At 32.4% G+C, this 72,089-nt stretch overlaps 2 protein-coding genes and 1 pseudogene across 4 annotated transcripts; 1 reads left to right on the forward strand and 2 right to left on the reverse strand.

Moving 5' to 3' along the window:
* Positions 1 to 11,495: 11,495 nt before the first annotated feature.
* LOC139889664 (PRA1 family protein B1-like) lies at positions 11,496 to 12,174 on the reverse strand (annotated as a pseudogene).
* A 16,584-nt stretch (positions 12,175 to 28,758) lies between these two features.
* LOC139893024 (uncharacterized) lies at positions 28,759 to 33,493 on the forward strand. 2 transcript variants are annotated; one of them, XM_071876162.1, is made up of 9 exons: positions 28,759 to 28,996; positions 30,211 to 30,378; positions 30,582 to 30,625; positions 30,738 to 30,791; positions 31,154 to 31,402; positions 31,497 to 31,559; positions 32,025 to 32,093; positions 33,256 to 33,301; positions 33,390 to 33,493. In XM_071876162.1, exons 1-9 carry the CDS (start codon positions 28,963 to 28,965, stop codon positions 33,455 to 33,457), a joined length of 795 nt encoding a protein of 264 aa, XP_071732263.1. In that variant the 5' UTR covers positions 28,759 to 28,962; the 3' UTR covers positions 33,458 to 33,493. The 2 variants fall into 2 exon arrangements, with proteins under 2 accessions (XP_071732263.1, XP_071732262.1); XM_071876161.1 differs by having other exon boundaries at positions 32,025 to 32,092; positions 33,240 to 33,301.
* Positions 33,494 to 60,108: 26,615 nt separating this feature from the next.
* Positions 60,109 to 71,489, reverse strand: LOC139893025 (copper transport protein CCH). Of its 2 annotated transcripts, none has more exons than XM_071876164.1 (4): positions 71,437 to 71,489; positions 71,280 to 71,355; positions 70,726 to 70,867; positions 60,109 to 60,262 (listed from the first exon to the last, which is right to left on the reverse strand). In XM_071876164.1, coding segments are annotated over exons 1-4 (228 nt in total). In that variant the 5' UTR covers positions 71,446 to 71,489; the 3' UTR covers positions 60,109 to 60,261. The 2 variants fall into 2 exon arrangements, with proteins under 2 accessions (XP_071732265.1, XP_071732264.1); XM_071876163.1 differs by lacking the exon at positions 60,109 to 60,262 and adding an exon at positions 70,489 to 70,625.
* Between the last annotated feature and the right edge of the window lie 600 nt (positions 71,490 to 72,089).

Consider the following 72,089-nt stretch of genomic DNA (forward strand, 5'->3'; position numbering starts at 1 on the left):
TATAGTCATATAGATGAAGCCAAAACGAAGACGCACATAAAAATCTCATACCTTCTTATATGCATCATTCTTTATATCCAGCAGAAGCAGATTAAACAGTAGTAGCAAGTTGACTAACGTTGACTGCTTGATGTTTTTTTTCCCTGGAAATTTTCTTATGAAAACTACAAATTAAAATCAGGTTTTAAGGGTGCATACAACTTATATAAATTCAAAGTTCTTGAATTCCCAAACAATAAAAAGATCATCACCATTAGTACAAACAATACCAAATACAATAAAAAAGAAAATAGAACTGAAGCAACCATATTTGAGTATCATAAGAAATTAAATAATACAAAAATTTAACTCTAACTTATAATCCAACTATATCAAATTATTAGTAATCACATTACAACAATCACATTACAACACATAATTATTATTGTTACAGTGCCATCACAAACCACCATCTCAAGCCGACCCTACCGCCTACGAATTCCAAAACCCAGATGTAAGAAAAAAATTATGATATAAAAACAGTTTAACTTGCATCTAAAAACAAATAACAAAAGCTAATTCGTAAATTTTTTTAAGTGATGAACACAAATTAGGTCATCATTTTTGCAAAAAACTAATAAAAGGAAAAGTGTAAACGTAATTTGGGATGAACCTGTATAAAAGGTAGGGAAACAGCGATTAATTTTTTCAGATCTGAGTGGCGCTGGTAGTGACCGGCGTCGGGTGTTATATATAACCGTCGTCGATGGCGGTCTTGGCATAACTCACCGTCGTCGATGGCTGTGTTAATGTTTTTTATCAGATGAAATTTTCGTAGTTTAGGATTTGTACGTTGATGGCGTATTTTGTTGTTTAGGATTTTATTGAGAACATGAAAGTGGAGAGTAGAGCAGACATTTAAATTAAAGGGAGTAAGTGGAAAGAAGAGTTCCAGAAGCTAATAGAAGAGGTAGGAAAAATATGTTAATAGATAATATGGTGATATAAGTGGGTGGAAGAGTGTACAAGGAGGCGTGAAAAGGAAATGATCGTTATACCCTTGTTACTATTTATGGGTTTGTCTAATAGTGAGGGTGGGTTTTGTCTAATAGTGAATATGGTAAATTACCCTCGTATGTCTAGCATGTGTATAATGGAAAATTTTAGCGGTCCGGACCAACCACAAAACATTTGTCTACTTGGATGACCAACCGTGTTAAAAATAAACAAAAATGGCTATTGTGCAATTTTTGATAAACATCAGGGACCAACCACATAATTTTTTCAACTCATTATTACATCTAAATTCTACCTATGTTCGAATATTCTTTTAGATTTGAGATAATAATAGAAATAGAAATAGAAATGAATACTATATTACGCTCGATTTTACATGATCCCAAAATTTTGACAAATGAATCCTGAATAATCAATGGTTACACGATCAACCTATAGCTCTCTTAATAAACAACTCGAAACAAGTATTAGAGTAAGATTAATTTTTAATTTTGCTTGACTTGCTAGTGATTTGTTGTTAGATCTTTTTCCCAATTGGTAGCTTGTTTACCGATCTTCTGTAATGCTTTGATCACTTCTTCGTTCGTCACATTCCCTGTAACCATCAGTCCATCACCTTGTTATGTTTCGTGTCGATATCATAGGCTTCAATGTCTGCTCAAATAGCATAACATAGATTAGTTACATCAACTTTAACACACTTATACCATTCTATATATTTTAATTATATTCGACCAATCGACCCTCATGTGGTCTCCATCAACCGATCCTACCAATCCATGATCAACAGGAGAGGTAAATCATATGACCCATGATTAAAAAAGACAAGGTCATGAGATTTGAACCATGGCCTCCATTTGTATGTTGATTAAAAAAGACACGGTGATGAGATTTGAACCATGGCCTCCATAGTTTTGTCCGAGTATTTAATGAAATAAAAGCATGACTATAGAGTATTTACCTTCAACCCTAATTTCCAGTCTGCAACAATATGAGTTCTCTCTTCAAGAACATACAACCCTAATTTCTTCAAGATTAGAACCCTAAAAAAATCATTCAGTCGACACACACAAACTAAGAATTAGGGCAAGACTCTCTCTATCAAGGTTTCGCCTACGTTGAATCTTCAACTGCTAATCAATTCACGTCAAAGAAACAACGATTGCGGGTTAATTTCCAATGAACAAGGTATTGTTAATTCATCAATGACTAAATCAGAATCAAAGTTTTGTTTATCTCAGATTTTACGATTCAATTTTTCATCTAGGGTTCAATTGAATTGTCTATATCTAACTTTTAAAATCTGATATTTTACGGTCATTTTTTTTTTTTTTTTTTTTTTTGTATAATTATTCAATTGAACGGTTCAATACATGTCTTGATTGAACCTTATATTGATTGAACCTCAATTGAACGATATTTACATATAGTTATACTGGATTATATATGTATCGATGGGTATGAATATACTGGATTATATATGTATACATTGGGTATGAGAAATATTGCTTGAACTAGACGAATTTAGTGCAACTGTTTTGAGTAACTCAAAATTACAGGATTTCAGAATATTCAAACCTGAATTTGGAAAATCAATTGCTAAAAGGTGCTTATAAATTTAATGTTCTCATTCTTTTAATCATTGTCATTTTTCAGGTGTTTGGATTAGTTGGTTTCTTTAAATCAGTGATACAATGGTATTTGGTAATAGGAAGTTTATGTGAACAAGTTTATGAACTGTTATATCTATGATGGTAAACTATTAATTTTAGCTCATAGTGAAATAGGTCCAAAGTTGCACATTTTATGTATAGTACCTCACTACGTGTATTTATTTTACGCATAGCACTTGTTTTGTTAAAAAGAAACAGACATTGTTTACAAACCTTGAATTATCTGAAGGCATCTATCCCGAGCTCGAATACAGACTCCGTGTGTTCATGGTTGAGTTCAAATTTAAACTAATTCTATTTATGTGAAGAGGTAGATATATGTATTAAATCTTTTTGTGAAGCTTCAGAATGTGGGAAAAAACCGTGGGTTTGGAAACCTGTCAAAAATGGGTTGAGTTGGGCTGTCATGGGTTGAAATTGGTTGAAATAGCCACCTCTAAAGGTTATTTTTTTATACATTTTCGTAAAATAACAGGTATTAATTGTGAGATGTATACATACACTTATTATAGTTGTGTACTAATATAAATTGTATGTTTAGGAAATTAAAGACCGTTGCTATCTGTTCTATATATATTTGTAAATGTTAAGTTTGCTTTTTGTGGGCGTTTTTCGAATGTTACTATATCAATAGAAATAGACTTGTGCACATAGATTGACAAGTTGTGGGAATATCCATATGCTTAGGTATCTAACCTTTATATGTTTTTTCACGTGTTTGTCAGGTATCCAGTTTATTCAACTCGTTATTAGGCATATATGAGAAATGTTACTATCTTCGATATATGGTGTTATGTAGCTATTTCCATGGCATCTTGACTGATTCAGTCAGGTATGAATTATTAGTATACAATATAATCATTCTTGTATCTATAGATGAATAAGTGCATTTCTTACTATCTACGATATTATTTGTGCTAGATATCGAATAAATCATAACACAAAGGTATATTATTTATTATAAATACATTACTTTTAAACATGGCTGTAATGATTGGACTTTGGAGTATACCACATACCAGAAGGCCTTAACACCACCGCCCAAATGGTAGCAAATTTAACCCATTTGTGTGAGTTGCTGTTATCTATTGTTTGATATCTAAAAACTACCTTTATCTTGATCTTTTAGTTGCTTGCGAACAAAATTATTTTTAAACATAATAGTCAAATTTATTTATTACGGTGTACATCATTCAATTTAATTATATCGACTAATTAATTTTACTTTCAAAATCCCGCGAATTCGCGGGTATTAAACTACACATCGCACCTGATATATATTTGATTTAATAATTATATCCATGCGTGTTTGACTTCAATGATGATCTTATATGTTTGATCTTAAATGGGCCAATGCGGGGAAGTAGAAACCCTAGCATGAAAGTACATGTACCAAATGGGTAAAAGAAAGCAAACTCTTGTTCATAATGTATATTAACGAAAAAATTCTTTTAAAAAAAAAATATATATATGCAGTTAGAAATAATTTAGTTTTTTTTTTTTTTAGATTTGGATTTCTAATTTTTATTTTTATTTTTTTTTGTTATAGACACTTTGGTTATGATAAAATTAAAGGTTTAATATACAAACGGCATATGTTTAGGATTTGGGATAAATCCCTTCGTTACGAAGTTGTGATTTTCTTTCAGTAAAATATGTAATAAAATTTTTTTATTAGCGGGTTGGCTTGAGTGGCTGCCCCTGGTGCCACCGTTATATTAGTGACACGATTTAACATAGACATCTCCCATCTCCCCTTCTGAAGCATCCCTGCGCACAGGAAAAAGAGTTCTTGAAAAAGATTTTTGATACTTTTTATATTCCTGGTTGGCGTTTGTTCTAATTTCGATTATATGGAGCTATTACAATCCTTTTGTCTCAAGGTACGTTACAGTCATATTTACTCACATTTGAAATTTTCTTTTTGGTTATAGACAACTACTGGAAGATGGTCTTGAGGAAAAGTTCCTTCTAATTACTTTGGTATATACATCACTCATATATATCCAGATTCTAATGACTTTTGGTTGATGTTCATTATATATTATGCTGACATATAATCAACGATGACTATTGGTTGATTTTATATTACATGTTAATAGGTAAAAAAGTAGCCTAAAGGGGATGGGTATAAAGGAAATTTAAATGGGCTAAATGGGTTGAATTATGTCTAAATATTGAATGGGTTCGGAACATTTGGTAAGTCTCTACCTAGACAAACTGATAATAAAAATATAAATATTAAGATGATTACAGTAAGTGTATTTGAAGGAAGAAATAATATAATAATTAAGATTATTGCAATTAGTCAGTTGATATAGTATATCACATAAGAATGTATCAGTTTCCTCTGTTGCGAGTATTTAATACTTCTTTTTCTACTGGTACAGTAACTTAATGAGAATGTGGGAAAGTAATCAATCTTTACAATTCGGATCCTACAACTCTAAGTCATATAAGGCAATTCTTTTATATATTGCTCATTTATTGTGTTGCTAACTTATGCAGAAATTGAACTAATTCTTGGTACTCGGGTGAAGTCTGCTGATGAGAGATGTAAGACACTTATGACTGCAATAGGGCAAACATAAGCTACAAATTTCTTATCACAGCGATAGGTGCTCCGGTACTGAAATTTGTTCTCAAACATTACTAAATATGTTCTTACATTTCGTTGAGGATATTAAGCATATGGTGCTTTGTTCAACCTTAAATAAAACCAAAAGGGAAAAAAAAAATTAATGATGTGAAATATCTCCACCAAATATCTTGATTCATAAGTATAACAATCCGAAATTAGGGTTCCATATTATTGGTAGAGCTTATAGAAAGAAAGATCTTAGTAGGCGACGGAAATTACGTATTCAATTTCTTTTTAAACTGCACTTTCAGTTATTTCAGCAATTTAATGACGCTTTATGTAGTGATCCGAACTTTTTCATGTTTATATATATTAAATAAAATTGTTATTTACATGATTAAATGTTTCCAACATGTTAAGCAATCAAACTTGTTAAGACTTGATTAATTGAAATGAGTTTCATGTAGACAATTGACCACCCAAGTTGACCGGCGATTCACGAACGTTAAAAATTTGTAAAAAAACTACATGATGATATATATATGTATATATATATATATAGTTAACATGAGATTTTGATAAGTAAGTATCTCACTAAGTATATTAACAATGAGTGATATACATAAAAATGAGTTTATTGAGTTAAGAAACTTGAAACGATATATATAACGATTATCGTTATAACAACGTCTTACTAAATACATATGAATCATATTAAGATATTGATACACTACATATGTAAAACAAAATTACTAACTTAAAATTTTTGAAACGAGGCATATATGTAACGATTATCATTGTAACGACATTTTATTGTATATATATCATATTAAGATATATTCATACATCATAATATCATGATATTGTAATAATTTAACATCTCATTAAATAAAAACATTTATCACAAAGTGTCTTTATTAAATCTTCATATTTTCATCCAATCAATAATGTTCGTGAACAAAGTTTTTTCAAAAAATAAAAAAAAAGTTTTTGCTTCCACCGTTTTCCCCCGATTGGTTACTTCCCCCTTGATTCTACCAATATATATATATATATATATATATATATATATATATATATATATATATATATATATATATATATATATATATATATAGTGAAGGTTTTTGGAGAACTCAACGAACCAAAGCAAAAACAAAAACCCGCTATAATGAACGACGAACATGAATTCGATTCATCAATTCAAGGCGTTTTAGATGATGATTCCAACAGAAAGTACAGTACTTTTATAACATTTTTTTAAAGTGTATATTTTTTATTTGTGAACTATTAATATGAGACGGATAGAGTATAATATTATAGTGAAAGAACTTTAAGTGAATTAAATTAGACTTACACTATGTACTCATACTTTAAAAAAGAATTCTATTTTTTTTCCTTAGACTACATACAAACCTGACACTTCAATTTTTTTATTTTATAATTAATTAATTTATTATTATTATTATTATTATTATTATTATTATTATTATTATTATTATTATTATTATTATTATTATTATTATTATTATTATTATTATTATCTCTAATTTTTTAATTTGTTTTCTCTAACGCCTAGTTTTCTAACCGATTTTTTTTCTTCAAAAAAACGGCTAGATTATTATTATTTCCTCTATAAATACTCCAAAACGTCTTCTAGGAGCTTTAGGTATAGAGACACCTTCGATTTCGGCTTCATCTTCTTCTAAAATATCGATATCTTCGAGTGCTTGATTTCGAGTGCTTGATGTGGATCATATGCATTTGCAATAGCTAACGCCTCTTCATAATTTTCATCTTCTCGATTCATACTCGAAACTTTATAAAAGTATAATTTTTTTTTAACTGTTTGAGGGGTAGTTTGTAGTATAAAAATTATGAATATGGATAGTAGTATATATAGGGAAAGATATTGTAAAAAAATCAACGGTAACTAACGGCTATATTTTTAATTTTGTATTTTTTTTTTCGATTGTAGCGTAATGGAACATGTCAAACCACAGCACAATGCAGCACGGTGCCTAACGGCGCAGCCAACCGCGGTTGCTAGCAACGGCGCCGTTGCATTGGCGGCCCCGTTACTAGTGGTCTTATTTTAGTCATTTCAATATTTTTGTCCAAAATCTTATACTTTCTCCATCTCATAAAATTATACTAACTTTTTTTGTTTGTTCCAAAATTATTGTCCTTTGTTTTATATATCAATAAAAATTGTGAAAGTTACAATTATGTTCCTTTTATTATTGAAAATTAAACATTAAATATAACAATTTTTATTACTTATTCTAGTCATTTCAATATTTTTGTCCAAATATTATACTTTCTCCGTCTCATAAAATTATTCAACTTTTTTTGTTTGTTCTAAAATTATTGTCCCTTGTTCTATATAATAATAAAAATTTGTGAAAGTTACAATTATGCTCCTTTTATTATTGAAAATTAAACATTAAATATAACAATTAATTATTACTTATTCCTTATAACAAATTAAATGAATGATAATTTAGACAATTTATTATAATATTTTAAATTCAACAAAAAATTAAACATGACATTTATTATGAGACGAAAGGAACATTACCCTTAATAAGAACTATATAAATATTGTACTACGGAGTATTATTTATTATCTGAATGAATATAAATCTTTTTATTGTTTGAAACTTTGAAGTTTAAAGTGCGGCTTCAAAATTTTGTCACAAGATTCCTAGTATTTTTTCTACACACTAAGGTCATAAAGTTTAAGAAAATCTACTTACATATAAAGATATCTCTTTTTAATAATAATAATAATAATAATAATAATAATAATAATAATAATAATAATAATAATAATAATAATAATAATAATAATATTAATAATCCATTCACATTATGGTCGATCTACGTCCTACCATTGTGCCTGCTGGCTTTCTCATAAACCTTATACTTTGTAGTAGTAATAATAATGATAATAATAATAATAATAATAATAATAATAACTACACCAACAATAGTAACAATAATAATAATAATAATAATAATAATAATAATAATAATAATAATAATAATAATAATAATAATAATAATAATAATAATAATAATAATAATTGTTATAATAATAATAAGAATAAGAATAATATTAATAATAATTAATGAATATATTACTTTACGGATTTGGCAATCACACTACCGGAGAAGTATTTTTAAGGAAAAAATAGTTTGACAAAAATGGTATAATAGCGGACTAGTGAACATGAACTTTACAAGAAGTTAGTGAGGTGATTATCATCGAAGTACTAATAAATAAAGCATGTTTAAAAATCTTTAAAAAAAAAATACTTAGGACTATATTTAAAAAATTTCTTTAAATTAATGATGCTAGTTTAAATTTAAAAGTCGTTAACCAAGTAGGTGAGAATGTTGTTGGATTGCCATAACAACAAATTAGTTACGGATGTTCTTATAAGTGACAATGATAGTTGTAACCATGTATCACAATGATCCATTTATAGCGGATATTCATTTAATTCATCTGCTTTTTAGCAGAAGAAATGATCTAAATGGATGGCTAGAGCGGCAGAAGCATAATTTTTTTACCGAGGCGAATTTTTTTTAAAAGATGTAACAACTTTTATTAGAAAAATATGGAATGATAAATGATCTAACGGATGGCTACAGTGGCGGAACCATGTATCACATGACTTTCGAGTTTTGTTTTAAATGTCATTCGGCTCTATTTTTGAGTCAACAACAAGCGTAAATTTATTGGCGTTTTGACTGCCTCGTAGAGCCTAAATTGAATTTCAGACAGAATTTAAAAATTCATGGAAATTTGATTCTACCATTTTCATGGTGTCTCAATTTTATTTTTAATTTTATGTTTAATTTTTATTTTACTATTTTTATTAAAAAAAATTCCTACTTTTTTTGCAGGAAGTTCACTCGAAATCAATCTCCTTATTCGTCGAATGGTGTATGATATTGCGACCGATGTTCTTGACGAGTACTTACAAATGAGTGAAACGTCATCTTTGAGATGTCTTCACAACTTTTGTTATTGTATATCTTACTTATATGGTAGAGAGTATCCCGTAGAGAGTATCTAGGGGAGCCAACTGCTTCCGACATAGTACGTTTATAGAGTGCACACGAAGAGAAACATGATTTTAAGGGATGTTAGAGAGTATTGACTGTATCCATTGGGAATGAAAAACTGCCTAGTGCGTGAAAATGTCAATACACTAGGGGTGATCAAAAATACCCAACATTCATGCTCGAAGCAGCTGCTTCACATGATATGTGAATTTGGCACGCATATTTTGGTATGACAGGTTCCAATATTGACATTTATGCTTCAAATAATTCACCAGTTTTTGATATACTTAAAAATTAAACTGCGCCACCTTCATCATGCCACACAAGCGTCTCACAACACCACAACAAAACATTCCACCCCCACACACCCCACAAATGGTCTTACAATCGTTAGAACGCAACAAAAGAATTATAATGATCTTTCTTAAAAACATTTACTTCAAGGGTTAGTGTTTTATTCTTCTTTTTCACTTTATATACACATTCCTCATTTTTAATCAAAACATCCTCACTTCTGCCTTAATTTTGTTTGTACGTGAGATGAATGAAAGAAACTTGGATGTTTTCTTTCAAGTGTGAAAATCTCCTTTGAAAGTGAACATAAGTATCTTTATTAACTAGTGCTTACACACACATAAAAAACCAACAACACATGCAAAACTAAATGATGGATTAAGTTATTGGTCGTAGTATTGCCATCTCTGTACACAAAGATGATATGTAGAGATGTCCAAAATATGACCCACCTCTTTAATTTTATCCATACATTGTCTTAGTATATTTGTCAAACAATTGATACATCATTACAAATAATTATGTTATCATACGAATTATGATATGATTCATCATATTTCAATATATATTTGGTATTTAAATTGCTCTTATTCTCTAGGTCCATATGTTATGCTCTGTTACTAGTTTTATGAGCTCATGCGTTGTACGACATTTGTATAAATTAGTAGTCGATAACGTTAATATTGATATTTATTAAATTATAATACAATCACAATAAAACATCATTTATTACTGATAACATTTGTATCATTGAATACTGGCGCATAAATTATGAGCCCGTCCGTTGGAAACGTTTTAATTTCAATCGATAAATAATCGATAAAACACCAAACACGGGCCAATAAAAAGTTGTTTTAAAATCGATCGCTAAGAATAATATTTTATGTACATCTCTAATTATATATGTATTTTGAACAAACTAATTTCATTATGTCAAAATCTCATACGAAGCAGAGCAGACATACATCTAAATATCTATAACGATTATCAAATAACCATTTTAACTTCAATTGACAAACATGAGTCCGTGCGTTTGTATAATATTTTACAAATATTATATTAACGTAATTTTTTTAATTTATGCGCAAACTGTAAATTAATTTTATATTATATAAAATATCATTCATAAATAATATTATAATCTTAATAAAGAAATATATTTAATTTATAATTTTAATTACAATAAAAAACACTGTAAATGATTTTCAATCTATGACTATTTATATATATAAATATTTTGAATATATATATATATATATATATATATATATATATATATATATATTAAATCAATGTATCGTTTAAAATAATATTATTAATAACCATTAAAACAATTTCATAATAATAATATAATATAATGTATAATATTATATTACTATTATAATATAATTATAACATTAATCGTTGTTAATATTTATATAATACAAAATATAGTAATATAATATAATATTTTAGGTAAAAAATCTGTATATTAAATTTAAATAGGAAATATAATAATTCAATTAATAGATGGAAATTATTAATAAAATCTATATAAAATTATTGTTATATAATTATTATCACAAGTTTTATATAATATATACATGTTATAGTGTAAAAGTAAGTTATATCATGGCAATCAATAACCAAAAATTACATGTTAAACAATAAACCTAAAAAACTAAATAATCAACCCAACCAACATGTTCATGGATTCACAAATATTCATTTTCTTAAGCCTGACAAGTTTCCAAAAAACTCATAATGTACTTAACCACCTACATGGCTGCATTACCAACAAATCAAGTTTACCAAAACAAACTAGCTAATTACCATACCTAAATATCATCATGCTACGTGCATACAATCATTTAACAATATCGAATTCGATCATCTCAAACACGTGGCATAGTATGAGGAGTAGCAGCGACCGCGACAGTTGCAGCTGTCTCCGTAAGGAATGAAAGTATCCCCGTGGTCACATGTTCTTGATCATCTACAAAAACTTCTTGTGGAACCCTAAGCGCGGCATGAACACAAGTCATTGCTAACCCAAACAAAACAGAGGAGATCAATAACGACACCAAACCCGTTAAAAACACAATCAAGATCGTGGAAATGATTAAAATTCCTAATGTTTCACGGTCAGAAAACGTGCGGTCAAAGAGAAAAACAGGCTGATCAGGTGCGCGAAAAAGGTAAAGAAACAACCATGCGGATAAAAGACATTGAAAAGAATAAAGGGAAAGGATGGGACAAAAGAGAAAATATAGTCACAATAGCAATTAAAGTGGTGTAATTAATACGAAAATAAGAGAAGTTTTTCTTGATGCGTGATATGGCATCTAAGAGGGTTTCAGGACGAGAAAATGTGGAACGATCAACAAGTTGGAACCATGGACGACGTTGTGAATAGGAGTGGCCAATCGAGGTTGTAATGTGAGTCAAAAAGGGACGTAGGTCGGGGTTGTTGGGGACCGTTGTTTTAGGTGGTTGGGATCGTTGGGTGAAGGGGGTGGTTTGAGGGAGGCGTGATGGGCCCGCAGTTCTTGGTTTCTGCTTCATCGGTGCCATCGTGTTGCTGTGGTTTGTGACGGATGAAGGATATAGATTTGTAAATTAGGAGGTGAAGCGGAGAGGAAGTGAAATGTGGTTGATGCAGATTCATTGTTTCGGTTAACGTTTATACTTGTAACCTGGGAGTTTTGTTTTGTTTGCAAATGTAGTCCTTGAATAATGAATACCTCCAAAACATGCGATTCCTTGATTTGGATGTTAGATTAATATCAGGATGTTTCATCAAAAGGATCAATATGTATCTTGCAATATGTTTGAATGTTATCTTGCTTTGAGCTAAAGTTTCGAATTGTGGTATATATAATGTTATGTGTCAATATCATTTTTATGTGACCTAAAATTACAAAGTTTTGATCTAATTCGATCAACTATCAACTTGATTTTGTTGATTTTTTTTGCCCGGAGGGTATTATAACCCGTTACCAATATTGTACTAATAGTACGTTCATTTTTTTTTTTTTAAATAAACAGTATAACCGACCTTTCTAATGTCGGTTTTCACTTGTCACCCTAAACCCGCTTTTGCAACGTTTAGTCAATGTGGCTTTCAAGTGTTGTACGTTATATTAAATATCTTATACGTGGCTGATATTGGCTTTCCCAATGCCGGTTTCGATCCTTTGTCTAAACATATCTGAACACGACTTTTTAAAGGTCGGTTTAGCAAACCCTAGTTTTCTATATAAAACATATTTCATAGTTCAATTGTATTACAAAATCGTTCTGTGAATATTTTTTTTCTTTCATTGATATCACCTTTCTCTAATTTATTATCTTGTCATATACAAAATGTCTAATACAAGGCAAAATAAGTATGGACGAGTCTTGTCATGTTGCTGATTTTGGTAAGGTCAAGCTGTCTAATGAGCGAGAGTTTCAAATGTTTGAAGATTAATTTTACTACGAACAACGATCTGGTTTATCCCAATCGTGTTAGTGATTTCTATAGACATTTTAAATGTAGAAATACTGATAATACAACGCGTTTCAAAATTGATGGTGTACGATATGTATGGACGTTGAAAAACTTAAACAATGCCTTAGGCCTAACAAACCTAAGCAAGAAACTTTACTGTATTGATGGGGGAAGTTGTTCGCACAACTCGCTTTGTCACGTTCGTATGAATGTCATAAAAATACGTGACATTATACTTAGCAACATATTGTGTCGTGAACCAACATAAAATTTTGATTATGTGCTTGCACAAGAGGCCATAATGATGTTTTTAATAATTAAATGGTATCCAATTTAACGTCGAATGTGCAAGAGGCAGCATAGACAGATTCATTACCTTACTGGATGTTGCTTTTACCAACATATGACGTTATCTTAACTACACCACATGGTGAATCTTACAATGTGGCAAGGACATGCACATTTTAAGCATCTATATCTAATTGTTATTATGTGTAATATTTTTCAATCTTGCATGTGAAATGTGTTTATTGTCGTTAACAAAATTCAACATCATATTATCTTGTCATTTATTTTACACATAAACATAAAACAAGAAAAAAATGTGTTCCAATTGCAAAATAAAAGCAAATTCATCTTTTTTGTTGATGCTTCGACAATCTTAGCAATCTTGACAGCAACTTCTGAGATAACCAGTTTTTGTTGAAGAAACTCATTTTTCCTCCGTTGTGCTAAAATAAATGTTCACCCATTCTCATAAGGGCTCTTCGTCGTACCGACCATTCCATCCGCATCGACGAGACCTCTATGGCTCTATGAAAAAAAGGAATCTATTAATCATTTTGTATACCGAACACAAGTTTAAAGTAACTGAGTTATAATATACCGAAAAATCAAGGAAACCGTAAAACCTTCGACCGAGATTGTCAATTGCCCATGAGGTTTTGATAACAACACATTTGCCACATATGCAGTACACAGTAATCATCCGACCTGAAACTATTTGCTAGAGAAAGGATCTTGAGGAAAGTGAAATATGGGTGTATGTGAGTTAAGTATGACTGTATGAGCATGTGAGGTCTTTAAAAATAAATGTATGAATAAAATAAATACAACACATTTCGCAATTAAATACTGAAAATGACTGAGATAATTTCATTATACTTGATAAAAACAATACAACACATATGTTACACAACAAATGTATACAAACATAAAATTCAACTACAAATTCACCCTGATCTATTATGATCCACCATCTTTGTAGAATACTTTTAACAAGTTCTTCTTAGTAAAGTTAAGACTAAGATACAATGAATATTTTGCGCAATACATAAAAATTTTGGAGTACCGATACAGTTTCAACACATATACACTTGACCTCTTCAAGGGCTTGTAATGAATACTACATGAAATAGAACATGTAGTATCCTAAAGATTAAAGTAAACAGATACATAACCAGATATTAATATTAATAATACATAATAACATTGAGTTGTAGCTTAACTAGTAGTGGCCTGCGCCTCTTAGCGAGAGGTCAGGAGTTCGACTCCGCTGGGCTACAATATTGCATTCAATGTTATCCCTGACCTGAAGTATCCACCCAGGTCGCCTTTCGCTTTGTGCGGGGGCAACGAGGAGGGGGGATTTCATCGGCCATGCCCTCGCATTGGTCCGGTTTTCCTCCAAGGTAGTAGTTGGGGGCGAGTTATACAACTACGGGAGATGAACGCGTGGGTGGTTTAGTCTCCCCTGGGTGATCCCAAACTGATGTCCAAAAAAATACATAATAATATGCATATCATAGCATACTGAGAATCTTACTTTAACCGCTACTCTAAGGTCACATGTAGGAGTTGGAACACAAGACTTGATAAGTCATAACACCAAACACCTTATCAATTTTTTTTTTCAGACAATCTTAGACAATCTGGTATTGCTCCTAAGTTTGAGTTACTTTCACTCGAAAACACAAACATACGTTACAAAGTATATATAATTTAACTAGAATGTACAATATAAAAACTTAAAACGATTGATTATTATCACCATCTGGATATGCAAACTGCGTTGAAGAAAGCCACATAATTTTTTCAAACCTATCATCAAATTCTGCCTCTTCAAGCACTTCACTAATAAAATCTTAGGTAGACCTCGAATGTTCATCCTGGTTATTTCGTCTTTTATGACGCATAGCATCCTAGAGAACACTCGAGGGACAAGGAATGTTGTATCCAAGTGCATCTGATTCTTGCGGCTCAAAACCCGAAAAAATGTAATAGGAGCATCAAATAATTCGAATTCTGAAAGATCAGCAAGAAATGGCCAAATGTAACAACCCGAGTTTTTTCGTTAAAACTTCCGTTAAATACTAGACGATCGTTAGTTAAATCATACGATTATCCTACGCCAAATTTTTTTTAAATACATTTAAGAATAATTAACGGTGATTACTCGAATTCATACTTAGTCCTTGGAGTATATCAATTAATATGTTTTACATATTCAATGAGAAACACACTTCGGTTTAGAAGTGCTTAGGAAAACGTACATTTAGTGAAAACTGCAGATAATGTCTTTCAAGACAACGAAAAACATGGATAACGTTTTAATAATTATTTTTAATAATTATTAACTTTATATAGAGGATATTAAATATATTGGAATTAAAATAAGATAAAAACTTGAGAATATCGGCTAATGCTCGGGTAACGTCCCAACTTTACGGGTTCGGTTATCGACACTAGGCAACGAAACAAATGATAAATCACTTTTAATAATTATTTTATATAATTATTAAGTTTTAAAATATTAGGGATTTTATAGATTAAAAGCATGAAGGAATCGTTTAGACGCTCGGTTAACGCTTCGGTTACGTTAATGGTTAACGGTACACATAAACGAACCATAAGATTTAATCTAGTAATAAAATTTGATCCCAAGGGCATTATTAGGTCATCCTAATTCATAATTATTATTTTTAATAAGTTATTTATCTTTGTGCTATTTTAAGTAGACTGTTCACGATTTTAATTTTTATCGCGTACCGTAAAAATCACCGAGACTCGCAGGGTTGAGTGTAATCTTTTAGTGGCCAATTTAGAAGAAACCAAACCTCCGAGAACCCCTTTTTGGAGCCTAAAATTCGTGGCTTAGGGTATGAGAGGTGTTGTGTCATTAATTGATAGTTGCTAGAGTATTTAAGTGTAACTAAACCCTAATTCTAGTAAAAAAAAAATCCCTGGCATTCTTATTTCCTTCCTCTGCGTTTCTTGCTGTCGACTTCATCCTCACCTATGGCCGCCACCTTCAACCTCTAAATCATCATCAAAAATTTGTTTGATCTAATTGAAGACATATTCTTGTCCCCCTTCTCGTTATCTACGCATACGTATCGCTAATTTCTCGATCTAGGGTATAACACTCGAAACTCTAACTTTGATTTTATGATTTAAATCAGTCTATTTGCATGTTTTGATGTTATATAGTCAATTAGTGCTCATGCTTATTGTTATATATGTTTAATTGCTTAAAACCATTAACGTTGTATAAAAACGGATCTGTAAACTGCTGTTTTCGACATGTTAACGAACTGATATAGAAAAACTGGGTTCATAGTTGGATTCCTCTTGAAAAGTTACTCAATTTTGACTCCGGATTCAATTGATTTCGTTTTTTTTTTTGGATTTTATATGGAATTTTAAAATTTTATAAAAGTGCTGAATAAAAACTGGAGGAATTACACTCACATATTTGGTTGCTGCGTATAATTGGCTTGGAATTAGGATTTCATATTTGATCAGAAGATATTAGACTTATATACGAAACTAATGGCACTGGCCTTGTGTCAATTGGAGTTACGGTTATTTTTATAAAAATTCCAGAAGTTGACTGCATTATATTATGTGCAGTTGACTTTGTTTGACCAAATGGGTTTAACGGGTCAAAATGGGTAACGGTCAGTGTAGAAAAGTCCTATACATCGATTTAAGTAAGTTTGAAAGTTGTAGTGTTTTAAAAATAAGTTTTGGCATGTTTTGGTCGAAATGGGTGTTTATGACCCATTTGGGTCATGCACGCATACTTTGACCCATATGCGAAATTTTGAAGATCAAAGGTACGTAACACGTCTAAAATACCATTTTGGATTTGTGACACGATTTTTACATTCTCAAGTATTATGGTTTGGAATTTGAGTTGTCAATGAAAAATTTTTATTATTTTAGTGAAAGTGTCAAAAATGACTCTCGGGCCTACTTTGAGGGCTCGTAAGTTGAAATCGGTTAGGTTTGGATAAAAACTATTAACTGCTATTGAAAGTATTTACAAAAAGCTTTAAAATGATATATTATATGTATTATTTTGTTGAGTCTAAACAGGATTAAAACAAGCATGAAACTGGGCAATCGTTGCTGATTTTGAACTCTTAACAACATTTTATGTTTCAAGAGGTTGTTTTCGCAAAGCCATAACTTTCAAACCGTAAATCCGTTTTTGTCAAATAAACTGGCTATAGAAAGATGAGATGATATACTTTCTAACGGTCATGACCAAATGTATTATTTTGAAGTTGGTGGGACCCGAAATTAGCTGCAAAATACCTTGAAATACATATATGTAAATACTTTTTTTTTTTGCCAATGTAAAAATGGACAACTTAAGTTTGACCTATGTTTGACTATTTGACCAACTTGAGTAATATTATGAGATTGTTGACTTGTGTTGACCATGTTGATTGTGTTGGACTTGCGTTTGACTTACATTGACTTGTGTTGGCTTTTGTTGAATTTTTTTTCAAAATGTAGAAAACTTTAATGTTATTAAACAAGTCTAAAGCTTTAGACTAAACATTAAATAAAGAAGATAACTTTGACAAGTTTTGAGAGGTCAAAGTTGACCGGTTTACTATATAAGCAAAACAAACTTACGCCACGATTTCTAAAGTGGAAACTTTTCAAATTACATTTCATATAAAGATGAAATGGGTTAACTATTGGTCAAACTTGAGCACTTAGGACTATATTGCATGACATGGTATGACTTAGAATATGTGAACATAATTATTGACTAAACGTATCTCTAGGTTGAGTATACGAGTCAAGGACCTACAACTTGTTTATCTATTGTGCTATTGTAGCTGCGCTAAAGGTAAGTCTACAGTCCCGCTTTTTACATGTTTTCATGGATGAAAATACACGCTATTGTACTTACATATTCAAATGCTTTTATGTTGACACGTGTACTTATTATACATATTGATTTTGTTCAAAAAGCCCCTAGCTTAAATACTTTTATTACCTTCGGGTAAGCAAAATTTAGATGGACGGATCCGTTAGATTAGACAAACCTCGCCCAAACAATATTAACCGTGGCGCATTTACTTTGAACATTAGATACGCTCGAAAAAGTGTATAACATTTTTATAGGGTAAAGGGAGTGTAGTGGTTTCTATACTCTGGTCATTGCTAGTATTCAGGTGCTCATGGATTATGTAAACGTTTCACAACTTGGAGTTGTACTTGTAAAATCTCGTGATCAATGAACTTGAACTATTTTCTGATAACTGTTTTTCAGATACTGTTTATACTATTTAAACCTGTAGATTCACCAACATTATTGTTGACCTGTTTTACGTGTTTGTATTCTCAGGTCCTTAAGAGGTATAGCTTCCGCTGTGTGTTTGCTGATTTGGTCTGGCCGTGGTGTCAGCATGCTTTCATTAAAGACATTTACTACTTTCGTATTTAAACTTTTGCAACTTTTAATACTGTTGGCTTGTGGTTACGATCACAATAGTATTACTTATTTTGGTTTATTGACTTATGTTTTGAAAGTCAACTGTTTTTAATAAAATTAAATGCGATTGCTTTGAAACAACACATATAAAGTGCGTAACTGTTAACTGTGGGACCTATGATTAACACGCCGTCAGATAAAAATTTGGCGGGGTGTTATAGATGGTATCAGAGCTAATGGTTGTAGGGATCTAGGAACTGCATTAGTGTGCCTGACCGAGTCATTAGGACGCATTAGTGAGTCTAGACTACAACCCGACTGTAAGCTGTTATGTATTACTTATTGCATTACTATATATGATTATATATTTACTATGTATACTACATGTGTACTTACGCTTATCCGTTACTATCCGTTGCAATAAAAGTTAATCAATAATGTTATTATACAACTATTACCTCACTACTCTTTTTAAAGTACTGCTACCGGCTACACTATTGTTAATCACCACTGTTATTACACTACTGATACTTACCACTATTATTTCACTACTACTATCGTTACTGTTGCTCACTACCTATCACTACTTAATGCTACTATCACTACTCTCTTTAGCTACTATTTATCACTACCGTAGGACACCACCACCACCACCATTGTTGATCACTACTATCGTCACTACTCATTCCTACTTATCACTACTAAGTACCGCTACTAATTTCTACTTCTCGTGACTATCATCCACTACTCGCAGCTATTATATATGTACAGCGTTGTTTTTTTTTATTGGCACTAATTTGGTGATCTACTCTGTTGTGAAGAAACACCGATCGACTTTGAACACATTGACGTGAACTACAATTCATTCGTTTATAGCGAGACATACGTTTGAAATTTTGCACCAACTCTTTTGACTAAATACGAGATTTTATTCGAGATAACATTACACATTGTTAACCTTCATTCTCCATGATTATATTCATTTAAACTTTGTGGAGTTATGTTGGAATGGAGGTATGAGTTAGTGTAATATAATAACGACTGATCAACGTGGTGATATTATGGTAATTCATATTGAAGTTCTAATGGATCATGATGGTGATAAGGCTTGATCAACCTTGTCATCACCATGTACCATGTTACATGACTCCATTATTTTCCTTGTTAACATTTGAAAACCTAGATATCACACAATCCGAGGCAACACTATTTTTATTTGTCATATCGTCTTTATACTTATGATAAATGGTCAGTTATTATTCAACTTCAAAAGATATAACTATATGTATACTATATCGATTTCGCACATTTTTAACATTCAACTACAAGATGCTCGAGGTGGTTACATCAAGATGAAAACTTCTTCTCTCACTACGCTCATACTTTCCGCATACGAGAATCTCCTTATACCATTCCTCAAAGGAGATGAACTCTACCTACATTAAACTAGTATTCGCCACGAGAGTGAAAATTTTAACTAACTTTATCGTAAACCATGAAGTCGAGAGACTAAAGGAGAACAATTATGATACCTTTCACGTTTGAAACTCGGAGAAACACTTAGCATAGTAAAACTTTATCGATCATCTCTTTAAGATACACTTGGACACTAAATTTCCTTTCATCTAAGAGCCCATAGAGGTCTTGGACCGTCAGCTCAAACAACTCAAACAAAGCATAATTTCTACTGTAAGAATTCGTTGGAACCCTCATAAAGAACTCAAACTCACGTGAGAGCGAGAAGATCACACGAAACGAAAGTACCCGCACCTATTTTTCCCAATGCAACGCCGACGGATGGCATTAACCAAAATTTCGGGACAAAATTTTCGATAACGTGTAGGTAATGTAACAACCCGAGTTTTTTCGTTAAAACTTCCGTTAAACACTAGACGATCGTTAGTTAAATCATACAATTATACAACGCCGAATTTTTTTTAAATATATTTAAGAATAATTAACGGTGATTACTCGAATTCATACTTAGTCCTTGGAGTATATCAATTAATATGTTTTACATATTCAATGAGAAACACACTTCGGTTTAGAAGTGTTTAGGAAAACGTACAGTTAGTGAAAACTGCAAATAATGTCTTTCAAGACAACGAAAAACATGGATACCGTTTTAATAATTATTTTTAATAATTATTAACTTTATATAGAGGATATTAAATATATTGGAATTAAAATAAAATAAAAACTTGAGAATATCGGCTAACGCTCGGGTAACGTCCCAACTTTACGGGTTCGGTTATCGACACTAGGCAACGAAACGAATAATAAATCACTTTTAATAATTATTTTATATAATTATTAAGTTTTAAAATATTAGGGATTTTATAGATTAAAAGCATGAAGGATTCGTTTAGACGCTCGGTTAACGTTTCGGTTACGTTAATGGTTAACGGTACATAGAAACAAACCATAAGATTTAATCTAGCAATACAATTTGATCCCAAGGGCATTCTTAGGTCATCCTAATTCATAATTATTATTTGTAATAAGTTATTTATCTTTGTGCTATTTTAAGTACACCGTTCACGATTTTAATCGTTATCGCGTACTGTAAAAATCACCGAGACTCGCAGGGTTGAGTGTAATCTTTTAGTGGCCAATTTAGAAGAAACCAAACTTCCGAGAACCCCCTTTTGGAGCCTAAAATTCGTGGCTTAGGGTATGGGAGGTGTTGTGTCATTAATTGATAGTTGCTAGAGTATTTAAGTGTAACTAAACTCTAATTCTAGTAAAAAAAAAAAAAAAAAAATCCCTGGCATTCTTTTTTCCCACCTCTGCGTTTCTTGTTTTCGACTTCATCCTCACCTATGGCCACTACCTTCAACCATTAAATCATCATCAAAAAGTTGTTTGATCGTCCAATTGAAGACATATTCTTGTTCCCCTTCTCGTTCTCTATGCATACGTATCGCTAATTTCTCGATCTAGGGTATAACACTCGAAACTCTAACTTTGATTTTATGATTTAAATCAGTCTATCTGCATGTTTTGATGTTATATAGTCAATTAGTGCTCATGCTTATTTTTATATATGTTTAATTACTTAAAACCATTAAAGTTGTATAAAAACGGATCTGTAAACTGCTGTTTCAGACATGTTAACAAACTGATATAGAAAAACTGGGTTCATAGTTGGATTCCTCTTGAAAAGTTACTCAATTTAGACTCCGGATTCACTTGATTTCGATTTTTTTTTTTGGATTTTATATGGAATTTTAAAGTTTTATAAAAGTACTGAATAAAAACTGGACGAATTACACTCACATTTTTGGTTGCTGCGTATAATTAGCTTGGAATTAGGATTTCATATTTGGTCAGAAAATATTAGACTTATATACGAAACTAATGGCACTGGCCTCGTGTCAATTGGAGTTACGGTTATTTTTATAAAAATTCCAGAAGTTAACTACATTGTTTAAACTAAATATTATGTGCAGTTGACTTTGTTTGACCAAATGGGTTTAACGGGTCAAAATAGGTAACAGTCAGTGTAGACAAGTCCCATACATCGATTTAAGTAAGTTTGAAGGTTGTAGTATTTTAAAAATAAGTTTTGGCATGTTTTGGTCGAAATGGGTGTTTATGACCCATTTGGGTCATGCGCGCCTACTTTGACTCATATGCGAAATTTTGAGGATCAAAGGTACGTAACACGTCTAAAATACCATTTTGGACTTGTGACATGATTTTTACATGCTCAAGTATTATGGTTTGGAATTTGAGTTGTCAATGGAAAAATTTTATTATTTTAGTGAAAGTGTCAAAAATGACTCTCGAGCTTACTTTGAGGGCTCGTAAGTTGAAATCGGTTAAGTTTGGATAAAAACTATTAACTGCTATTGAAAATATTTACAAAAAGCTTTAAAATTATATATTATATGTATTATTTTGTTGAGTTTAAACAGGATTAAAACAAGCATGAAACTGGGCAATCGTTGCTGATTTTGAACTCTTAACAGCATTTTATGTTTCATGAGGTTGTTTTCGCAAAGCCATAACTTTCAAATCGTAACTCCGTTTTTGTCAAATAAACTGGCTATAGAAATGTGGGATGATATACTTTCTAACGGTCATGACCAAATGTATTATTTTGAAGTTGGTGGGACCCGAAATTAGCTGCAAAATACCTTGAAATACATATATGTAAATACTTTTTTTTTTTGCCAATGTAAAAATGGACAACTTAAGTTTGACCTATGTTTGACTATTTGACCAACTTGAGTAATATTATGAGATTGTTGACTTGTGTTGACCATGTTGATTGTGTTGGACTTGCGTTTGACTTACATTGACTTGTGTTGGCTTTTGTTGAATTTTTTTTCAAAATGTAGAAAACTTTAATGTTATTAAACAAGTCTAAAGCTTTAGACTAAACATTAAATAAAGAAGATAACTTTGACAAGTTTTGAGAGGTCAAAGTTGACCGGTTTACTATATAAGCAAAACAAACTTACGCCACGATTTCTAAAGTGGAAACTTTTCAAATTACATTTCATATAAAGATGAAATGGGTTAACTATTGGTCAAACTTGAGCACTTAGGACTATATTGCATGACATGGCATGACTTAGAATATGTGAACATAATTATTGACTAAACGTATCTCTAAGTTGAGTATACGAGTCAAGGACCTACAACTTGTTTATCTACTGTGCTATTGTAGCTGCGCTAAAGGTGAGTCTACAGTCCCGCTTTTTACATGTTTTCATGGATGAAAATACACGCTATTGTACTTACATATTCAAATGCTTTTATGTTGACACGTGTACTTATTATACATATTGATTTTGTTCAAAAAGCCCCTAGCTTGAATACTTTTATTTCCTTCGGGTAAGCAAAATTTAGATGGACGGATCTGTTAGATTAGACAAACCTCGCCCAAACAATATTAACCGTGGCGCATTTACTTTGAACATTAGATACACTCGAAAAAGTGTATAACATTTTTATGGGGTAAAGGGAGTGTAGTGGTTTCTATACTCTGGTCATTGCTAGTATTCAGGTGCTCATGGATTATGTAAACGTTTCACAACTTGGAGTTGTACTTGTAAAATCTCGTGGTCAATGAACTTGAACTATTTTCTGATAACTGTTTTTCAGATACTGTTTGTACTATTTAAACATGTAGATTCACCAACATTATTGTTGACCTGTTTTGCTTGTTTGTATTTTCAGGTCCTTAAGAGGTATAGCTTCCGCTGTGTGTTTGCTGATTTGGTCTGGCCGTGGTGTCAGCATGCTTTCATTAAAGAAATTTACTACTTTCGCATTTAAACTTTTGCAACTTTTAATACTGTTGGCTTGTGGTGATCACAATAGTATTACTTGTTTTGGTTTATTGACTTATGTTTTGAAAGTCAATTGTTTTTAATAAAATTAAATGCGATTGCTTTGAAACGTCACATATAGAGGGCGTAACTGTTAACTGTGGGACTTATGATTAACATGCCGTCAGACGGAAATTTGACGGGGTGTTATATCAAACATCTTCTATATTTTGTTTGTAAATGAGTTAACTGAATCTCAAAAATTTTATTTAATTATGGTTATGTGAAATTGATATTTTTTTATTTGTGTTATACGTGGTAATATAGAGAGCAATGGCATACCGGAATGAATGAACCCATACAAAAACTGGGTTTGGGTTTCATATTTGGGGTTTCAATGGTAAAAACAGTAAGATAAACCCGACGTTGGGAAATCAGGGTTCAGAATGCGTCAGAAATACCTGTAAACCGAATTAGGAAAATCGGTAACCCATTTGACAGCCACCTAAGCCTAAACTGGCATCGGCAAAACCGGTTTATTGTGAGTCGTCTAAAGCCGGTCTTGGGAAGACCGATTATACTTGTTTTGTAAACTTTGCCATGCAAAATACGTAGTTTTTAAACCCTTGCCAAATTTATACATTTTGACCAAAAAATTCGATTTCGTTACGTGTTTGGTTACTAATATGTTTTGTTAATAGGTTTGCATATGCATCATGTTGGATGAGCATAAATCTGATTTTATTATATTGATTATTCAAATGTCACGATATTGTAATATTAGTTATGTGTTATTTGCCCCGGTTGCATATACATCATACTAGTAAAAAGGGTCCGCTCTAACGTCGAGCAGGATATGCTACGGTTCAGGGCATCACACTAAAAGGGCATCAAATGTTTGAAGGGTCGAATTGCAGTATGTTCATATATCATACTTTCTTAAACCATTGCCAATCATCACGAAAAAGTCCCTCGCCAAATCCAAGCCATTGCCTCGCCAAAGATGGCAGTGTGTTGTCAATCATGCGCCAATCTAAATAAAATAAGGCTCGCGATGAGTTTGTAAATAAATGGCATTTTAATAATCGAACGTTGAGGAATTAGAAAGATACAAATATAACCTTTGGACACCCAACTGATATGATTATTCATTTTTTTTTTCACTTTTTACTTCCTATCATCTATATATACTAACTTATTCTCTCCATCATTTCACACGCCCGAATCAAACTCTCTCTATACCATACTGACTTCAAAAACATCAAAATACCAAAAAAATAACCTTTATATTCCGAATTCTCAATCTCAAGATATGATTCAATTGTTACTTGAGGATCATGGCTCAAATTTATCCATCAGTGACCGAATCATCTTCTAACCAGCCACACAAATTTGGTTTCGTTTCTTATTCACGAATGAAGTTCGTCGGATGCGGCATCTCCTTTTTCATTGGAGGAAATTCGTCAATTGATTGTTTATTCCGCAAATGATACAAAAAGAACTATGGGAATAATATAGTAGGAAAGTGAGGCGCCTACATATTGGAGAGTTTGAGACTTCTCTTTGAACCAGTTTCAACCCGATTACCTCCCGAACAATACCAATTGGTAATGAAATCTATGATGATGCTTTAAAAGAAATATGCCAATACGTTTGATTCTCCCTAAGACGAAATATAGTGTGATCGTTTTTAATTAATTTGTATCTTTTAAATTAAGCCGTTTTTAAAATTATTAGTGTAATGTGTAAGTTTTATGTAATGTTATTTTGATTTATGAAAAATCTTTCATTTTAAATAATAATACCAATACCAATATACTTACATATAGTATAAACAATAAATAATTATGTAAATAATATATATCTATTATATAGTATATAATTATATTAGATATTAGATAATAATAATAATAATAATAATAATAATAATAATAATAATAATAATAATAATAATAATAATAATAATAATAATAATAATAATAATAATAATAATAATAATTAGTCTAGAGTCCATGTTAATTCGAATAAGTTTGTAATGGATGATAGTGAAATGTGATGAATGATTGATGAGAAAGTAATACTGAGCTGACGCTGTTGTGACAATGAGTTAATTTCAAACAGTGTGTTATGGTTGATAGTTGTCTTATAGAGAAGAAAACTATTTTTTTTAGATTTCGTGAGTATTTCAGAACAATTGAGATGAATCAATGGATTACACATTGTCAACCATATTCCATTCCTAAATATCCATATCATATATGATATTCATGAATTTAGTTCATCCAAATCTACCTTTGTCACTTTGTCAGATCAGATCGCGTGAATATTCGTCGGCTCGGACGTGAATTGTAATTTTTAATTACAAGTGATACACATCCTGTTTAGCAAGATAACGAATATTTTATACTCCGTTCGTTCCAAATCTATTGTCCACTATTCATTTTTGTGATGTCTCAAATTAATTATCTATTTTCATAACAGAATAAGAATAATGTGATAAAATTCTCGTGTGCTCCTACTTTATACATATAAGACAAAAATATATGTTAAAAGTAAGGAGTCAGACAAAAAATAAATAAAAAGTACACGTGAAAATCATTTTTTTCTTAAATTGTGGTCTTTTTTTATCTGTTCATCCCTTGAGTATACACCAAATAGCAACCAGAGTCCCTCAGTTCTTTCTTTTGCATTTAAAATCATTTTATTTTTTAAAAAGTGCAATCATAGTCACTCTGTCTAATGACTGTCCAAAGGGTCCGTTAAGTGCCATCACGTGATTGACACTTGATGGGCATTTTCAGGATTTTACTTCATTTTCAGCCTTTTTTGCTCTGTTGATCCCTCTTTTTAATATCTTTTAGCTACGCCGATCCCTTCATTTTACAATTGTTGTGTGAATGGTCCCTCTGTCCAGCTTTTGTTAAAAGAATTTGTTAACTCTTGACATGTGCATTGCATGTGAGGGTAAATACGTCTCTTTACCCTTCATCTTCATCTTCATTACCATCTCCATCTCCATCTTCATCTCCATGTTCTTCACCAAAACATCATAAACTCTAATTTAATTAACACATCAAAATCAAACACATCGAGAAAATATTGTTAATGTGCGAGCGTTTTTTTTTAACTCTTGAAACCAAATCGAACTAACGGGCTTTCAAACTTTTGAAACCAAATAAAAATTGTTATTGTACAAACATTTTTTTATGTGTTTGATTGTGACGAGTTAATTAAATTAGGGTTTATGATGTTTAAGTGAAAAAGTTGAAGATGGAGATGAAGATGAAATTTACGCCGAGAGTAAAAAAACGTATTTACCCTCACATGAAATGCACATGTCAAGAGTTTACAAATTTTTTCAACGAAAGGTTAGACGGAAGGATGACCGACGCAACAATTGTAAAATGAGGAAATCACCGTAGCTAAATAATATAAAAACGAGGGACCAACAGAACAAAAAAGGCTGAAAATGAAGTAATAAGACGAAAATGCCCATCACATGTTAATCACGTGACGACACTTAACTGACAAATTGGACGGTCGTTAGATAAAGATACTCCGATTGCACTTTTTTTGAAAATAAAATGATTCTAAATGAAAAAAAAAAAAAAATATTACTGTGAGACTCTGATTGCTTTTTGGTGTATAACCATAGGACAAACAAAAAAAGCTTAAATTGTGTTTTTTTAGAAACAATACATTTTAGACGAGAGTACGTAAGCATCCATAAATCGAAAAATGAGAAATTCTAACAAAGAGGTGTCACTTGTAATTACTAAGACCCTATGGCATCGTTGTCAATGTCATCGTTGTCATTGTTGTGGGACAAACCACGATGTGCACAACCATGGTTGTGATTTGTGATTGACCAACATTTTTTTTCATTTCTTTTTTTATTTCTTTATTTATTCAATATCAATTATATTTTACTACATTACCCACAACACTTGCAACAATATATTTTATCACAGCGTCCTCTCAATCTCACAACAATGTTACGTTAGCAAAAATCTCCCCACAACACCATAACAATTCCAATTAGAGTAAAGAATGGTCTAATGAGCAGTGTTGTAAAAAACCCGATTACTCGTCGATTAATCTCCGATTAATCATTATTAAGAGCAATCCGTTCCGAATTCCAAAAATTCGTTTAATTAAACGGTCAACATCAATTGATGGGTCAAAATCGAATTTGGTGATGAAAGTCGGTCAAAGTAAAAAATGGTTAACATTTTAGTATGAATTTAAACTAGAACTTTATAGTTTTGGAGCAAATTGAACAATTTTAGACAATTATGTTAAAGTTTATTTTTATATTTTATGATTTTTTTCTATATTTACACATATTAATTATGAAATTTGATATTTAAATGTATACAGTACGATCCGATTAATTCCCGACTTATCGATTAATCCTTCCAAAGTCTCGACCGATTAATCTACGATTAGCGAATTTTGCAACCTTGCTAATGAGCATTGAAGATCTAGAAAAAGAAAAGATAAAAGAAAATCTAAACTATTTGAATATGGCATATCAACAAATAAAGAGGTGCCACGTCAAAACAAGTGTAGGTCGACGTCAGCATGAACATCTAAAATGAGAGTAAATAGAGAGGGGCGACAGTTAGTGAGGCAGTGAGGTGGGTGAAGGAACTGATGAGACGAGGCGGACATTTCAAAGACAAAGACAAGGACATTTTTCTTTTCACTTTTAACTAATTTTTTATTTTATTTATTTATATAAATCTATAATTTCATTCTTCTTCAACTATATAACCTAATTCATCTCTTATACCTTACTACTTTGATTCCTACCCCAATTTTATCATTCGTCCATTAATATTTAATTCATGGATTCTGCTGCTGTCTTGCGCTCTTTTCACTGTAAGTTCTGTTATACACATGTATATACATACTCTTTAATCTCTATAATGTACTAGTATACTAGTATATGTTTATGAATTATGCTTGTTTATGTGATCCTTGAGTTGTTTCGATAATTTGCTTCAATAATTGAATATAGTATGTTTGATTTGATTATATACAGAGACCGAGCTGTTAAATCTATAATATCTGTTACAAATTGATGTTAATCTGCCTTCTGATTATTTGATTGCTTAAGCTACGTAAGCATATATATGATCTGATTATGCAAAGGCTTTAATTGCTTTCTGTAGAGGCGAAGAACTACTGGATTAATCAGGAAATTTGTTGAAATAGATAGCTGCATATGTGACCTAGCATGAGATCAAGTATCTATTACTTAACACGAATTAAATATGTTTTTTAGACAGAAGGGGACAGTTTTGTTAGCAGCTTGAAAACTAGTCTACTAATCGTTGATTTACTAAATATTTAAAATAATAATATAGACTTATAGTTAGTAGTTAACTTGGATCGTGGATATTAGGTGCGGAAACCTATGGGCTTCTGAAGTGAAACTTATGGGCTTCCTTTTTCAAAACGAAATGTGAATGATGTGCAATTACTTTTTTGTTCTTAGATTTTATATTTCTAATGACCAACATTTTAGTGGATGATGTTGAATTAACATATTTTTGCAATTAGATAAGGAACTTGTGCTCCTGGCATGTCCTCTCACATATAGGGCTAGTTATGAGTGTTAATGTGAACAACTGCACAAAACTAAATGGCTTAGTTTGTTATTCATTGAGTCTTGTTTGAACATCAGTTTAATTTTTAACATTGGCTTAGTCGATTGAAGATCAGTTTAATTTTTAACATTGTCTTGGTCGATTGAAGATCAGTTTAATTTTTAACATTGTGTTCTCAGGGACATTTTATTTGCCCGTTCTCCTAGTTTCTGTGTGATTTTTGAGTTCTAACCATTATGGTATACATTCTTATGTACACTTGTGTATACATGTTTCGTTAGGCCTTACTTCTCTAAAATACATGCACTCACAATGTTATTATAAATTCGTCTTCTACACTCTCTAAAGTATACATACTATAATACATACCAGACTTTGAGGAACTTATACATAATCTTTGTCATCTTTAGTGTTAAAAAGCATGATATGCTGCAGATTACTGTACAAACTTAGTTGTATTAATATGTAATCATGTGATTGCAGATTCTGTGGGCACTGTTGCACCTTTGCGTGCTGCATCATTTGAGAGACCTGGTGTGGTTCAAGGTTCAACATTTGGTTTGAATCTTGTTTCTTCTCAAAAAAAGCAAACGAGGGCTCGCGTGTCGTGTGTGAAATCATCTGAAGTTTCCGTAGTAGACATGACCAATGGTGAGTGTATTTCATTGTGTGCAGTATCAACTTCTTTGGTTATGTTAATCATGATCGATAAAAACTAGTTAAATCAAAATTGTTGCATATGATCATCAAATTTTCTTCAATTTGATGCGTTGGTTGATAAATATGCGTTTCTTTATTTAATTATTTTACTACAATACTGATGATCATCATGTGTGGGGTGTTTGCATCTGTAGGATCAGTGGAGAAGAAGACTTCAACCTTTCCTAATGGCTTTGAAGTGAGTAGTAAGATATATAATCATACATACTTTGACTATTATACATATACGATGTGCACTTTTTATTTATTTTATTTGACTATTATACTTATACGATGATCGTTTATCTCAGGAACTGCTTTTGAGCGTCTGTGATGAGACACAAATTGCTGAGCTGAAAATGAAAGTAAGTTTCTTTTCTCTTTCATTTGTCATTTTATTTAGGGTTGCAAAAATCACCACTCGGGAGTACACGGTCGGGACTTTTTAGGGAGTACTCGGCAACTCAGGGAATACTCGGATGTTGACCAAGTTTGACTTTGACTGATTTTGAACCGAGCTTTGACTGAGTTTGACTGTTTTTGATAGAGTTTGACTGAGCTTGACCGAGTACTCCCCGAGCTGCAAAAACCGAGTACTCGCCGAGTAATTCCGTGTTCTGCAACACTGAATTCATTTATCAAGTACAGTAATTAATGAAATAGAACATTATCCATAGGAGCTAAATTTCCATTAATTTATCTGATAAAGTTTTTCTTATTTTCATAGATTGGCGGATTCGAAATGCATCTAAAGAGAAGCATTAAATCAACGGGACCCATCATCTCTATCGTTTCACCTACAGAAGCACCGCCGATCCCTAGCAAACCGATGAACGAATCGGCCCCTGCCACCTCAGCATCACCACCTTCATCAAAAACAACACCATTTACAAATATCCCAATGGAGAAATCAAAGAAATTGGCAGCACTGGAAGCTTCTGGTGCCGGTGGATATGTTCTTGTCTCATGCCCAACGGTACAAAATTGTGTCATGATATATGTGCTTGTGACATCACAATGTTATAGAAAGCTTCTTTGAGTTTGTAATTAACCCATTCTTGTATTTTCAGGTTGGAACATTCCGGAAGAGCAGGACAATCAAAGGGAAGAAGCAGCCTGTGCTCATAAAAGAGGTAACTTTTGCAACATGTGAACATTATTTGCCTCCTTTTGATGTTTCATTTATCTGCAAACATCACTTATCATTTCGTATACGAATAGGCTCATGGTTGGCGATAAAACATAACCCGAATTGACCCATTCATATGTAAATGGGTCAAAATTAGCACCCAAAATCCACAAAATACTTACTTTATATAAATGGTAGTACATTTTCGTTATCTTTCCTTCGAAAATGAGATCCGTAAAATACAAATGTTATTTGGTTAAAGAGATGTATATAATATGATATATGATATTTTGATTATAAGAAAATCGATTTGCATTTTTGCTAGCTGAATAAAGAATACTCTAGAATCACATTTACAGTGAAAACCTTGATTTAGTAGTGTACATAACTGATATTCAACACTAGTTGACATGAAATCAACTATATATGTATTTGTGTTTGCATATAACTAACACGATTTCAAAATTAGGGTGACATTATAAAGGAAGGACAAACCATATGCTATCTGGACCAGTTTGGCACTGAACTTCCAGTGAAGGTGAGATATAATATATTAATATCCTATTAGTAGATAGAATAGAGGAAGAGAGATATTGAACTTGTATGTTCTGGTACATTTGATATCACTACATAAGCTTCCATTATATAGGAAGAACAATTACATAATATATCCATATACTATAACTAGAGTATAACCTTATACAATTATAGTTGTCTAATATTCCCCCGCAAGCTAAGGACGGGTAACAACCTGTAGCTTGGATCGTAACTGGAGAAATCTTGGTGAGGACAATGGCTTGGTGAAGATATCAGCAATCTGATCATCAGTAGTTATAAACTGAACTGAAAGTTTTTGTTGAGCAACTCTTTCTCGAACAAAGTGAAAATCAACTTCTACATGTTTTGTACGTGCATGAAAGACTGGGTTAGCTGAGAGATACGTAGCGCCAAGGTTATCACACCATAAGGTAGGAACCGATTTAACAGGAACACGAAGTTCACGTAATAGATCTTGAAGCCATGTTAGTTCTGCAACCGTGTCAGCTAGGGCTTTGTATTCAGATTCTGTTGAGGATCGAGAGACAGTCTTTTGTTTTCGAGCAGACCATGATACTAGGTTTGAACCAAGATATATAGCATATCCTCCCGTGGATCGACGGTCATCTGGACAACCTGCCCAGTCAGCATCAGAGAAGCTAGTCAGCGAGTTGTATGCTGAATCGGTATAGGCATGAAGCACTGTTCCGGAGTCGTGCATAAATCGTAAACCATAATTGGCAGTGCCTTGTAAATAACGGAGAATTCGTTTAACTGCTGACCAATGATTTATCGTGGGACAATGCATGTACTGACAGACTTTGTTGACTGCGAAAGTGATGTCCGGTCCAGACAATGTAACATATTGAAGGGCACCCACAATTTGACGATATTGAACAGGGTTGTCAAATGTTGCACTATCACCAAGAGCAAGTTTGGCGTTGGTTGTCATTGGAGATGAAACTGGTTTAGCATTAGATAAGTCGGCGCGTTCCAAAAGTTCACGGATGTATTTGCGTTGTGATAGAATCATGTCATTACCATTCCTTGTGACTTCAATCCCTAGAAAATAAGATAAGTTACCCATGTCTTTAATAGCATATAAAACTTCATAATAATAATAATATTAATCATATCTTTATCTTGTGATTATGATTGCACAGTCGGACGCAGATGGTGAAGTCATAAAGATTCTCTTTGATGATGGAGGTATCATCTCTGGTTCAGTTTAATTACAATCAATTATGGAAAAAATTGTGATTGTTTTGTTTAATATATCAAATTTATGATTCTGCAGAGGCAGTTGGTTATGGAGATCCCATTGTTGCAGTGTTGCCCTCGTTTCATGATATCAATATCAAGTAAAATAGCATTCATTCATCACTATTAAGTGGCTTCGTGGTAAGAAGAACCCTAAGGCTTGTGGTTTGCTTCTGATTTTAAATCTTTTTATACATGTTTAATGTTTTCACCTTAATCAATTATGCGGGTTGAAAATGACATTAAATCTGTTACAACAAAACAATGATCATTGATTTCGTTAACTATAAAATTTATAAGCTGTATTTGCCATATTCTTGTATGCCAGAGGATGTACTATGATGTTCATTTACTGCAGATGTTCTTATGCTAATATTTTGAAATTGATGCAGAACAAAAAGTTTGAAGGATGTATCATTACTCAGACTTTATATAAAACATATTTTTCAGCTACAATATACCTATGCTCGGTTTTACACGATCCCAAAATTTTGACAAATGAGTCCTGAATAATTTATGGTTACAAGATCAACGTATAGCTCTCTCGATTAACAACTAGAAACGAGTATTTTGGGTGGTAATAAGTTTTAAATTGTATTGATTTGCTAGTAATTTGTTGTTGGATCTTCTTCCCAATTGCTCGCTTGTTTACTGATCTTCTGCAATGCTTTGACCACTTCTTCATTTTTTACATTCACTGTAACATCACCTTGTTCTGTTTCGTATCGATATCATAGGCTTCAATGTCTGCTCAAAAAGCTTATAGTAGATTAGCTACATCAACATCAACACTCGTATACCATTATCTCTATATATTATCTCTATATACCAAGACACAAAGTGACCTACTGTAGTGACCCGTCCTAATCCATCTGGACTAAGTCACCAACATTTGGTCCCATTGCGATGATCGACTCCAAGTAATGTCTCTAAAATGAGTAAATGCACAGCGGAAGATTTCTTTCATACCTGAGAATAAACATGCTTTCAAGTGTCAACCAAAAGGTTGGTGAGTTCATAAGTTTATCGTAAACAATAAAATTCATCATTTTGATAGACCACAAGATTTAAATGCTGCATGGTACAAATGGGCCCGAATCCTATATCCACCTGTAATGTACATGCGATATCTTTTAAATACAGTACACCTTTCTCGTGTACGAAACCATTTTTCATAAATCTTAGTAACCGTACACATATCTCGTGCACAAAAATAACATACACATAACCTGTGTATAAAATCATTCTCTCGATACATAACATTCACTTTACTTTCATAGCTTGGCTTGGTAACCGACCTTAACATATAATGCGCATAATAATATCCCCAAAACAGAACATCTCGTCTGTATAATAATCATATAAACTTCGAAGTACTAAACACCACGCCCACTAGCCCTTCCGTCTAGTGAACATTCTGGGTGGGGGTGTTAAACCCGGTAGCTACCTTTAGGATTCGCGTCAATTAGGCGTGCACTAATTCTCAAAATTAGTAATGTTCCCTAATTCTTAGGTTACTAAGCAATAATAATCAGGGAAAACATATTCATATCAATTGTGGCAATTATCACGTCCACATAATTCAATGGTGGCAATTATCACGTCCACATAATTCATTCGAGGAATGTTTTGCTTGTGTCTATCTCGTCAAACATTTATAAAAGCATTTCATGTATTCGCAGTTCAAAATATATTTCAAAAGCATTTAATAAAGCAGTTGTAAAAACAGCGCATGTATTCTCAGTCCCAAAAATGTAAAGAGTAAAAGGGAGCAAATGAACTCACGATATTGTATTTTGTAGTAAAAATACATATGACGACATTGAATAATGCAGGGTTGGTCTCGAATTCACGAACTTATATCATTTATATGTATATTAACACATATAATGATAATCGAACAAATTTAGGTATTATTATTAATTATTATTTTAGTAACTTGTACGTTTTATTAATAACTAAATTAACTATATTTTTTTATATACATTAAATAGATGATTAATATTTATTACAAACATATTAATATAGTTATGTTTTATGTAAATAATATATTTTTATATAGAAAATCTTTATTTGATATATTAATAATTAATAATACTAATAATAATAATGATAAAAAAATAATATTAGTGTTAGAAATAATAAAAATGATAATAAAAATAATAATGATAAAAATAATGATAATTCTAATAATAATAATAATGATAGTTAATGTCAGTAGTTTTTAATAAATTAAATAATTTAATAATAATGATAATGAAAATTATACTTTTTGATATTAATACTTAGTACTTAGTAATAATAATTGTAACAACCTTATTACTTATGGTAATTTTAATAGTAATACTTTTATTAAAAATAATAATAATTCTAAAATGATACAAATACTAATATTAATAAAAATGATAGTAACTTTTATTATTTTCATCATAATACTAATAATAATCCTAATAATAACAATAAGAATAATAATAATACACATATTAGTAATAATAATAGTATTTATAATTATATTACCTGTAATAATATCAATAATTAATAATGATAATCATAATAATTCTGAGTTTCATCATACTTAATAATAATACTAACTACTATTAATTATAATACCATTAATAACAATAATAAAAATAATATTAACAATTACCACTATATACTAATCAACACAAGGAATTTGGTCGTTTGACCCCATCACCCACCAAAATTTTGACCAAAACGACAACAAGGGAAAAAGGAGAAAAAAACCAAAACACACCCCCACCCCAAAAAAATGCCAACTTACACCCAAACCCTCAAAAAAGGGGTGTAAAGTGTAAAATAAATATTTTAATTAAAAATATTAAACATACTCCACCCATATTTTCAACGGGACATATCTTTCCGCTCGGCTCGCGTTAAATTTTTTCGCTTCCACCGTTCAACTCAAAAAAATCTAACGAACACAACGGGACTAACTAGACGCGAAACGGACACTTCTAAAAAAAATATAAATACCTCGGACTATATTCAATACATGCAAACACCTCTAATAAACTACCCAAACTAACTACATCATATCGATATTTCAGTTTCCCTTTTTTTACGCGATCTTTCTGCTGTTAAAAACGCATAGGTCAGGTACTAACTACTTGTATCTAAAAACACCCGTACCAAAAGGTTTTTACTTCTGTAAACTCAAAGGCCCTGGGAATCGCGCGAGCCCGTTTTACTAGTTAATAATAATAATAATAATAATAATTTTTGAAATAGAGAACTACCTCAAAAAACTCTTTTAAAAAGAAAACGCCCCGAACCAGGTTCGAACCCGCGACCTCCCGTTCACCCAACACCTCATACCATCCATCTGTTGCTACTTTTCTGATTTATAATACTGACTTAATACCTTTAATTCGAAAACTGTTTTAATATCCTACTTGCATTTGTTTTAGCCCAACCGAAAATTCAGTTGGGTCTCGGCCCAATTACAGCCCAACTGATAACTATGATCACGGCCCAATCAAAACAACCCAACAATTACTTTGCAATCCACCGAAGCTGTTATGGGGTTTTAAATTAATCGAATAAAAAAATGAAACAGGTGGGTAAAGCAGCAGGAAAACAACGACAATATCATCATCATCTTACTTTCTATCATCATCATTCGAATAATCATCTTTATGGTAACCATCTCATTATACTCACCATCATTGAATCATCATACTAACATCATCGTTATGATCAATCCCGCTATATTAGAATCATTATTTTAGACTCATCATCATCATCGTTATTATAACAGGAAACGGTTTTGAATAGCATCAAGCAATACAGTGGTGGTGTTTGTTGTGGTGATCGGTCAGAAAACAGAAACAATACACAGTTGGTGTAACGGGGTATTTGGTGGTGGTCATAGGGTTGAAGAAGGTTGAAGAGGGTAAGGATGGCGGTCACAATAGTACCGTTTCTGTAGCAGCTAGTCATGGTTCTTCTTGGACTGAATTAAATAGAAAAATAGCAGCTTAGCAGTCAAAAGCCACTTTTTGCACATAACGGAAACAGTTTGTAGTGACAGTTTGTGTTAGGGTGCCTTGGTTGAACATGGTTGTTCCGGCTGTAACCAGAAAAGAAAGAGAGAAGACGAGAGATAGAGAGATGGTGTTTGTGATGGTGTAGTTGACGGTGGTAGTGACAGTTTGGTGGTGGTGGGTTACGAACATAAACAGGAACACACCAAATTGAGAACGTATTGTAGTTTGATGACGGGTTTCGTTTGTTGATGGTGGTGTTCTTATTGGGTTTAAAGTGGTGTTTTGGTTATCGAAACAAAAATAGATAAAAGTCGAGCAAGGTACGATGTGTGTGGTTTGGTGGTCCTATAATCGTAACGGACAAGATGAAAACGATTGCAGTTCAGCGGTTGTTATGGTGTTGGTGTTTTAAAGGTGTTTGGTTGTAGAAAGTGGTGAAGTGGTGTACGGTGTCGGTTGTGGTGTGGTTCAACAGAATGAAGGTGGTGGTTATAGGTGATATTATCGAGCATGTAAAAGGCAGAAACGATGGGCTGTTTGAGGGGAGTCCAGATGGCGGTTTGATCATGATTGCAGTAGCAATTATAAAATGATAGAAGTATTGTTCTCGGTCTCAGCTCAACACAACAACTGGGTTTTTCGAAGGTGCATGGGTGGTGGGTTGTTCGTTTAAGAGAATAAGAAACAGAGTAGAGGGATAGAAAGATAGAGTGATTGATTCTCTATCATTCATTACATATATGAATGCATATATAAGTAAATTATATAAATATAATATTAATAATAATAATATCTTAACATTAGTCAAAAGTAGAAATAGGATGGAAACATATAATTGAATCAAACGTGCAAAAACTAATTTCAATTCTGCCGACACTATTCAACTATAAATCACGGCCCGTGTATCGTGCACTATTTGAAATCAGGGGCTGATAAAAGTCTTCGGATAAATCCCAAAATTTTAATTTAAGTATCTTTATTTATTTAGGTCATTATGGTATAAATTTTGGTCATTAACTATTAAATAAAAATTACATTAATTATTCACTCCCAACCCCAAGCAAAAATAATAAGTTTTAAAATTTGACAAACAACATCTAAATATATTATTAATAAGCCTAAAATTTATAAACTCATTTTCGTATCACCGTTTATTTTAAAATTACATAAGTTTGAATTAAACTTGCCTAATATCAATCGGAACATCAAACGAGTATTACAATCTATAACGATCCGTTCCTAATCCATTCGGACAACGTCCATATCGATTACAAACGAATTATAATAGTTGATAACATCGCGAGGTATTTGACCTCTATATGATACATTTTACAAACGTTGCATTTATTCTTAAAAAGACAATCTACCATTACATCAAAATTGACATGTTCGTCTAACATTTCCCAAAATTCAAATAACTAAATTTTAGCTCTTAATGATCTTCAATGACTCGAATGCAACGTTCTTGTATCATGACTTAAATGGTCCCAACTAGTATCCTTTATATGAGCTAATGCACAGCGGAAGACTTAATTCGTACCTGAGAATAAACATGCTTAAAAGTGTCAACCAAAAGGTTGGTGAGTTCATAAGTTTATCGCAACAACAGTTATCAAAAGTTTCAATAGACCACAAGATTTCATAGTTATAAATATCTGTACACTCGCAAGTGTATAAAAGCATTCTAAGTGGTTGAGCACTTGGTAACCATACTTAACATTTAATCACGTCGCATATTCCCTTTAATATATATAATCTTACTACACTGTACCAAAGTGTAGTCGCTTTAACGAAGTACTGTGCAACCGTTGAATACTGGTCGTCCAGTCCGGTTGGGGTTGTCAGGCCCGATAGATCTATCAACAGGATTCGCGTTTACAATACAGCTGTAAATATTAGTTACCAAGCTACAGGGAAGTATGCAAGTGGTACAACTCAACGTAGAATGTATTTTAAGTACTTGTGTCTATTTCGTAAACATTTATAAAAGCATCGCATGTATTCTCAGTCCCAAAAATATATATTGCAAAAGCAATTAAAAAGGGAGCAAATGAAACTCACCAATTGTATTTTGTAGTAAAAATACATATAACATCATTGATAACTTATAAGGTTGGCCTTCGATTCACGGACCTAATTAATTATATAATTTTATATCGATTAATATCTAAATAACGATTAAAGTCAATTTCTAGTGTACCAATCCTAATGCTCGAGACTAATTTGTAAAAGTTAACAGAAATTCATTTGACTCAAAATGGACTCCAAAAATTTATACCTGAATAAATATAGTCATTTTATATTTTAAATATTTAACAAAATTTATTTATAGTAAATAACAATACTTGTTAATAAATAATATTTTATATACAAAAATATATCAAATTGATGAATTAATATTTTATAATAATAATATTTCCTTAAAATGATAATTTTATTAATAAATTGATAATTTTCATAATAATAATTTAATAACAATAACAAAAATGATAAATTTATAATTTTGTTGATTATAATAGTTAAAGTAATATTTTGACAATTTTTGACAAAATTATTAATTGTTTTTAAAATAATATTTTTAATAAAGATAATAATTAATAGTTTTAATAATAATAATAATTAAAATAATAATTTTACATTTGTTGTAAAAATATTAGTTACTAAAAATTTTAATAACCTCGATGGTAGTGTTTATAATAATAACAACAATTTTAACAACGACGTAACATAAAAATATTCATTTTTAATAATTTGTACGAAAGTTCAATTGGCTATAACTTCAAATCTGTCCGTCGAATTCATTCGACATCTAAATGAAAAGTTTATAGTTTTTCGCCACCTTTCCAAAAACATATTATTCATATACCTTATTTCAATCACAAGAGTAACTAATTCAGATTCTATCCTAAAAATATATTTTAACAAAAAAAAATTGATATAAAAATATACACGATCCTAATTTCTCGAGCACTAGTCAAGGATACACTAAAAGTAAATAAAAGTTAAGTTTAGAGTGCTCACGTATCAATATTGAGATTCAATATTGCAGGATATTATTTAGACACAACGGAGATGATAAACACTAGTTTGTCTCACGAGCAAAACCCCCGATCCATACCCATAACTTCCACAGCTATGACCCATAATCTTCTTAATATTATCCCACTCATGAAATTAGTTTTGGAACACTTGGGCGGAACCCCATCATAGGATTTTTGTATAAATTTTAGAAATAACACTGATAATTTCCCTCAAAAATAATACTAATACTAGTAATATGAATATTGATACTAATAATCTTAGTAATCTTGATTAGTAATAATAATAATATTTTTAATTTATTTATTTATGTGAGTATACGGAGTAATAAATATATGTGTGTGTGTTGGTGTTTGATGAAAAATGAAAAAAAAAAAAATGAAACGTACAAGCCTTTTTAAAGAAATTTTCGTACCTACCCACTTTATTTTGGCAAAACATTACACGATTCGTGTAGATGGGTACACGATTCGTGTAAGGTATAGTCACAAAAGTTGTAGATTTTTGAGTTACGGTCGTTTGGACACCAAGATCACCCTTTTTCGAGTCCGAATGAATTAGTTATGATTTTTCTCGTGCAAGTGCGCAGGTTTAGTGATTTCCAAAGTTTTAACTTAAAATCATGTGATGAAATGTTGTAGTCTTTTAGTGCTTATTAAAAATCTTTATTTTATTAAAATGACTCGTTAATAATTTGACAAAGACAGTTTCAGATATTTATAAAATTTATATTATCTTTTACACTTGTCGATAATTATAGTAATCTTATATCGAAACCTGATATTACATATCTAATATCTTGTTAACATTATCAGTTAATAAATATATATCATACATACACATAATGTTCGTGAATCGTCAGGCTTGGTCAAAGGTAACTAATCATTCCAATATAGATTTCAGACTTTCTAAACTCAACATTAGGGTTTTTGCTTATCGTGTCGGAAACATATAGAGATTAGAGTTTAAATTTGGTCGGAAATTTCCGGGTCGTTACAGTACCCACCCGTTAAAGAAATTTCGTCCCGAAATTTGTTAGAGGTCGTTATGGATAACAATAGGAATGCTTTCATGACGAATATGTAGTGATAACAAAGTTTTATCATTATTAGATATAGATAAAACATTTCGATTATGTGAAGCGTACTAGCGAAGCTAAAAGGGAGTGAAATGAGTAAATATAGAATTGTTGTAACCGATGACATGATTATGATTGATTTCCGGAATTTAAGGGTTTCGAGAAAAATCTTATGTAATAAGATTTGGCTTTGCGGCGATCAGGATCTTCTTTGATTTAACGCAGCAATCTGTTTTGATTTCTTTGTCGAACATCTCACTATAAATTTACCTCCTTCTTTTCCTTACTGCCCACACCTTCTATTCTTTCTCTTTAGTTTCTACTTTAAGACATTCACTAAAAATGCTCCATCCCATTCTAATCCTTGTTATATTTCTAACTTTCATATCTTTCATTCTTCTTTTTCATCTATCACCAGAAGAATCTATTTTCTTTTATCCTTTCCTTGGAATTATAATGTCTTTAATTCTCCCGTGCCTTTACGTTGCCATACGTATTGATATGCACGGTTTGTAGTTTCAAGGTTGTGGTTAGGTTTTATATCTTCCCGTCCTCGAACCAAGCGAATAATGATCCGAATTTCGTAGGTATGAGATTCAGAATGAACATAGATATTGCTCTTAGAAAGAAATGGTAATGGTATGATTTTGATTAGTAAAAATTACCAGAATATTTTGGGAAATTAGAACTATCAGGGTGATACGTTCTAATATGTTTGAAGATTGTATAGAATGTAAGAGCCGCGTAACATGGCACATGAGGATGGTACTGTGAATCATCACATTTCATTAAAAACTTATCATAACTTAATGTAATATAATGAAGTTGATCAAGTTTCATTATATTATACTAATTTATGCATCAGTTCTCAACACTGCTTCAGAACATTCTTATTTTAACCTGAAGGTTTCAGAATTTAGAAACTAACACAGTTTCTTTTACGTTGTAACGTAGATATTACGGAGGAATGAATGATTTCAAATAAGGATAGCTTCGAAAACATCTTCAGAAATATTGAGGATATTTATAATGAATGATATGATAATGTTTTAGAATTTCTAATGTCGAAGGATGATGATGAAGATTGACCCGTAAGGGTTTAGATTCGGAAGCAAGGTGTTTGCTATGGAATTGTCATGATTCTTTTATGTACAAGTTTAGTCCTTGTAATTTGTTCAGAGTCTCCTTCACGATTTGCTCAATCCGGTTTTCAGTACCAAATTTTCTATCGAGCATTCCTAACACTTCCTCTTTTTATCATCAAGTTTTGGTCATTATGACTGTCTTACAACATGTTGCTTCGTCGGTATTTCAAGAACTACTTCATAGTTCAAGACGTTCTTCAGAAACTTCACATTCGGGGTATGAAGTTCTTAGAGATAATATCATAAGTATAGATGAAGAAATTCTGCAAGATTTTCAAAATACGACTTGCGGATTCCGTCCTAGAAATGTCAAGCTGCTGGTACATCTGCTGATAACGTTGTGAATTATAAAAGATTCTTCGGTGGTAACGGCGAAAGAACAAGGTATAGATTTCGAGATTATAGTAGGAGTAGTCTTACTGAGAAGCCGAAGTGGAGCTGTGACAAAATTAGCTTCTTGAAAAGGAATTGTAGGGTTGTTTTGCTAATGAATGACGGAGGATTCAACACAGTATGTGTTAAACTTATGAATTTGGTTTCGAGAGTTTTCCGGCGTATAAATCTTTGCTTCGGTAGACGAGGCGCGGCGGTTTCGACTTCTCGATCGAAATGTTTTCAAGAATCATGAAAGGATTTGAATACGAATTGTAATCGTCAAGATACGAATGAGGTTTGAGATAAAATCAAGTGGCAAACTTGAAGAATTGTTTAGTTTCATATGTTATATTCTATATTTTAATTCATTTTACTTGTCCATAGTTAGCAGTCTGTTAGTTCGATTGTCCAATAATACAATAGTTAAATAATATATATATATTATAATATTCGAATTAAATAATACATATCGTGACCCGTGTACCGGTCTCGGTATTGATCACAACTCAAACTATATATATAGATGGGTCGATATGATAAATCGAAACCTTGTATACGTGTCCCGTTATATAAAGTGCGTAAAATAAATAAATGTATATCATGACCCATGCACCGGTGTTGTCTCAGAATTAATCCGACGTGTTGCGTACATGTGTCCCGACAGTAGTACAGTGCGGAAATTAAAATTGCGGGAATGTAAATTGCGGAAATGTAAATTGCGAGAATGTAAATTGCGAGAATATAAATTGCGATAAATTAAATGTTAATCAGTTAGCTGGGAACAGTTAGCCGGAACAGTTAGCGTGAAATCCTTAATAGATTTTCAATTAGTTAAATCGTGTGTTTCTAACAATTTTAATATATCCAATGTTTTCTTCATTATGCCACTTGTTGGATTCTGATAAGTCAAAATCCGAATATGAAATGAGAATGGTTATTCTGGGATGAGCGGATACGAATACCGGTGGTTGCGAGTAAAATAATAGATGACCGTTGAATCAGATTCAAAGAATGTACAGTGTACTTATTAATGTGAATTCTAAATATTCCTCGGGTGCTACCCACCCGTTAAAATATTTTCATCATTAACAGTTTGTACGAAAGAAATTTTTAATTACAATCTTTATGAAAATATACTTGCATATATATTTTCATCGGATGTAATTATGGATTTAATGAGTAAAGAAAATATTATACTCATTTGATTTACTGTTGGCACTTGATTTCATGATCTCTGAACATTAGAGATTACGTAGTTGTCATGTTAAACGGAAGTAAATGAGGTAGGACGTGAGGCGAAGGTAATCGATGTCGAACGAAAATTTAGTAGATGGAACGATACGTAGAACGGTGACTATACTCATGGTATAGTTTATGACGTTGAGGTTTATGACGCGACTGTGGCTGCTGCTGGTGTTTGTAACCGTCACACCATATTTTCCATTGCTGTCACACAAACGCGAAGTTTATTAACTTATACTTGTACACCGGATTGATTGGCGATTGAAGCGAGCGGATGTATAAAATTCGGAATATGAGATGGTATATAATTATGATGAGATATCCGTAAAAAGGAGAAAAGAAATGGTTTCTCGAACAGGTTCGTCGGTAAGTGTTTCAGGTTTATCGCCAAAAGAGTAATTTAGTGGATGGAAAGGTTCTTCAATGTGAAATGATTTCCGGATGTCGTATGATATTCTAACTATATAGAATATCTATATATATTACCAAAGATTTCGTAGTCTTCAAAGAAATTTACGGCGTGTATCAGGCAAATCTAGGATGCGCTAAGATATGAATTTCGTCTATACACTATCGATGCACTAAATGCAGTAAGATGTGTCTAGGCTTAAGAATGCTAAGCAGGCAATTCCCTAAAGATGATAAGCAGATGATTTCCGACTAATGTGATAAGCAAAACTTTTTGACAAGCAGACACGGTCAAAGTCCAGTCTCACTAATGTATCCTAACAACCACCAGTTAGACACACTAATGGGTGACCTGGTTCGCTAAGACCAACGCTCTGATACCACCTATAACGATCCGTTCCTAATCCATTCGGACAACGTCCATATCGATTACAAACGAATTATAATAGTTGATAACATCGCGAGGTATTTGACCTCTATATGATACATTTTACAAACGTTGCATTTATTCTTAAAAAGACAATCTACCATTACATCAAAATTGACATGTTCGTCTAACATTTCCCAAAATTCAAATAACTAAATTTTAGCTCTTAATGATCTTCAATGACTCGAATGCAACGTTCTTGTATCATGACTTAAATGGTCCCAACTAGTATCCTTTATATGAGCTAATGCACAGCGGAAGACTTAATTCGTACCTGAGAATAAACATGCTTAAAAGTGTCAACCAAAAGGTTGGTGAGTTCATAAGTTTATCGCAACAACAGTTATCAAAAGTTTCAATAGACCACAAGATTTCATAGTTATAAATATCTGTACACTCGCAAGTGTATAAAAGCATTCTAAGTGGTTGAGCACTTGGTAACCATACTTAACATTTAATCACGTCGCATATTCCCTTTAATATATATAATCTTACTACACTGTACCAAAGTGTAGTCGCTTTAACGAAGTACTGTGCAACCGTTGAATACTGGTCGTCCAGTCCGGTTGGGGTTGTCAGGCCCGATAGATCTATCAACAGGATTCGCGTTTACAATACAGCGGTAAATATTAGTTACCAAGCTACAGGGAAGTATGCAAGTGGTACAACTCAACGTAGAATGTATTTTAAGTACTTGTGTCTATTTCGTAAACATTTATAAAAGCATCGCATGTATTCTCAGTCCCAAAAATATATATTGCAAAAGCAATTAAAAAGGGAGCAAATGAAACTCACCAATTGTATTTTGTAGTAAAAATACATATAACATCATTGATAACTTATAAGGTTGGCCTTCGATTCACGAACCTAATTAATTATATAATTTTATATCGATTAATATCTAAATAACGATTAAAGTCAATTTCTAGTGTACCAATCCTAATGCTCGAGACTAATTTGTAAAAGTTAACAGAAATTCATTTGACTCAAAATGGACTCCAAAAATTTATACCTGAATAAATATAGTCATTTTATATTTTAAATATTTAACAAAATTTATTTATAGTAAATAACAATACTTGTTAATAAATAATATTTTATATACAAAAATATATCAAATTGATGAATTAATATTTTATAATAATAATATTTCCTTAAAATGATAATTTTATTAATAAATTGATAATTTTCATAATAATAATTTAATAACAATAACAAAAATGATAAATTTATAATTTTGTTGATTATAATAGTTAAAGTAATATTTTGACAATTTTTGACAAAATTATTAATTGTTTTTAAAATAATATTTTTAATAAAGATAATAATTAATAGTTTTAATAATAATAATAATTAAAATAATAATTTTACATTTGTTGTAAAAATATTAGTTACTAAAAATTTTAATAACCTCGATGGTAGTGTTTATAATAATAACAACAATTTTAACAACGACGTAACATAAAAATATTCATTTTTAATAATTTGTACGAAAGTTCAATTGGCTATAACTTCAAATCTGTCCGTCGAATTCATTCGACATCTAAATGAAAAGTTTATAGTTTTTCGCCACCTTTCCAAAAACATATTATTCATATACCTTATTTCAATCACAAGAGTAACTAATTCAGATTCTATCCTAAAAATATATTTTAACAAAAAAAAATTGATATAAAAATATACACGATCCTAATTTCTCGAGCACTAGTCAAGGATACACTAAAAGTAAATAAAAGTTAAGTTTAGAGTGCTCACGTATCAATATTGAGATTCAATATTGCAGGATATTATTTAGACACAACGGAGATGATAAACACTAGTTTGTCTCACGAGCAAAACCCCCGATCCATACCCATAACTTCCACAGCTATGACCCATAATCTTCTTAATATTATCCCACTCATGAAATTAGTTTTGGAACACTTGGGCGGAACCCCATCATAGGATTTTTGTATAAATTTTAGAAATAACACTGATAATTTCCCTCAAAAATAATACTAATACTAGTAATATGAATATTGATACTAATAATCTTAGTAATCTTGATTAGTAATAATAATAATATTTTTAATTTATTTATTTATGTGAGTATACGGAGTAATAAATATATGTGTGTGTGTTGGTGTTTGATGAAAAATGAAAAAAAAAAAAAATGAAACGTACAAGCCTTTTTAAAGAAATTTTCGTACCTACCCACTTTATTTTGGCAAAACATTACACGATTCGTGTAGATGGGTACACGATTCGTGTAAGGTATAGTCACAAAAGTTGTAGATTTTTGAGTTACGGTCGTTTGGACACCAAGATCACCCTTTTTCGAGTCCGAATGAATTAGTTATGATTTTTCTCGTGCAAGTGCGCAGGTTTAGTGATTTCCAAAGTTTTAACTTAAAATCATGTGATGAAATGTTGTAGTCTTTTGGTGCTTATTAAAAATCTTTATTTTATTAAAATGACTCGTTAATAATTTGACAAAGACAGTTTCAGATATTTATAAAATTTATATTATCTTTTACACTTGTCGATAATTATAGTAATCTTATATCGAAACCTGATATTACATATCTAATATCTTGTTAACATTATCAGTTAATAAATATATATCATACATACACATAATGTTCGTGAATCGTCAGGCTTGGTCAAAGGTAACTAATCATTCCAATATAGATTTCAGACTTTCTAAACTCAACATTAGGGTTTTTGCTTATCGTGTCGGAAACATATAGAGATTAGAGTTTAAATTTGGTCGGAAATTTCCGGGTCGTTACACAATCATTTAATATTTATTTTTAATATACTTTATTTATATATAGAGATATATTTTAAATAATAATTATTATAATATCCTATTTTTATTTTATTATTTTTTAATAACAACAACATATAACACTTCAAATTATGTTTCGAATTATTATTTATATATACATATACATACACACAATCTATTTGCAACAATTGTTCGTGAATCGTCGGAGATGGTCGAAGGGTAATTGCATATTTGATTATAGTTCAAAAATTTTGAGACTCAACATTACAGTCTTTGCTTATCGTGTTGAAATCATATAAAGATTAAGCTTAAATTTGTTCGGAAATTTCCGGGTCGTCACAGTACCTACCCGTTAAAGAAATTTCGTCCCGAAATTTGAGTAAGGTCGTCATGGCTAACAATAAGAATGTTTTCATGACGAATATGAGTTGATAAATAGAGTTTTATCACTATCGAGTAATATAGATAAAACAATTCGATTATTTGAAGCGTACGAGTGAAGCTGTCACAAAAGAGTGAAATGAGGACAATAAAGATTCGTCTTGACTTTAAGTAAAGCAATTAAGACGTCTCGTATTCTTAGAATAAATCTTTGAATTTCCGAATGAACATGACTAAGGTTCTAAGGAAGAGATTATAATAGCACGATCTTGATTTGTCAAATTACCAGAATTTAAGAGAAAATATAGAACTATCATGAAAATATATTCTTGATATGTTTAGAGATTGTGTAGAATGTGAGAGTCGTGTAACATGGCATATGATGATGTTATGGTCTGTGAATCATCAAGCTCCATTAGAAACTCAGCATGACTTACTATAATATAATCACGTTGATCAAGTGTCATTATATTATACTAACTCATGCATCAATTTTCAACACTACTTCAAAATCATTCATAATTTAAATTCGAATTTTTCAGAATTTAGAAACTGAAACAGTTTACTATCTGATGTAATACTGATATCGCGAAGAGATAAATGATTTCAGATAAGAATAGTTATGAAAATATCTTCGGAAATATCGAGGATATTTATAATAACAGATATGATGATATCTTAGGATTTCTAATATCGAAGAATGATGAAAATTGTCCGTAAAAGTGTAGAGTTAAGAGTAAGGTATTCGTTAATGACTTCAGCAGACACTGAATCATTTGGATTCTTTGAAGACAGGTTTAGTCTTTGTGATTTGTCCACAACCTCCTTCATGATTTGCTCAATCCGTTTTTCAGTTCCAACATTTCTGAGCTTTTCCAACATACTATTCTTTATCATCAAATTTTCGACGGTTAAGGTCGTTTACTGTTGTCTACAGTTTCTGCTGCTTCGTTCAGCTTTTTCAACATTCCGAGTATTAATTCGCAGACTAGGTGCTTTTCAGAATTTCAGAATGAAAGATCATAATTCTAAAAGATAAAGGTTATATGTATACATATAACTGTTGATGTAGAAACGTTGCGAGATTCGAAATACTGATTGCTGATTCTTGGTAATTGGTATGGCAATTATCGTTACAAAACGTGAATGAGTATATGATAGGGTATTAATGAATAAATATAGTGATTTATCGAAGTGACTTACGCCAAAGAGTAGTGAAGTTGCTGGTACGTTTACTGTTAATGTGGTGGGATATAAACAGTTCCCCGGTAACGAAGGCGAAAAGACACCGTATATATCAAGGTTATAATAAGGTTGTTCAAACGAAAAGTCGAAGTTGACTTGCTGGAGCTGTTACAAAACTGACTATTGTGAAAAAGAATTGCAATATTATTTTCTGTAATAACAATTCCAAAGGAACTTGCGCAGATACGTGTTAAACGTTTACTCAGGTTCCGAGTGTTTTCAGGTGCATAACTATATGCATAAATCTTTTCTTCCGTAGATGAAGTGTGGTTAGTTCATCCTCCCTATTGAGGTGTTTTCAAGAATCATGAAAGGTTTGGACGCAGATTGTAATCGTCAAGATACAAATGAGGTTAAAGATGAAATCAAGTGGCAAACTTGAAGAATTGTTTAGTTTCATATGTTATAATCAATATTTTAATTCATTTTAATTGTCCAATGTTGGTAGTCCTCAGTTGATAGTCCACAGTTAACAGTTCAATAATTCATATATAGTTTAATATATTATATTCGAATAAATTAATACGTGTCGTGACCCGTGTACATGTCTCAGACTCGATCACAACTCAAAGTATATATATTATTATAGAATCAACCTCAACCCCGTATAGCTAACTTGATCATTACTGCATATAGAGTGTCTATGGTTATTTCAAATAATATATATAGATGCGTCGATATGATATGTCAAAACCTTGTATACGTGTCCCGATATTTAAAGTGCGTAAAATAAATAACAGAAATTAAATAACGATAAATAAAATTGCGAGAATATAAATTGCGATAAATAAATTGCGATAAATAAAATGTAATCAGTTAGCTAGGAACAGTTAGCTAGGAACAGTTACCGTGGATTCTTATCAAAATTCTTCTCATAGTTAAATTGTTTGTTTCTAACAAATTTTATTTTTGTCCAATGTTTTCTTCATTATGCCACTTGTTGGATTCTGATAGGTCAAAATTCAAATATGAAATTGAATGAAAATAGTTATTCTGCGGTGAACGGATTCGTATATCTGTGGATGTGAGTAGGATAGTAAATGACTGTTGAATCAGATTGAAAGAATGTACAGTGTAACTTATTAATGTGAAATCTAAATATTCCTCCGGTATTACCTACCCGTTAAAATATTTTCACCATTAACAGTTTGTACAAAAGAATTTTTAATTACAATCCTTATGAAAATATATATACATATATATTTTCTTCAGATGTAATCATGGATTTAATGAGTTAATATAATATTAATTTCATTTGATTTACCGTTAGAACAAGAGTATATAATCTCTAAAATATTAGAGATTACATAATCGCCATGTCGAACAAAGATAAATGATGTAGAACCTCATGTAGAATGAAGATAATCGATGTAGGACATCATGTAGTATGATGATTATGCTGGAGGTACAGACTGTGAGTGTGAGGCGTGTAGTGTTGAGGCTTGTGCTGCGGATGTTGTTATTGGTGGTACTGGTATTGCCGGTGCTGTTGCTAAAGCTGGTAGGTTTTGCACCACGTTTTCCAAATTTATTACTCGAGCGCGAATCTTATTGACTTCTTCCATTACTCCAGGATGATTGTCGGTCGGAACGACCGGATGAATAAGGTTTAGAATTTTAGAGAGAATATAATCGTGGCGAGATACTCTGAAAATGAGTGTGGAAATGGTGTTTCGAATGGGTTCGCCGGTAAATGCTTCAGGTTCTTTGCCAAGAGGGGTATGTGGTGGATGGAAAGGATCGCCTTCTTCGCGTCTCCATCGGTTAAGTCGTCTACGAACCCATCAGATGAATTAGGGATGGCTGATTTGGTTGATTCATTCTGATGACACTGCTTTCAGAGCTTAGGTGAAACTCCATGTCGGAATAGCTGTCGGAATCCGAGGAATTCAAACTGGTTGAAGGATTCATCTTGTACGATCAGATGAAAGATTTTCGATAAGAAATAGATTATAGGATGTAGATTAGTACCCTGCAATACATAATTTACATATGCATATATAATACTAAAATCCCATAAGTTACGGAGGAATCTACGGAAGCTGTCAGGCAAAGGTAACATTAACAGATACGCTAAGATATGAATTTATCTATACACTATCTATGCAATAGAGGCAGTAAGATGTGTCCAGACTTTAAGGATGATAAGCAAATAATTTTCGACACTAAATGATAAGCAAAACTTTTGACATGCAGACACGGTCGAAGTCCAGACCCACTAATGCATCTAAACAACTATCTGTTAGACATACTAATTCAAGACCTGGTTTGCTAAGACCACTGATCTGATACCACCTGTAGTACAGTTGGGGACAACCACCATCCCACCCAGTGCCTTCCCAGATAACCGCCTGGTGACCACTGAGTGTACCTCAAATACTGATTTTAGGGCCTGCCTCTCGGCTACTGCCAACCCTCGTAAGGGATCGCAAGGAGTAAGAGCCAATGCTTCGTCACAGGTAACACTGTGAGAATCTCCTTTAGGACTAACCCGCACCAACGACGTTAAAACAGCTCTGATGCCACCTGTAGTGACCCGTCCTAATCCATCTGGACGAAGTCACCAACATCTGGTCCCATTGCGATGATCGACTCCAAGTAATGTCTCTAAAATGAGCAAATGCATAGCGGAAGATTTCTTTCATACCTGAGAATAAACATGGTTTCAAGTGTCAACCAAAAGGTTGGTGAGTTCATAAGTTTATCGTAAACAATAAAATTCATCATTTTGATAGACCACAAGATTTAAATGCTGCATGGTACAAATGGGCCCGAATCCTATACCCACCTGTAATGTACATGCGATATCTTTTAAATAAAGTACACCTTTCTCGTGTACAAAACCATTTTTCATAAATCTTAGTAACCGTACACATATCTCGTGCACAAAAATAACATACAAATAACCTGTGTATAAAATCATTCTCTCGATACATAACATTCACTTTACTTTCATAGCTTGGCTTGGTAACCGACCTTAACATATAATGCGCATAATAATATCCCCAAAACAGAACATCTCGTCTGTATAATAATCATATAAAGTTCGAAGTACTAAACACCACGCCCACTAGCCCTTCCGTCTAGTAAATATTCTGGGTGGGGGTGTTAAACCCGGTAGCTACCTTTAGGATTCGCGTCAATTAGGCGTGCACTAATTCTCAAAATTAGTAATGTTCCCTAATTCTTAGGTTACTAAGCAATAATAATCAGGGGAAAAATATTCATATCAATTGTGGCAATTATCACGTCCACATAATTCAATGGTGACAATTATCACGTCCACATAATTCATTCGAGGAATGTTTTGCTTGTGTCTATCTCGTCAAACATTTATAAAAGCATTTCATTTATTCGCAGTTCAAAATATATTTCAAAAGCATTTAATAAAGCAGTTGTAAAAACAGCGCATGTATTCTCAGTCCCAAAAATGTAAAGAGTAAAAGGGAGCAAATGAACTCACAATATTGTATTTTGTAGTGAAAATACATATGACGACATTGAATAATGCAGGGTTGGCCTCGGATTCACAAACCTATATCATTTATATGTATATTAACACATATAATGGTAATCGAACAAATTTAGGTATTATTATTAATTATTATTTTAGTAACTTGTACGTGTTATTAATAACTAAATTAACTATATTTATTTTTTTTATATACATTAAATAGATGATTAATATTTATTACAAACATATTAATATAGTTATGTTTTATGTAAATAATATATTTTTATATAGAAAATCTTTATTTGATATATTAATAATACTAATAATAATAATGATAAAAATAATAATATTAGTGTTAGAAATAATAAAAATGATAATAAAAATAATAATGATAAAAATAATGATAATTCTAATAATAATAATAATGATAGTTCTAATAATAAATCTCATAATAGTGATAATGTCAGTAGTTTTTAATAAATTAAATAATTTAATAATAATGATAATGAAAATTATACTTTTTGATATTAATAGTTAGTACTTAGTAATAATAATTGTAACAACCTTATTACTTATGGTAATCTTAATAGTAATACTTTTATTAAAAATAATAATAATTCTAAAATGATACAAATACTAATATTAATAAAAGTGATAGTAACTTTTATTATTTTCATCACAATACTAATAATAATCCTAATAATAACAATAATAATAATAATAATACACATATTAGTAATAATAATAGTATTTATAATTATATTACCTGTAATAATATCAATAATTAATAATGATAATCATAATAATTCTAAGTTTCATCATACTTAATAATAATACTAACTACTATTAATTATAATACCATTAATAACAATAATAAAAATAATATTAACAATTAATAATAATAATAATAATAATAATAATAATAATAATAATAATAATAATAATAATAATAATAATTTTTAAAATAGAGAACTACCTCAAAAAACTCTTTTAAAAAGAAAACACCCCGAACCAGGTTCGAACCCGCGACCTCCCGTTCACCCAACACCTCATACCATCCATGTGTTGCTACTTTTCTGATTTATAATACTGACTTAATACCTTTAATCCGAAAACTGTTTTAATATCCTACTTGCATTTGTTTTAGCCCAACCAAAAATTCAGTTGGGTCTCGGCCCAATTACAGCCCAACTGATAACTATAATCACGGCCCAATCAAAACAACCCAACAATTACTTTGCAATCCACCGAAGCTGTTGTAGGGTTTTAAATTAATCGAATAAAAAAATGAAACAAGTAGGGTAAAGCAGCAGGAAAACAACGACAATATCATCATCATCTTACTTTCTATCATCATCATTCGAATAATCATCTTTATGGTAACCATCTCATTATACTCGCCATCATTGAATCATCATACTATCATCATCGTTATGATCAATCCCGCTATATTAGAATCATTATTTTTGACTCATTATTTTAGACTCATCATCATCATCGTTATTATAACAGGAAACGGTTTTGAATAGCATCAAGCAATACAGTGGTGGTGTTTGTTGTGGTGATCGGTCAGAAAACAGAAACAATACACAGTTGGTGTAACGGGGTATTTGGTGGTGGTCATAGGGTTGAAGAAGGTTGAAGAGGGTAAGGATGGCGGTCACAATAGTACCGTTTCTGTAGCAGCTAGTCATGGTTCTTCTTGGACTGAATTAAATAGAAAAATAGCAGCTTAGCAGTCAAAAGTGGCTGTTTACACATAACGGAAATAGTTTGTAGTGACGGTTTGTGTTAGGGTGCCTTGGTTGAACATGGTTGTTCCGGCTATAACCAGAAAAGAAAGAGAGAAGACGAGAGATAGAGAGAGGGAGAGATGGTGTAGTTGACGGTGGTAGTGACAGTTTGGTGGTGGTGGGTTACGAACATAAACAGGAACACACCAAATTGAGAACGTATTGTAGTTTGATGACGGGTTTCGTTTGTTGATGGTGGTGTTCTTATTGGGTTTAAAGTGGTGTTTTGGTTATCGAAACAAAAATAGATAAAAGTCGAGCAAGGTACGATGTGTGTGGTTTGGTGGTCCTATAATCGTAACAGACAAGATGAAAACGATTGCAGTTCAGCGGTTGTTATGGTGTTGGTGTTTTAAAGGTGTTTGGTTGTAGAAAGTGGTGAAGTGGTGTACGGTGTCGGTTGTGGTGTGGTTCAACAGAATGAAGGTGGTGGTTATAAGTGATATTATCGAGCATGTAAAAGGCAGAAACGATGGGTAGTTTGAGGGGAGTCCAGATGGCGGTTTGATCATGATTGCAGTAGCAATTATAAAATGATAGAAGTATTGTTCTCGGTCTCAGCTCAACACAACAACTAGGTTTTTCGAAGGTGCATGGGTGGTGGGTTGTTCGTTTAAGAGAATAAGAAACAGAGCAGAGGAATAGAAAGATAGAGTGATTGATTCTCTATCATTCATTACATATATGTATGCATATATAAGTAAATTATATAAATATAATATTAATAATAATTATTAATAATAATAATATCTTAACATTAGTCAAAAGTAGAAATAGGATGGAAACATATAATTGAATCAAACGTGCAAAAACTAATTTCAATTCTTCCCGACACTATTCAACTATAAATCATGGCCCGTGTATCGTGCACTATTTGAAATCAGGGGCGGATAAAAGTCTTCGGATAAATCCCAAAATTTTAATTTAAGTATCTTTATTTATTTAGGTCATTATGGTATAAATTTTGGTCATTAACTAGTAAATAAAAATTACATTAATTATTCACTCCCTACCCCAAGTAAAAATAAAAAGTTTTAAAATTTGACAAACAACATCTAAATATATTATTAATAAGCCTAAAATTTATAAACTCATTTTCGTATCACCGTTTATTTTAAAATTACATAAGTTTGAATTTAACTTGCCTAATATCAATCGGAACATCAAACGAGTATTACAATCATTTAATATTTATTTTTAATATACTTTATTTATATATAGAGATATATTTTAAATAATAATTATTATAATATCCTATTTTTATTTTATTAATTTTTAATAACAACAACATATAACACTTCAAATTATGTTTCAAATTATTATTTATATATACACATACATACACACATATCTATTTGCAACAATTGTTCGTGAATCGCCGGAGATGGTCGAAGGGTAATTGCATATTTGAAAATAGTTCAAAAATTTTGAGACTCAACATTACAGTCTTTGCTTATCGTGTCGAAATCATATAAAGATTAAGCTTAAATTTGTTCGGAAATTTTCGGGTCGTCACACCTACTATTCACTTACTATTCATCAAAAGCGACACATTTTGCGCTTTAATGACTTGTACGTTGTGCAGAGGGAAGTTGTACCCACAAGGAGTATTGCACTATTCATCTACAGTAATATCTCTATATACTAAGACACAAAGTTACATACTATTCACTTACTATTCATCGAAAGCGACACATTTTGCGCTTTAATGACTTGTACGTTGTGCAGAGGGAAGTTGTACCCACATGGAGTATTGCACTATTCATCTACAGTAAAAAAAAATTTTTAATTGTCCCTCTCATTCTCTCCTAGAAATTTTAATAAAGGACTGCATAAGAACGTTGGCCCCTTTTTTAAAACTAATTTTCTTCAAAAAAACAAGACGATAAAGACTTTTTTAGCCCTTCTTTTTTTCCCTACAATTTTTCCTACACTTTCACCAACAAGTCAACAACGACTCCATCACATTGCCCAAAAATGTCTACAAAACGGCGCGGCAACGCGCGCGCACCAAACAGTAGTTCTATCTATATCTATATATTTATTATTGTAGTAATAAATATATCCCGAGGACCACTGGGCATCTGAAAAATGACAAACTTAGAAACTTTTTTAACTTAATTTATGTTGGTTAATGTTAATTAAGTTGTTATCAAGTCTTGTATTCAAAATGTGCTGGGTTATGGAATGTATAAGGCCAGTCACTTGCAAAAAGGTTTATATATATGTGGGAAATTAAGTAAAGTATCATCTTGTAAACGACCAAAGCCCAAAGGTAGGTATAGATTCAATTCCATTTCTTGCAAGTAACATAAACATACCATTACACTTTTTATCAAAAAGATGACGTGTTTCAATAAATATTCGTGTTATACTTGCATCATCACTTGCTAACTTATATAATTATATAAGGTCATCTCGATCTTTTCATCCTTATGTTACTAACGATTTTTCTTTTCAGTTTTCAATCAAAATCCATTTTCGTGTCTCATTATTTAATTTCTAAAAAAATAGATAAAGATGATTATTGAACATGAACACCCACTAAATCTCATTGATATGTGGTCAAAGCATATAAACTACGAAGAAGAGAGTGATGAAGATGATGACGATGGCGAGAAAGATTTAGTTAGAAAACCAGACTTTGAATGTGAATGTGATATATGTGAAGAAACAATTTTTTGGTATCATAGATATTACTACAAGTGTGATCATTGTCACTATTCGATTCACAAGTTTTGTCAACATCTTCCGACAACCACGGAATACCATGCTTCGGACATAGCTCATACTCTTATTCTTTCCTTCCCACCTTACGGCTCCGGTCCGTCCAATATATGGTATTGCAATATTTGTGAAACGGATGATGTTTTTAATTTTAAATTTTATTATACTTCTGCTGGATTTAATGCTCACATCAAGTGTGCTACAAGATATTTAAAACTCAATTTCATCCATCACCCTAGCCATATGCACCCACTTGCAAGTATTGCGAGTGGCAAACAAATATTATGCAAATGTGAGGCATGTGGAAAGAAACATATAGGTTTGTTTTATCAATGTTTAGTTTGTCCTTCTAGCCCATTGTTACACAATGATTGTGTCTTTTTACCAAAAAGGTTGCTTATCCAACAAACCACACATGATCGTTTCTCCCATACTCACCCACTCACACTTGCGTATTCCTTCCAAAAATTATATATAAGAGATTATACTGATCCCAAGTGTAGGGTATGCAATGATCTTAATTTCAATGAATATCTCTGGAGATATGAATGTGGCAAGTGCAGATACTATGCCCATCTTGATTGTGCAACATACACATCCGAGCGCTTCATGTCCATCTTAATATTTCCAGGTAAATATATATATCAAACACCTACTTTAATTTATTACACCCGGCAATTGAGACTCATACTCTCAAATTTGGGTCAACTGGGTTAAACTTTTGGGTCAAGTTGGTCTTGAAAAAAACGCCTAGCAATGTAAACCTGAAATCTTAAAAAAAAAAAAAAAAGTCTCAAATGATAAAGGAACGAGTCCAATGAGTATCAATTCATAAAGCTCAATAGAGATATCTCTAATGGGTAATGTGAATGGGTCAAACGTGTTGAGCATAAATATCATAATGTGAAACAGAAATGTGAAACTGAAACGCGGAACGTTGAAAAACATTCTGACCGATTTGACAGTCTGTTACCCAACCCAAGCCATAAGGACCCGTTTGACCTATTATCCATTTCAACCTAAAACCGTTTTGACCAATTACCCAAATCGAATCAACCTGACCCGTTTGTCAGGTATAACTTTTATACTCCATATTATTACTTCTTTTTAATCTACTTACATAGGTGTTATTAATATAAAAGTTATGTTTTATGTTTTATTTTATTTATGGCGACCGATTTTTCATTATAAATAAGCTGCAACTATAATTCATTCATTAAATTAATTAATAGGTACAGGAAAACTCATTAAAAATTATGAAGAGGATGACTACCCAGATCTTCTTCACCTTCCCTTTCCCGATGAATCTTATAGTATATTAAAAAACTTGTTTTATAAAGATACTCGATCAATGTCATTTGGAACTAATGATGTGATCAAAAAGCATATTAGTCATGAACATCCACTACTTGTTGTGGATGTTACGCGACCAACAACCGCCTCTCATAGAGCAAAAAATGTTTCATATCATAACCCAAGAAAAAAGATTCAACTTTTATGTAATGGATGTGTGAAACCAATTATGACGCCGCCATTCTATGTATGCGCCAATGAGGATGAAAATTGCGACTTTGTACTCCATGAGTGGTGCACCCGTCTTCCAGTTGAAGTAAACAACCACCCTGGTCACCGGAAACATCCCTTGATTTACCATCCAAAGATCAATCCTAAGTTTCTTAATGTTTTCGAGTGTGCTATTTGCAGATTACCTAGTAATGGATTTGTTTATTGTTGTGTCGAATGTGGATACTGCGTCGATGTTTGTTGTGCATTTATACCTGAAAGAGTTACTCACAAGGCTCACCCAAATCACCTCCTTTCTATATATGAGACTGGATTATATTACCCGTACAAGAATTGTCGTTTGTGTATGGGTGATTGTTATTCGGGATTTGCGTTCCAATGTGAGGTTTGCGATATTAATTTACACGTCAAGTGTGCTTTATTAGTGAGTGAGACAATTACACACAAGGTTGACAAACACCCAATGAAGTTGAGTTACTTTCCGATTGAGAATCATAAAAGTGATTACTTTTGTGAAATTTGTGAATTCCCATTAGATCCTGGTAGATCCTTCTATCATTGTCAGGAGTGTGTTCAGTCAGTACATACCGCTTGTGCTCCATTAATACGTCAATCAGAAACATACACGTCTCCCTTCTTTTATCAAAATGTTGATAAGTATGTGAATATAAAGTTCGAGGTAATTCATAACCTTGCTCACGTTCACCAACACTCTCTTTCATTTGTTCGGGGAATTGAAACCAAGGGTGTTCATTGCGATAGATGTTTAAAAAGTGTGCGAGACGTGATGACACTTAAATGTCTACAATGTAAGTTTGCAATGGATTATGATTGTTTTAAAAGCTACTATGCCCGTTAGGCCGTTATATTGTAGCTGTGTGACACTGTGACTATATATGATGTAAAGTCATTCATGTGAAATAAATAAAATGTTTGTTTAACCAATTGTGTGGGTTGAAAATAACTTTAAATCTGCTACAACAATACAATGATCATTAATTTCGCTAACTGGAAAGTTTATAAGCTGTATTTGTCACATTTTTGTATGCTAGAGGATGTACTATAATGGTCATCTGTTGCACATGTTCTTATGCTAATTACACGAAAATAATACGGGGTAAGCATTATTATTTGTTTCCATATAATTTTGATACATCAAACATGGGTTATCCTGGTGCAAAAAATTTTATTCAACGGTTGAAGCTTTTAGGATGGTCCACTAGTCTTTTCCAATATTGTTAAGCACATGATATTCTGATTACGTGCACCTGGAATGCTCTATGTTCTCGAGTTCTCTAGATTTTAGAAGAGAAAAGAAAATAAAAATTACGAAATGAAAAAAAAAAAAAAAAGGAAGAGGGAAGAAGATTTTATATATTTTCCTTTTCCTTCCTACTCGATCAAGAGCAGATAACCTTTTTTATTGGGAACGGCAAACACACACACTAATTTTTTATCACGACGGGACTTGAACTTATAAGTTCACAGTATTTGATCTATGAACACCAGACACTCAATTGAACAATAAATAAGAATTATAAGTACAAGAATTGAGAGAACACGATATGAAATATATGTTTGATAATATTGATCGTGCCAAAAGATACATCGAATGAAAAGCACACGTCCCTATTTATACAGATCAAAACCAAATCTGGAGATTTGGTTTCTAAAACTACTCTGCTACAAATAAGGAAAAGATAAACTTAAAAACCAAACTTATACGCTAATAACTTTAAAGTCAATCTTCTGGAGATAAACCCGAATCAAAACAAATCTTCTTAAAAGTTAAACATATCTCCAGAATATTCATTAGCTTAGCCATCAAGAAATTTAAAACCGTTGACTTCAATAAACATCGGAGTCTACAACTTCAGACTCTACATCTCCAGACTCTAGAATCTGCAAAATACTTTTTGACTCATCAGATCATAATTTCCAACAATCTTCCCCTATCTGATGATGTCAAAACAACCTGTTCACCTACTTCTTCAACTTTGCATACTCCTTTTCAATCAGTTTACACTTGCTATTCATAAAATGAATTTTCTTCAACATGGACAACTTGCTATACAAGTGATTCAACAATTGTACCCTAAAAGGAAAAGTTTGCTCTGTCTCACATCTAGATAATAAACTGATCAACATCTCAATGCTAGCTCCTTCAAACTGATCAACCCTAAACAACATTCTTTGATTTCCATTTGTCTTAAACATCAAACCATCCAAATACTCAACATACTTATCATCAACAAACTCTAAATGTTCAGGAACATCATACCTTTCAACATGTCCCTTAGCTCTTCTCTCCTTCATCTCTAAATCAAACATTCCACAAAATACCTCATAATCCTTAAAACTTATAAACCCTTCTTCAAATACCAAATGTACCAGCATATAAACTCTCTTCAACACTTCTTGTACAATAACTTGATCATCTGTATACTCCTGGATACACACATCTATGCCTTTTCACTCACAAAAACCCAATCGAACAATTTGATTCAATTTAACTCTTAATCTTCTATCAGGTAAATGAGTCATGGTTTGCAATAAAGTGACACCTTCAAATTCAGATTTATCAACCTCAACCTTGACAACATCACCTTCATATCTTCTGAATCTAAATCTTTTGTTCATCTGAGCTCTTAAATTACCATGTATAGCAGCAACCACAACAGCACTAGTGCTTCCTTGAACATAACCAACACCACCTATTTGAGTATCACCAGCAACAACCACCTGGGTATCAACATCAACCATTTGAGTATCACCAGTACCTCTATCAACAACAACCACCTGAGTATCAACACCTCTATCAGCTATATTCTCCCCCTCAGCCTGATGCTCCCCCTCAACTTGAGCTCTCTTAGATTGCTCCCCCTCAATGCCTTCAACATTCAATCTTTTTATTTTCTCCCCCTTTTTGACATCATCTAAAGGGAGAGTAGATAATAACTTCCAAATTTCAGTTTGTTGATCTTGAAGAGACTTAACATCAGAAGCAAAATCTGTAAAACATTCTTTAACTTCATCAACACCTGCCATTTTCTTTTCCAAAGCTGTCAATCTGTCAGCAATATTTGTCACACCCCCCGCACCACTTGTACCAGCCACATCCTGTACATCCCCAACCATCCTCCTTACCTCCATCAACACATTTTTAGAAATAAAATTATTATTCAATTGGAGATTAATTTTATCAAATTGAGACTGCACACCAGAAAGCTTGTCATCAAACTTTTTAGTCAAAGTGGTCAAAGCCTAGTTCAGGCCAACCATATTAATTGGTGCCTCAGTCTGTGAAGTGTTACCAATAGTTAGGGGTAGGGTTGGCATGTCCTCACAACCTTCCTGTTGAAAAGTAGGGCGATCCTTGGACATAGAAGGATTAGAGGCCTGTATTACACCTTGTGACATAAGTGTAACATTGGCAGCCTGTGCAAGTAAGTGTAAGGAAGGAATATTTGGAGTGGGTAGTGGCAGACTTGAGTCTGAGGTAATAGTAGGCTTGGCCATTGTAGCTGGTTTTTGGATTTGGTTGTTTGAGTTCAGGATTGAGACTTCTTCATTTAAGTTAACTGAGTGGGATTCTTCAGCAACTGTAACATGGGTATCCAAGTTGACTATCCTATCAGATTTAGGTTGGGTCAAAGTACTCCCCTCACCAACCTCTAGCAGAGGTGATAGAGAAGCACTAGTAGCACATTGCCTAATGGATTGTTGATGTGAATCCATAAGTGCTGAATCATATAGGGTTTCAGTTATGGTGATGTTCTCAATATGAACTGGTGAGTTCATAAGGTTGGTTGATTGGAGATTTTGTTCATTAGTAGTGGGAGAAGGTAGGTTAGAATGAAGTGGGTTGTCCTCACTCATACCTTCAGCCTGCTCTATTTGTGAAACAACATGGGGTGGAGTTTCTGGGGGGGTAGAATCTGATTGCTCAGACTCTATGATAGGTTGACCATTGTTGTGATCTTCTGCAGACCCTGATTGCTCAGACCCTGAAGAAGATGCCCCTGCAGATCCTGATTGCTCAGGAACTATAGGTTGGTCATCATGGCCAATATTGACCCATTGCATCATAGCTGGTGTGAGAGCAACTTCTTCATCATTGACAATATGGCTGTGAAACATTCGTGTACTACACTCTGGAAAAGCTGTATACTCATACACACGAAACACCTTAAGCCCATCATATAAAGCTGGAGTCATGGCTTGTTCAATCATAAGACTCAAAATCCTGATAAATGGCACATTATGATCCCTAGGAGTCTTTTCAGTAAGAACCAACAATTCATTAAAGTACAAACGAGCAAAATCAATATTTCTTCCTGTTACTATAGCATGAAACAAATAAGCCTCAAAATCATTAATCTTAGTCAAGCTCCCACACTTAAAACTCAAGCTTCTAAGTACATTAGACAACACAAACATCCACCTGGGTGAAAACATAGTTATCTTAAAAGATGAGTCAGTCAAAGGTTGACCAACCAAAGTAAAACAAGACCTCACAACAGACCTTGATACGATTCTAACAAAATCATCTCGCATAGGAAGATTCAAAGCCAATCTTAAATGATTTTCAGTAAGAACTAAAGTATTGTTACCATTGCGATAAGTGCCAGTGATTGTTCGAGCTTCCCTATTTCCAACACAAGTATACCAGAATTCACCTAACAACTCTGGAAACATAGTCGTTGTTTTAAAGAAAGCATCCTTCAGAGGATGATTTCGCATGAACTGAACCAACTCTTCATAACCTTCGTTAGTAAAGTTTTCAGGAATAGAATCACATGCAACTCTTTTGTTAGCCGAAACCATCACATCCTTGTTTCCTTTGATTTCTGTAGCTCTAACCATGTTAGCAGTGGGTACAAGAACGAATGGAATGAACTTTGATCTTGCCATTTAGCTTTAAGAAAGAGAGAATTTTGAAGATTGAGGGAATTTTTGAAGATGATGATCGAAAAGAGGGATTAGGGTTTTATAATTTGATATTGATTTGAAGAAGAGGAGGGATTAAATACTCCTGACACAATTTCAAAAAGTTACTTTTAACCCCCAAAAGAAGTTACCTTTTACCCCCTTTAAAAATAACCCTTTTCACTTTAGACAAACGTAAGTAAAAACCAAATAAGGAAACAAATATTTCACAAACTTACACCAGTAGAGTAAATCTTTCCAGACTCTGAATAACATGATGTCACCCAGACTCTGAATATGACGTAATCCAGACTCTAATTTTTTTATTTTTATTTTTTACAATAACAGTTTAGAGAGTATCATCACTGGACAACATTTCAGTTGATGGATTTAACATTCCAAGTTGCCCAAGAAGATAAAAATGCCTTTCTTCAGGAAGTGCTTTAGTAAAAATATCTGCCATTTGATCTTTAGTACCAATATGCTTTAAAAACACTTTGCCCTTCTCAACACAATCCCTTATAAAATGATGCCTGATTTCAATATGCTTGGTTCTGGAGTGAAACACTGGATTCTGAGTAATAGCAATTGCACTTTTATTATCACACATTATTGGAGTTTTGGTCAATGATAACCCAAAATCCAAAAGTTGATGTTGCTTTCAAAGTAACTGAGCACAACAACTTCCTGCAGCAACATATTCAGCTTCTGCTGTGGAAGTGGCCACAGAATTCTGCTTTTTACTAGACCAGTTGACCAATTTTCCACCTAGCAATTGACATCCACCAGAAGTGCTTTTTCTGTCTAATTTGCAACCTGCATAGTCTGCATCTGTGTAACTAATTAGATCAAACCCTGAGTCTTTAGAGTACCAAAGACCCAGGTTAGGGGTACCTTTTAAGTACCTAAAAATTCTTTTCACAGCTTTATAATGAGACTCCCTAGGATCTGATTGGTAACGTGCACAAAGACATGTAACAAACATTATATCAGGTCTACTAGCAGTTAAGAATAGCAAAGATCCAATCATACCTCTATAGGTTGATTGACAAGTGAGTTTCCCAGATTCATCTTTATCAAGCTTTTCAGAAACACTCATTGGAGTTCTTAAAGTAGAACAATTTTTAAAACCAAATTTAGTTAACATGTCAGAAATGTAGTTACTTTGGTTAATAAATATGCCTTCAGAACTCTGTTTAATTTGCAACCCAGGAAAATAGTTTAAAGTACATAAATTGCTCATTCTATACTCTTCAGACATAATGTCAGAAAACTATTTTCTTAAGTGTGGATTAGTAGACCCAAAAATAATGTCATCAACATAAATTTGAACAAGTAACACATCACCTTTGTCCTTTTTGATAAATAAAGTCTTGTCAATGGCTCCTCTGGAAAAATTCTTTTCTAGAAGAAATGTTGACAAGGTATCATACCAGGCTCTGGGAGCTTGCTTCAGACCATACAATGCTTTCTTCAATCTGTAAACATGCTTAGGAAATTTCTTACTTACAATACCAGGAGGTTGTTTCACATACACCTCTTCTTGCAATTTACCATTCAGAAAAGCACTCTTCACATCCATTTGAAACACCTTGAAATCTTTGTGTGCAGCATATGCCAGAAACAGTCTAATAGCTTCAATTTTAGCAACAGTAGCAAAAGTCTCATCATAATCTAATCCTTCTTCTTGTCTATACCCTTGAGCCACTAACCTTGCTTTATTTCTAATCACAATACCCTCTTTATCAACCTTGTTTCTGTAAACCCATTTAGTGCCAATTGCAGTTTTACCATCAGATTTTGGAACCAACTCCCATACATCATTCCTTTCAAATTCTGTCAACTCTTCAGTCATAGCCTCAACCCAATCATTGTCAGCCAATGCTTCATATACTTCCTTGGGCTCAATTAGTGAAAGAAAACTAGAAAAGAAGCAATAGTTTGCAATAGCAAAGTCAGACACAGGTGTCTGAGAAGAAGAGCTAGGTTTAGGCAAACCAGTAGGATCCACAACATAATCCTCAAGATGCTTTGGAGGAACTATATTTCTAGATGATTTTCTAGTAGGAACGGCATGATCCAAGGTGGTATTTGATGACTGATCACACTCTTGAATAACAACAGACTCATCTTCTTGTGGAACTTCTTCTGTATGAGAATTATCTGCAGAATCATTTTTCAACCCAGACAAATTAGGTTCATCTGACTCAGACTCTGAATCCAGAGTCTGAACACTGTTTCCAGAAATTAAATTTGACAATTCACCAAGTGCAGATTGCTCAGTGCTGGATGACTGATCCATTTCTATAGAGCTTTCATCAAAAGAAACATTAATGGATTCTTCAATTTCATTCTCCTCTGATTATATACTCTATAAGCTTTAGATACAGAAGAATATCCCATGAACACACCTTCATCAGATTTTGACCTCATCTTTTCAAGCTGATCTCTTTGAATTAAAATATAGCACTTACACCCAAATACATGGAAGTAAAGAATAGTAGGCACCTTTTTATGGTATAACTCATAGGGAGTTTTGCCATGTTTCTTCACAATCAAAGACCTATTTTGAGTATAACATGCTGTATTAACTGCCTCTGCCCAGAACCTTAGAGCAACATTTGATTGACATAACATGGTTCTGGCTGCTTCAATAAGGGTTCTATTTCTTTTTTCAGCAACTCCATTTTGTTGTGGAGTTCTAACAGCAGAGAAATTTTAACCAATTCCAGACTCTTCACAAAAGTCAATTAATGTAACATTTTTGAACTCAGAACCATGATCACTTCTCAACTGTTTAACAAGAACACCTTTTTGAACCTGCTCTCTCTTGATCAAATTGATGATTTCTTCAGGAGCATCACTTTTTGCAGTTAAGAAAATAACCCATGTAAATCTAGAATACTCATCAACAATCACTAGAGTATATCTTTTCCCACCCAAACTACTAGTGTTCATTGGACCAAATAGATTCATGTGAAGCATGTGAAGTGGATCACTGATAGTAGCCAGGGTTTTTGAGGGAAACTTTATTTTGGTCTGTTTACCCATAATACAAGCAGAACAAGGCTTATCTTTCTTGAAAGGCTGTTGAGGCAGACCTCTTACAAGCTTCTTTTTTAAAAGCTCATTAATGTTTTTGAAATTGAGATGAGAAAGCCTTTTGTGCCACAGCCAATTAAGTTCAGGGACAGTCTGAGAGTACAGACATGTTTCTATTCCAGCATCAACAGAATCTAAATCCAGCATATACAAATTTTGAAATCTCCAGGCTACAAGTGTTGATCTTCCTTTAGGATCATAAATAATACCAGCTTTCTTTCTTATTCTGATTTTACAATCTTCATCAGCAATTTGGCTTACACTTAGCAAATTATGCTTCAACCCTTCAACTAAAGCAACCTTTTTAAATGAAACACTTCCAGCTATAACAGTACCATAACCAATAGTCTTTGCAACTGAATTATCACCATATCTTACAGAATGACCTTTTTCTTCAACAAACCCTACAAGATGCTCTTTGCATCCAGTCATGTGTCTTGAGCAACCACTATCCAAATACCACATGTTACCCTGTTACACAAGACACAAAACAAGAGAAAATGGTTAGTTTTTAAGGGGAACCCACTTTTCAGTGGGTTCAGTTGGAGTGCTCTTCACTCTCCAAACAAAAGTCTTGTTTCCAATCCAAATCAACTTGTCCTTAACAGATTGTAAGACACTTTTATTTTCACAAACTTTGGGTTTTCATATCTTCTTAATTTCCTTAGAAAAACAAGATGTTCTTTTAACTGAAGGTTTTTCTTGGCTCTTGATTTTTTTATTGAGCTTAAAAATTTTCTTTTTGAGTTTTTGAATTGTCTTAGCTTATTTTGACTTTGACCTTCTTTTAGTTAACACTTTTGGATCTGGAAAAGTGTTAGTTTCAGAGGATGATTCAGAGTTGTTATTGCAACTTGACTCATGGGTGTCAGACTCTAGGTCAGAACATACACTATTATCTTGAGAGACTAAAATGCTAGAGTCTGAAGGTTTCAAAAGTTCAGACTCTAATGGATTTTTACTTTCAAGTATTATAGTCTCAGAAGGTTCAACTGGATCTAATGACCTTACAAAAGCATTGGTTAAAATCTTTTTGTCACCATCAAATTTTACGAATGTGTTTGGTTGAATGTCAGGTTTGAATACACTTGGATCAACTTCCACATTATTATCTAATATGTAGTTTTCACCTAGTATAGCTTTGACATCATTTGGAATTTATTTGGCAATAGCATCAGAATTCTTTTTGGAAGATACACACCAAGATTTACAAATTGATTCATAGTGTTTTGACCTTTTCATCGATCTTCCTAATTCAGTATTTAATCTTTTAGTTTCTTCTGTGTATGTCATTTTATATGTGTCAAGTTCTACCTCACATTTTTTCAAGATTTTAATTTCAGCTTCTTTGTCTTTGATAGTGTTTTTTAAGATCAAAAATTTGTGTTCTTAACCTATCAATATCATCTAAACACCATTGAAAGTCAAGCAGCAAATACTGAAACATTCTCACTTTTTCATTATTAAGATAGTTCACAAAGTTTTGTACCTTATAAGCAGAAACTTTATTACAAGTAGAGTCTTTATCCATCTTCTCAATAGCTTTCAGATCTTCCTCAAACTTGCTAGAACTACCATCAATTAAAGCCATAAGACACTTATCTTCCTCCTCATCAGATGATGAGTCTTCATCTTCCCATGCTTCTGTGTACAAAGCCTTTTCCTGTTCTTTGTTCTTTGATTTTTCTGCTTCACTCTTTAACTTCATGTACTTGAGCTTATACTTTCTTGCTTTGTCAACAGACTTGTTGGTATTTGAACCTCCTTCACCCTTAGACCAGCAATCAGCAGCTATGTGTCCTATCTTGCCACACTTAAAGCATTTAGCTTTCTTTGGATCAAAAGTACCCTTGCCTTTACCCTTCTTATAACCAAACTTTTTCTGCTCAATCCTTTGAGTCAAAAGAGCCATATGAACTTCCAAATCTTTGATCTCCTCATCTTCATCAGATTCACTATCATCATCAGAAGTTTCATCACTTTCAGATTCAACTTTGCTAGAGTAACTAGAGAACAATTGCTTATTCTTCTTTGTGGTAACCACCAATGCAGCTTCTGGATCTTTAGCAGTTTTCTTAGCATTGATCTTGTTCTTTAATTGAGTTTCCTCAAAGTTTGACAGTATGCCAAACAATTCACTTAACTCATAGTTATCTATCTTTTCACTGATTACCATAGATGTAATCACAGATTCAAAGTTTGAGGGTAACAGTTCAATGAACTTTTGACACAACACTTGTTGTGTTTTCTCTACCTCAACACTTTCAAGATCATTTATCAGAACCTGAAATCTTGAATGAAGATCACTCAAAGATTCTTTAGGCTGAGCAGCAAAATTTTCATAACATCTAATCAGATTCTTTTTCTTCTGAGTCTTAACAACAGTGACTCCTTCATAGTCATTAAGCAACAGATCCCATATAGCTTTAGCAGTCTTGGCATGACTGATCTTTCTGAGAATTGGAACAGTAACATCATTCCCAATAATACTCCTTATTTTGCTATCTAGTTTGTACTTGATAGCTTCTGCTTCAGTCCACCTTTCTCTTGGTGTTTCACGAAAGTAGGCAGGTTGAGCAGCAACAGTATCTGTGGCAGGAACAACAGCTATCATAGAACCAGGAATAATAGGTCCTGTTGTAAGAACATGCTCAGCTTCTTCATGAATAGATCCTAAAAACCATAGGACTTTCAATTTCCAAGTTGCAAAGTCTGTGCCATCGAATATTGGCACACCTTTTCCAGCCATAACTGGAGTAGGAATGGTACTGGTAGACATATTTATAAAAATATGGATCGTTTGTAAAGATTACTGTAATAGTATTTACACCTTACCCGCTCTGATACCAGTTATAAGTTCACAGTATTTGATCTATGAACACCAGACTCTCAATTGAACAATAAATAAGAATTATAAGTACAAGAATTGAGAGAACACGATATGAAATATATGTTTGATAATATTGATCGTGCCAAAATATACATCGAATAAAAAGCACACGTCCCTATTTATACAGATCAAAACCAAATCTGGAGATTTGGTTTCCAAAACTACTCAGCTACAAATAAGGAAAAGATAAACTTAAAAACCAAACTTATACGTTAATAACTTTAAAGTCAATCTTCTGGAGATAAACCCGAATCAAAACAAATCTTCTTAAAAGTTAAACATATCTCCAGAATATTCATTAGCTTAGCCATCAAGAAATCTAAAACCGTTGACTTCAGTAAACACCAGAGTCTGCAACTTCAGACTCTACATCTCCAGACTCTAGAATCTGAAAAATACTTTTTGACTCATCAGATCATAATTCCCAACAGAACTCATAACTTTAACTAGAATCAACTAACTAATCTTATTTACCCCTTTCTCTGCTTCTCTTAGTTTTGAACTCGGGATGACATACATTTAAGTAAAAAAATCGACTAAATTGTTACAGAACGAGAATTAAACTTATATATAGATATATAGAATATAGATGTATCGATCATTACACAGATTCATATGAAACTCATTATTACATCTAAATTCTACCTATGTTCGAATATTCTTTTAGATTATAGATAATAGTAGAAATGAATAATACGCTCGATTTTACATGATCTCAAATTTTTGACAAATGAATCCTGAATAATCAATGGTTACAAGATCAACCTATAGTTCTCTTAATAAACAACTCGAAACAAGTATTAGAGTAAAATTGATTTTTAATTTTGCTTGACTTACTAGTGATTTGTTGTTATATCATCTTCCCAATTGGTAGCTTGTTTACCGATCTTCTGTAATGCTTTGATCACATCTTCATTTGTTACATTCCCTATAACCATCACCTTGTTCTGTTTCGTATCGATATCATAGGCTTCAATGTCTGCTCAAATAGCATAACATAGATTAGTTACATCAACTTCAACACACTTACACCATTCTATATATTTCAATTATATTCGACCAATCGACCCTCATGTGGTATCCACCAACCAATCCTACCAATCAACGATCAGCACGAGAGGTAAATCATGTGACCATGATTAAAAAAGACACGGTGATGAGATTTGAACCATGGCCTCCATTTGTATATTGCATATGTTGCAACGTTCTAGTTATGATCATACACCACATACTTAGCAGGACAAAAATGGGTTAGGACCATCCTAAGCTAACTACAACCAACCTATCATGGATCTTACTCCTTGTGTTTAGAAGACACCATGTAGTATTGTTAAGTCTGAGTATTTAATGAAATAAAAGCATGAGTTATAGAGTATTTAATTAGTAATTACCTTCAAATTTCTTGATGGTCTTTAAGATCTTTTTAATGCATTCTTCACAATGTAAACCAACCTTCAATTCCACCACCTATTTCAAGAACAATTATGAATAATTAACACTACATAATAATTGAATTAAAACGTAGAAATGTGTAAGTACAAAACTCACATTAGCCATTGTTGAAGAAGTTGTAGAGAAATATGTACTTTACTAGGTTATATATAAAGTGTTGAAAGGAATTTGTTGGCAAATGGAGGATATATAAAGAGTTAAATAAAGTGAAGAACTAGATTCTTAACATCTGGATGCCAATTTAGCTTCACTTTTTGAGTTGTTTTGAAGGGGACTTGTTAGCCAGTACTCACCCTACACTTGGGCTGGCCTTAACCATTAAGCTGTTGGGCATATTCGACTTGTTTCCAAACTGAGGTTTATTGGGTTGAGTCCAGTTTGTTAAGTTTATTAGTAGTACCTTTTCATCTGAAGAAAAGTTAAATTTATAGTGCTCACTCGTTTAAAAATGAAACCGTGTCAATTGCAAATGCAATTAATTACCGTGAATGAGATGTGATCCGTATACCATAAGTAGAGATGACAATGGATCGAATATGAATTGGGTGATGCCGTAGTGATATCCATATCCATTTAGTTTTGTTCATCTATATCCATATCCATTTAATTTCAGTTCATTCATCCAAATTTATATTCAACAGGTTATGCGGGTTAATGGATATCCTACGGATATTTAAAAAACGTCATAATCTATTCTATACTTATAAATCCCTAACTTCATGACATCATTAAATAAATTTTTCCCTTCA

Source organism: Rutidosis leptorrhynchoides, chromosome 2, assembly GCF_046630445.1.
Source record: "Rutidosis leptorrhynchoides isolate AG116_Rl617_1_P2 chromosome 2, CSIRO_AGI_Rlap_v1, whole genome shotgun sequence".
NCBI classification, from domain to species: domain Eukaryota; kingdom Viridiplantae; phylum Streptophyta; class Magnoliopsida; order Asterales; family Asteraceae; genus Rutidosis; species Rutidosis leptorrhynchoides.

Excerpts from the sequence above, each read along its gene's own strand:
- LOC139893024 (XM_071876161.1), top strand. The coding sequence starts at position 28,963 with ATGGATTCTGCTGCTGTCTTGCGCTCTTTTCACT. Across the intron at positions 30,792-31,153 it reads TTGCTGAGCTGAAAATGAAA|ATTGGCGGATTCGAAATGCA; the intron begins GTAAGTTTCTTT and ends TTATTTTCATAG. Across the intron at positions 31,403-31,496 it reads TTCTTGTCTCATGCCCAACG|GTTGGAACATTCCGGAAGAG; the intron begins GTACAAAATTGT and ends TTGTATTTTCAG.
- LOC139893025 (XM_071876164.1), bottom strand. Across the intron at positions 70,868-71,279 it reads GACCATCAAGAAATTTGAAG|ACATTGAAGCCTATGATATC; the intron begins GTAATTACTAAT and ends CTATTTGAGCAG.